We start from the raw sequence: 72089 nt of genomic DNA on the forward strand, positions 1-72089 counted from the left end.
TCCTAAGCATCTTGGAACTCAGACCTTCCATATGAGATGGTTTTAGTAGTTGAACCTTCAGAAGATTGTGACTGGTTTGAACTGTCTTCTGAATTTTCTAAACTGGTTGACTGGGCTTCACCTTGATCCATAATTTTGCGAACTAGCTGGAGCACTTCATCTTTGGATAATTTGGACTTGCTTTTGGATTTGACTTTGGGTTGAGCAAGAGGTGAAATGGGCTTTGACCGATCCTTGGATTTGGATTTTGATTTGGGCTTTGATTGAATCTTGGGCTGAGCTGGTACTGCAGGAGCTTTGGACTTAGCCTTGGACTTTGGTTTATCAGTTGAGGGCTGAATCTTTAACTTGGATGAATTGGGCTTGGAACCACTAGATGAGGGGCTTCCAAGGTTGATTGGAGGAAGACTGGGTTGACTTCCTTGGCTGATTGCACAAGTTGGGTTCTGCTCGGTTTTAGCAATTGCAAGAGTAGGAGCACATTGATCAATGGGGAGTTCTTCTTGAACAATTTCAATTATGCGGGGCAAATTGAACTTAGCCCACCATTTGACTGGGTGTTGACGGATGATTATATTATCATCAATTCCATAATGCCATTTAAATATCCAAGGGATTTTATATTTGGATATAAAAAATTACAAAAATGGAAGTGTTCTCTGATGAGCAGTGAATGGGTAAACAGAGGCAAAATAATTAATTAGTTCAATGAGATCACCATGGAGGATATCTGAAATGGCGCCATAATGAGTCCACCATCTCAGAAACCAAGAAGGTAATTCAGACTTGAATTTTTGATCAAAAGAAATGAACCAAGAGTGACTGAAAGTTTCATTTTGGTACAAGAAGATCTTGAACCAAGCATCAATGTAATCATGGTAATTGTATTGAATAGAGTGACCAGGCAAATCACGAAGCTGATAAGGAGGACCCCATTCAGCTAAGGAAACAATGTTATGAATGTAAATAGAATGATACAGAACCTTGCTAGCATAGGTTCGATCATAAATGGGTTTGATCAAAACTGATTGGTGATGGATCAAAATATCCTTGTAATAGGTGAGTGTTTTCTCTGGATGTGAGAGGATGAAATGGTATCCAGAGCCAAAATAGGATTTAGCAATTTCATGAATAACTTGGCCTTTGGGGTGACTAGGTTCTTTGTAGAACAGATTAGTAGTGTGTGATTTGGTATAATCAGATCGAGATGACCTAACTGGGTTAGCAGGGAATGGAGTAACTGAAACTGCTTGGCAGGAAGAAGCAAAAGGGTCTGAGGCCAAAGTAGATGAGTAATTGGGTCGATAAATGTTACCAAGAACTTGGTAACGGTTAACCATTTCAAGAGGGTGAGACTGGGTTATGGACTCAGAAGGAGGAGGAACAAGAAGTTGATTAGGTTTACTAGAAGATGGGACCAAAGCCTTGGAGGGAGGTCTTGGACGAGACATCTGTTAAGCAAGAAACAATGATTAGCAACCAGCAAGAAGATCTAAATAATTCTGACGATGATTTAAACAATTATAATTGTGAGCAAGTAAATTTCGACGGGCTTGGATCTGGTGGTAATTAATGTATTGGGCTCGTTTAGTGGTTGGTCGGGCTAATTTGAGGCGGTGAATACGATGGGAAAGTTGGTTGATTTGGGTTCTGAAATGGGTAATTCGGGATTTATGGTAAGAAATAAATGGTGTAGCAGGTGCAATCATCCCTTACCCCCTATAGAAATTCGCGGGTAAGAAAGTCAGGAAAGGAATTGTGACAACCAGGTATATAGGTAATATCAAAATCAAAAATACTCAAAATAGATTACCAACGGGCAAAAATTTGCTTACTAGCAAGATTTTGAACATCTTTTTCCAAAACATATTTAGCAGATTTGCAATCAACACGAAATAAAAACTTTTGATTTAAAATATCATCTTGAAATTTTTGAATACATAAAACAGTAGACAAAATTTCTTTTTTAATAGTACTATAATATAATTGTGCTTTATTCCAGACACCAGAATGATAATGAACAATTTGTTCAGAGGATTGAGGAGTAATTTTTGGGAGAAGAATGCCACCATAACCAATATCAGAAGCATCAGTTTGAATAATTTTGAAGGAATTTTCAGTAGGAATACCAAGACAAGGAAGAGACTTAACATATTGTTTGACTTGTTTAACAATAGCAGTATGAACAGGAGACCAAGGAGGAGGATTATCCTTTAACCGATCAAACAGAGGTTGACAAACTTTTCTAAGGTCTTTGTAGAACTCAACAATGTAATAGAGGGAACCTAAGAATCTTTGTAATTGGGTTTTATCAAGAATTTCATCAGGAAACTTGGAAGCAAATTCAATGGATCGACTAATGGGGAGAATAGTATTTTGGTAAATATCATATCCTAAAAACCTAAATTTAGTTTGAAACAATTTAATCTTATGAGCAGATATGACTAAATCATGACTTTTAATTATGTGAAAGAATGCAGTTAAATGTTTCCAATGGTCATGAATTGATTTTGAAAAAATCAGAATGTCATCAATATAAACAATAGAAAAATGACTAAATGGGTTGAATATGTCATTCATGATATTTTGAAATTCACTAGGAGCATTTTTTAATCCAAAGGGCATGACATTCCATTCATATTGACCAAAAGGTGTATTAAAAGCAATTTTGTATCTATCTTTAGGATGAATTTGAATTTGCCAGAAACTACTTTTTAAATCAAATTTACTAAAGATAATGGCTTGACTAAGTCGTTTAATCAAATCTTTTTTATTAGGAATAGGATATCGAATCCATTCTAAAACAACATTTAATGGTTTGCAATTAATGACTAAGCGAGGGACGCCTCGTTCTAATTTGGCATTTTTATTGACATAAAAAGCAGGACAAGACCATGGTGATTTACTGGAACTAATTATTCGATTTTTTAATAATCTATTTATTTCTTTTTTACACATTTCAAATAAATCATGATTCATTTGAATAGGTCCAAATTTAGTAGGAATTTGTCTTTCATTAAAATTTTTAATATACGGCAAAGTAACTACATGCTTTTTCCTATGCCAAAATGCAGTAGGTAAAGTTGAACAGACAGTGGATTCTAGTTTTAATTTAAATTCATTAATTTGATAAATAAGAACGGGATCAGTCAATTGTTGGTCAATACGTTTATAATGAATTTCTTATTTAAGAAAGTTTAAATATCGAGTTAATCTGTTAATAGTATGAGAAATAGAACAGTCTTTTAATTGATTTAATTCTAGCATTTCAAGTGGAGATAAAAATTTAAATGTAACAGGTTGTCCTAAAATGTGAGTTGTTATGCCTTCACTAGATGTAGTAAATGGATATGGTAAATAGATAAATGGTGTACCTAAAATAATTTTATCAGTCATATTTTTAACCAAAACAAATGAAGTTTTAAAACATACATTATCTTGACAAACATGAATTTTAGGTAATTTAGATTTAATATACATTTGACTACCATTAGCAGAAGTTAATTTCTCATGACATTTTTCATAATATTTAGTAGGAAGTAATCCTTCTTCTATACAATTTAAATCAGCACCAGTATCTATTAAAGCAATTAAGTCTAATTCAAAATCTTCAACAATGATTTTAATTTTTGAATACCATTTTTGAATATAAATTTTATTGATTAGAGTTAATCATTTTTCTTCAAGATTATTAGATTGATGAGAGCGATTGTCAAATAAGAGTTTATCGGGATTAGTATGATCGGAATCTTGTTCAGAATTATGTTCAGATGCATTAGGTGATGCATTTGGATTAGGTTGGAAATTATCTAAACTCTGGTTAAGTTTTAAAGTAATAATTTCATCTTCTAATTTTTTGTCTTTTTGGTGTAAATCTCTGATAGTTTGTTTAATTTGGTTGATTTCAAATTGTAAATCCTGAAGTGTAATTTCTTTATTTTTGTTCTTAAATCTTTCTAAAGTCTTAGATAGACTAATAATAGGTTTATCAAACTTAGGTTTCTTATCTGAATGAAGTAATAAAGATTTTAATTTATCAATATATTTTTGTTTTAAATTAGGATTATCTAATTTACTAATTAAGTCAATTAGAGCAGATTCTTCTTGAGTTTGTTTGGTAAGGACAGTAATTTGTTTGACTGATTTGCAGCAGACATCATTACATCCTATTGTTATATTATTATTATCAGAATTAGAATCAGTATTGGTTGAATGATCATCAGAGGAAGTTGCTGGGTTATCGGAAGAAGAATTACTAACAGAGTGGTTTAATTGAAAGATTTCAAATATTTGAATTTTAGATTCATCATTTATTTGTAATTGATTAACTTTATCTTTTAATTTTTGTTTTTCTTTACATTTATTAGAATAATGACCTTTCTGACCACAATTATAACATGTAATATCTTTATTAGATTTAGATTTTGGATGTGATTTTTTGTAATATTTCTTTTTAGGTTTAGTATAAAATTTATCAGTGGATTTGGAAGGAGAATAATTCTTTTTATATTTATTCGAATATTTGAATTTATATTTATGTTTAGAATATTTATGTGATTTTTTACGAGAGGGTGCGACAGGAGGTAAACCATATTGTTCACAGAAATTTCCTAATTCATATTTAGCTTTATGTTTATCTTTAGTGGCTTTTTGACTGAGTTTAAGATCAATACACATTTTTAATCCTTCTTTTTGAATAGTGCTAATAATATCGCCATAAGTTAAATTATCATAATCGATAACACCAGTAGGTTGACTAAGAACATCTCTAATTTTGTGTGCAAATAAGCTAGCTAATCCATTAATAAATTTTTCTTTCCAAAATGATTTAGTATAGTCTTCTCGTAACATAACTCTTAAGGTAAATACATCTTTATACAATCTAAAATCACTTAAGGTTGGACAAGTAAGATTACTAAGTCGATCATGTATACAAGAATAAATATTAGTAGGGGTACCAATAAAATGTCTAACAATCGTATAGGTTAACGCATTAATACCATCAGGGTGGCAACATCCAATATTTTCATCAAAGATAGGCAGACCATTATCATCAGTTTGATTAGTATAAATTATGGATTCTCTTTGATCTTCAATAAAGTATTTTTCCCACCAAGATTTGAGTATACCAGTGAAACCAGAGGTAATTAAAGTAACAATTTCAGGTTGAGAATATTGGGAATAATTGGAGAGATAACTATTGGAAACCATAGATAGATGGTTTAATTTTTGGAGAATTTGATCTTCACTAAGACCATCAATATTCCATTCGTATAATCTTTTAGCAGAAACAGAAAATTGATTATTAAGATTAGTTTCTTCGAATTGGAGATCAGGAGGAGTAGGTCGAGAATACCAATTTTTGGTAGTTTGTAGATTAACTTTGGGATAATGAATTTTATTAAGATTAGAAGATTGGAATTGTTGAGCTAATTGATTTATGTCATTATCAGTGGTTTCAGTGTCAGATTGGGTAAAAACAGTTTCAGTATGAGGTTGTTGATTTAAAACAGTAAGACCTTTATCTTTAGAGGGTGAAGCATTATCAGAGGTAGATAGTTTAGTAAATAATTTTTCAATAGCTTTGACAGTGGATTGATCATTAGTAACTAAGCTGGTTCATTTGGAACGATTACTGGGTAGATTAAGTAAAGGTGGATCTAAAGGTTGTTTAGTGGATGTGTTTTGAACAGATTCTAAATTGGTTTCTATCTTGTCTAATTGTTTACCAATGGTGTTTAAACATTGATTAGTACAGTTATTTTGTTCAATAACTTTTTTAATTTATTTAATTATCAACCAATCATCTTTTTAAGGGTAAATTACAAATACACCCCTTAAGGTTTACTTAAGGTACAGATTGCTCTTTGTGATTTAAAAAATTATAAATACCCCCTTATTAGAATTTTTATTTAACAGAATCAACTAAAAAAATGAAATTCATAATTGCACTCCTATACAATAATAAAATTACCTAAATTATTAATTGAAACATATTTCTAACATCATTAAAAATGGTTAATTGATTTAATGATTTATTAATAAAAGAGACGATTTATTATGAAATTAGAAACCTCAGGGGGTAGAATGTAATTTCCAAAATTATAAGGACGATTCGTATTTTAATCAAATATTAAGAAATGTATTTATAATTTACCCCCTTTTTAATATATGTAAAAAAATATATATCTAATTTTTAAGTCAGAATAACAATACTCATATATATATATATATATAGAGTCTAACTTGTCTCAAGTTGAGATCAAGACTGGACCCGTCCAGTTCGACCCATGTGGTCCATTTTTTTGGGTCCATTTTGATAATCTGAACCGTTAGTGTGTAGAACTCGTCGAGTACTACATGCCTGTAAAAAATTACGTTGATCGGATATTAATAACTATGTGATCAAATCAGTTTTGTATAAAAAAAAAAATGGACTGTGAAACAATTAACGGTTGATAAAAAATTATTTTGTTCACATAGCTATCGATATCCGATCAACGTGATTTTTTACAAGCATATAGTACTCGACGAGTTCTACATATTGACGGTTCGAATTATCAAAACGGGACCCGTGGTGGGCCCCCACGGGCCCAACAACACGGTCCAGCCCGATCTTGGACTGAACCAAAGCCACTGCCATATATATATATATATATATTATATAAATCCATCTCCTCTTATCATAATTATAACACACTGTGCAAGTCCAACACCACCTATCTCGAGCCATGTGAAGTAAGAACATATCTACTCTATGTACAATCTTTTTCTCAAATTTGAAATTGAGAATAGCTTCTCTTACCACAAATAAAAAAAAGAATTACTTCTCAGAATAACTTCTCTTTCTCTCATTCTCATCTCTCTCTCATATCTCTCTTAGTCCCCTTTTTCATCTCTGTCAGTTCTCTGGCGAGGCTTGTGACCTCTGGCAAAAGGCTTGCGATGACAGAGCAGAGGCTTCGACCTCTAATCCAACTACAAAGGTTTGCGACCTCCGGCGAAAAGACTTGTGACCTCCGGCTACCATTGGTCCGCTGTAAGTTTCTCTCAACAACCCTTTTTCTTTCTCCTCTCATGTCAGTCGTGTTCAATCAAACCATGCCAAATTCGACACATATCTCACACTCGCACCCATGTCGTGTCGTGTCGTGTTGACACGGGTACTCTGCCCTAAATCGGCGAGTCCATGTAACACAGCATGTACGTATACAAAATAATACATCTATCAATTATAATCTAAATCCGTTATCAATAATACCCATTTTATTATCAACTAGTCAAAAACTTTAACTTCTAACATCATATTCTAAATATCATATAAATCCATACAAACCAAGTATGATCCATCTAAATTAAATATTACATACAAAAACACTAGATTTTCAAAACAGAGAATTGTTCCAAAATAAATGTCTTCCATATACAAAACAAATGCTCTTCGTACACATCCACAATAGCCCACGCAAAAGCAATCTGTAAAAAAAGAAAAAAAATTAATCATTAACACTTATTCAATAAAATTGACGTTTCAAATTATAACAATTATATAATTAATAATTTAAATATATTAATGTACTAGAAAATTCTATAAAAAAATGTAGGTGAAGGAAATTCAGAAGTGTACAAATAAACTAACAGGAGGCAACCATTAGTTCAAATAATTATTATTATTTCTTTTTAATGGTTGAAACTAGGCTTATGGACCACAATAATTATTATTATTTCTTTTTAATGGTTATTCCACTTTCAAATATAAACAAAATGAATTAAGGTTCTCTAAAGAAACCAACATGAGGCAACCATTAGTTCACATCATGCCCATTGTTAAATGGATCTGGTACTTGTATCAAAATTCTGAAGAAGTACTCTTCATAAGGTTGTTCCAAGAAAAAAGCAAAATGAAGATAACAATACTACCCACAAAAGCTTCAATCACTTACAGCTAGCTGCTTCAGCACCATCAATCTGTCTAGCTAGAATATTAATTCACCCATACTGCATATATACTAAGAGTGTCCACAAAAATGTCGAAGCAGCTGCTCTTTCTCTCATCATTATTACTTCTACTGATCTTCCTTTGCTGCCCACAGTTTTTGCTCCGTCTCCAGCACAAGCTCCAGTTTCTCAGTCTCCACTGCCAGCAGCACAAGCTCTAGTTACTCAGTCTCCACTGCCAGCAGCAAAAGCTCCAGTTGCTTCGTCTATTGTGCCACCTCTAGCACCATCAGGTCCACCCAACTTCACTGTAATCCTTGAGCAGGCCCATCACTTCACTACATTGATTAGGCTGCTAAAGAGCACCAGGTTGGATAACGAAATTTACGTAAAGCTCAATGACTCAAGTCAAAAGCCTAACCATGTTTGCCCCAACTAATAATGCCTTCGGTAACCTTAAAAAAGGTATTCTCAACTCATATAGTGATCAGCAAAAGTTTTAGCTGATAAAATTCCATCTCATCCCTTTTTTCCTTTCACTCCCTGCATTTCAAACTGAGTAATCCAATGAACACAGAGGCCGGTAGTAATGACTAGTACCCGATAAATATAACCACCGTGGGAAATCAGGTGAACATATTAACTGGGATCGTTGACACAACAATATCCGAAACAATTTATTCTGATAACCAGCTAGCGGTATATCAGGTGGACCTGGTGCTCCTTCCATTACAAATCTCTATCTTTGCATTGTTCGCACACCAAACAAATAAATAAATGTTGAAGTATTACTCAAGAAAGCTGCATACACCAGAGATTCTCTATTACACTATTCCCTACAACACCATTGGGGCAATGTGAATTAAATACCAAATCATATTGTATATGTCCTTGTAGTTGCTAATTCTTTTTTCAATATAAAACATGTTGGAAAAATGGTTTAATATAGGCATATTTTTGGCCAATTTTGAGCCCAAAATTGAATGGGCCCCAAACGTCTTTTGGGGTGGGTCCAAAGAGGTGAAGTGTTCATTGCCGCATGGCAAGTCACACGGTGAATATGAAACGTCAAAATCATTTATGAGTGAATGGGAAGTTGACGTCATTTTCGTGTCTAACATTAATTTTTTAGATAAAATTCATTTAAATTTTTTCAATAAAAAATTATTTTGAGAATTTAATTTAAATCTAAATTCAAATTTTGGGTTCCTAAGTAGTTTCCTAAAAATTGTACCTCTTCCTTTATTGATTAAACTATTCAAATAGTTTAATAAAAATAATTCCAAACAGTTTAAAAACTGTTCCACCAATGGATTTATTGATTAAACTATTCAAATAGTTTAATAAAAATATTCTAAACAGTTTAAAAACTGTTCCACCAACGGATACTTTTTCAAACAGTTTGAAAATTGGATCTAAGCAACGGACAGATCACTATTCAACAGTTATCTGTTTGAATAATGCTTGCACCTGTTCAATTTAGATGTGCACCTATTCACTTCAATTTGGTACCTATTCGGGTCAGTTTTTTGCCTATAAATTCAGACCATTTCCAGCAGTCTTGTATCATCAAAAATCAGTCTACAAAATACCTTTTACTGTCCAATTTTCATCTTTGGTGCATTATTCTCTATATTAATTTTCGAATAAATATTCAGAGAGTTAGAACACAGGTTTGGTTCGTCGAACAATTTCTTTTGGAGTGCTACTACAAATTGGTTAAGATCATTGTATGCTAGGAGATAGACGCCACATAACCGTAAGCACCGTAGTGGGGCGAATCTGTTTTAAAGACAGAGTGTCACACACTCGACTTGGTCTTTTATTTTCCATTTGGATTGACAAAATAAATACTGTAAGTTTTATTTTATTTTGTTTGAATTAGTTTCGATTTATTTTATTTACACAGAAGATTGTTCCAACAATCTTAAGACAGATTCGAATTATTTTGTTTACAGAATTTTTCGTTTGTTTCCTTTTCTCTTTCTTTTTTTAAGAAAATTATTTTCTGTGGATTTACAAAATAATATTCTGGTTGGAAAAACAAATAGTGATTATATGCTATTTTATAGATAGTAGTAATATACTGTCTATTTTCTTTGACAACTAGTAGTAATATACTAGTGTCATTAACAATTCAAAATATATTTTTGTGAATTTTTTTCAGAAATTAATTTTGGTTTTTAGAAATTATTTTCTGAGTTTTCATTAATTAAAATTTTGTTTTAATATTTTAATTATTGAAGTGTTACATAAATTAATTTTTTGTGTGGAATTAATTTGGTTAAATAAAATTTTATTTTATTTTATTTGCAAATTAATTGAAAAATAAAAGTTACATTCTTGTTTCTTTTATTTTTACAGAATTTAATTCTGTAAATTTGGATTAATTTTCTGTGTAGTATAAATTCTAATTATAATTTTGTTTTATAATTTAGACTTGATGGCTACTGAAACTAATGCCCAAACAAGTACTACTATGGTGGCTGTAATTGCACCAACCCCCTCTCCTGTGGTGACAGTACCGGTAAATCACGGTGAGAAGCCAGAGAAGTTCTCAGGAACTGATTTTAAAATATGGTAACAGAAAATGTTGTTCTATCTTACAACTCTGAACCTGACTCGTTTCCTCCGTGAGGACGCTCCTATTTTGAAAGAGGATGAAACCGACTGGCAAGTGGTTGTTGCGGTCGATGCTTGGAAACATGTTGATTTCTTTTGCCGGAACTACATCTTGAACGGACTTGACAACACATTATACAACATCTACAATCCTATCAAGACAACAAAGGAACTTTAGGAGTCTTTGGAGAAAAAGTACAAAACAGAAGATGCCGGCTCAAAGAAATTTGTGGTTAGCAAATTCCTAGACTTTGTAATGGTTGATTCTAAAACTGTGATTAGCCAAGTTCAAGATCTCCAACTCATTCTGTATAACATTCACACAGAAGGCATGTCTCTCAGTGAATCCTTCCAAGTTACAGCCTTAATTGAGAAATTACCACAAGGCTGGAAGGAATTCAAGAACTACCTCAAACACAAGCGCAAAGAAATGTCTTTGGAAGAATTAATTGTGCATTTGATGATTGAGGAAGACAACCACAATTTTGAAAAGCGGGCTGGTAAGCATCCTATGGAGTCGAAGGCAAATGTGGTGGAACATGCTTTAAAAACCAAGAAACGAAAGTCTTTTGGAGAAAGTTCATCACAAAGCTCTAAAGAGAGGGGAAAATAAAAAGTACAAGTTTAATGACAAATGTTACATCTGTGACAAAGAGGGACGTCAGGCCAAAGATTGTCGTAGTAAAGGCAAAAACAAAAGAAGAACAAGCAAGAAGCCTGTTCAAGCCCATATGACTGAAATGGACAATATTTCCAACGGTGTAGATGACATCAATCTTTCTGCAGTTGTTTCCGAGGCAAATCTTGTCGGAAATCCTAAAGAATAGTGGGTGGACACTGGTGCTACTCGTCACATTTGTGCCGACAAAAAGATGTTCACATCTTATTCTACCGTGGACAATGGTGAACAACTTTTTTATGGGCAACTCCTCAACTTCCAAAGTTGAAGGACAAGGAAAGATTGTACTTAAGATGACATCTGGAAAGGAACTCACTCTCAACAATGTGCTGCATGTACCGGATATTCGCCAGAATCTTGTTTCCGGATCTCTGTTGAGTAAGAATGGGTTTAGGCTAGTATTTGAGAGTGATAAATTTGTACTTACTAAGAATGGGATATATGTAGGAAAATGTTACATGTCTGATGGCCTTTTCAAGATGAATGTAATGACCGTTGTACCCTCAGTTATTAATAAAAATACATCTTCTTCTTATTTGCTTGAGTCTTCAAATTTATGGCATGGTAGACTAGGACATGTTAATTATGGATCTTTGCATAGATTAATTAATATGGAATGTTTACCTAAATTTGACATTGATTCAAATCATAAATGTGAAATTTGCGTTGAGGCAAAATTATCCAAAACTCCTTTTCATTCAATTGAAAGAAGTACGGAACCGCTTGAATTAATTCATAGTGACATTTGTGATTTTAAATCAATTCAAACCAGAGGTGGGAAAAAATATTTTATCACTTTTATAGATGACTATACTAGATATAGTTATGTTTATTTAATTCGAACCAAGGATGAAGCTTTGGAAAGTTTCATTCAATATAAGAATGAAGTTGAGAATCAACTTGGTAAGAAAATCAAAAAACTAAGAAGTGATAGAGGTGGTGAATATGAATCACCTTTTGGTGAATTTTGTAAAGAACATGGAATAATTCATCAAACCACCGCTCCTTACTCACCTCAGCAAAATGGAATTGCTGAAAAGAAAAATAGGACTTTAAAAGAAATGATGAATGCTTTGTTAATAAGTTCTGGATTACCTCAGAACTTGTGGGGGAAAACAATACTTTCTGCTAATTATATTTTAAATAAAGTACCCCGAAAGAAAGTGAATCAAACACCTTATGAAATGTGGCATGGTAGAGTACCATTCTACAAATACTTAAAAGTGTGGGGGTGTTTGGCTAATGTGGCTATTCCTAGTCCTAAAAAGACTAAGATAGGTCCTAAGACCATTGATTGCATTTTCATTGGTTATGCTAAGAATAGTAGTGCATATCGGTTTTTGATTCATAAATCAGAACATACCGAAATGCATGTAAATACTATTATTGAGTCTCAGAATGCATCATTCTTTGAACATGTATTTCCAAATAAGACTGGACAAGAGACTAGTAACTATAAAAGATCTCATGATGCCATTACTAGTCAGGATCAAGAACATGATCAAGAACAAGAGCAAGAGTTAGACCAAAATGAGGAAGAGGAACCTAGGCGTAGTAAACGTGCTAGAACCTCAAAATCTTTTGGTCCAGATTTCCTAACATTTTTGTTAGAAAATGAGCCTTTAACTTTTCAAGAGGCTATGTCCAGTCCTGAAGCTCCTTTATCGGAGGAAGCTATCAATAGTGAAGTTGAATCCATATTGCAAAATCACACTTAGGAATTGGTGGATTTGCCACCAGGTTGTAAACCTCTTGGGTACATGTGGATTTTCAAAAGAAAATTGAAAGCAGATGGATCAATAGAAAAATACAAGGCAAGACTTGTGTTCAAAGGTTTTAGATAAAAAGAAGGTCTTGATTACTTTGACACATATTCACCGGTTACTAGAATAACATCCATTAGAATGCTAATTGCCATTGCATCTCTATACAATCTAGAAATTCATCAAATGGAAGTGAAAACCACTTTCTTAAATGGTAAGTTAGATGAAGAAATTTACATAGAACAACCAGAAGGTTTTTCAGTTCCAGGAAAAGAAAAGAAAGTGTGTAAATTGAGTAAATCATTATATGGTTTAAACAAATGCCAAAGCAATGGCATGAGAAATTTGACAAGGCAATAATGTCAAATGGATTCAAAATTAATGAGTGTGACAAATGTTTTTATATTAAAAATACAGACAAAGGTTATGTCATTGTATATCTTTATGTAGATGATATGCTCATCATAGGTAGTAATAATGATATGATTAAAACTACCAAGAAAATGTTAAATAAACATTTTGACATGAAGGACATAGGCATTGCTGATGTAATTCTTGGTATGAAAATTACCAAAACATCAGAAAGATATGCTTTGTCACAATCCCATTATATTGAGAAAATACTTGACAAATTCAGGAAAGATGATGATCATCTTGCTAGAACACCTGTAGATGTTAATTTGTTTCTATCTAAGAATGTACAGGAAAGTATTTCTCAATTAAAGTACGCCCAAATTATTGGAAGCGTAATGTACTTGATGAACTGCACTCGCCCGAATATGGCTTATGCAGTAAGTAAATTAAGTAGATACACGAGTAACCCAGCAGTAGAACACTGGAAAGCAATTATAAGGGTTTTTAGATATCTCTGATTTACTCGTAACATTGGGCTTAATTATACTAGATATCTAGCAGTACTTGAAGGATACTGTGATGCAAATTGGATATCGAATACTAGAGACTTGAAATCCACCAGTGGGTATGTCTTTACTCTTAGTGGGGCGGTTGTATCTTGGAAATCTTCCAAACAGACTTGTATTGCTAGGTCTACTATGGAATCAGAATTCATAGCTTTAGACAAAGCTGGGAAAAAAGCAGAATGGTTTCTCCACTTCCTTGAAGATATTCCAATGTGGCCAAAACCGGTGCCTGCTATATGCATACATTGCGATAGTCAATCAGCAATAGGTAGAGCACAGAGTCATATGTATAACGGTAAGTCTAGACACATTCGTCGTCGACATAATACCGTAAGACAACTACTCTCTAATGGGATTATTTCCATTGAATATGTGAAGTCTAAAGACAACATAGCGGATCCACTAACCAAAGGGTTAGCAAGAGAGTTAGTTGAGAATTCATCGAGGGGAATGGGACTTAAGCCTATTAAATAAGAGTTACGACAACGGCAACCCAACCTAGTTGACTGGAGATCCCAAGATCTAGGTTCAAAGGGATAACCGAGTTGTGTATGACTCAGAAGGATTATTGGGGAGTTAAACTCCTACCCATTTCTATGATAAAATAGTGATGACTGCAGCGTTTTAGGTGAAGTAAAATTTTAATGATTCTTATATCTAGGTAAACCTAGTGGAGTATGGCAGGATACTCTTCATAAGAATCACCTATGTGAATGTGAACTGGGCCGGTTCTATGAGATTTGTGAAGGGCTATAATTCTCTAGAGCACTCATGAAAGACCAGGTTGTTCAGGGCCAAAATGAACACAATAGTGAGAACTAAACTGTGTCTGAGAAAATACTGTGTGAGTTCTATTGTCTTGGTTTACACAAACGGCTGAACAGTTCAAGACAACATGTTCACTGGTTAGCTAGTAAATTTGATAGCGTTTCACAAGGGAAAGTTCAAAGCCAAAAGCTACCTATCCTTTGTAAAATATTTCCAATTTATGTACTCTGTGTAATTAGATCATGTTGTTACATTTTCTCTCCATCAAATTCTATTCATGTGGGGGATTGTTGGAAAAATGGTTTAATATAGGCATATTTTTGGCCAACTTTGAGCCCAAAATTGAATGGGCCCCAAACGTCTTTTGGGGTGGGTCCGAAGAGGTGAAGTGTTCCTTGTCGCGTGGCAAGTCACACGGTGAAGACGAAACGTCAAAACCATTTATGAGTGAATGGGAAGTTGATGTCGTTTTCGGGTCTAACATTAATTTTTTAGACAAAATTCATTTGAATTTTTTCAATAAAAAATTATTTTGGGAATTTAATTTAAATCAAAATTTAAATTTTGGATTCCTAAGTGGTTTCTTAAAGATTGTACATTTTCCTTTATTGATTAAACTATTCAAATAGTTTAATAAAAATATTCCAAACAGTTTAAAAACTGTTCCACCAACAAATACTTTTTCAAACAGTTTGAAAATTTGATTTAAGCAACGGACAGATCACTATTCAACAGTTATCTGTTTGAATATCTGTTTGAATAGTGCTTGCACCTGTTCAATTTAGATATGCACCTATTCACTTCAATTTGGTACCTGTTTGGGTCAGTTTTTTGCCTATAAATTCAGACCATTTCCAACAGTCTTGCATCATCAAAAATCAGTCTGCAAAATACCTTTTGCTGTCCAATTTTCATCTTTGGTGCATTATTCTCCATATTAATTTTAGAATAAATATTCAGAGAGTTAGAACACAGGTTTGGTTTGCCGAACAATTTGTTTTGGAGTGCTACTACAAATTGGTTAAGATCATTGTATGCTGGGAGATAGACGCCACATAACCCTAAGCACCGTAGCGAAGCGAATCTGTCTTAAGGACAGAGTGTCACACACTCGACTTGGTCTTTTATTTTCCATTTGGATTGACAAAATAAATACTGTAAGTTTTATTTTATTTTGTTTGAATTAGTTTCGATTTATTTTATTTACACAGAAGATTATTCCAACAAAACACACTACCATCAATATAAAAGTAAGCTGTGATCTAAAGCATTCTTATATATTCATTCATACTCTTCATCATCCAATTGCAAACACAATCTATGTTTCTGTACAAAAATAAGTCCCCTTTCATACTCTTCATTGAGACATTTTATCAAACTGATAGTATGCAAAAAAATAAATCCCTTTCATTGTCTCTGTTTTTGTACAAAAATGATTTCTATGCTTTCATTGAAAATTTCAAAATAAATAAATAAATAACAAAAATTGTAGTTTCTGATGATAATAATAAACCCACCCAAAAAAAAGTGGAACAAAACCTATGATTCGATTATGGTTCATTATTGGGCAAAAAAACAGTTGTTGGGCATGTATTGCAATCATTGAAAATTTGAAGCAGCAGATAATTGGAAGACGTTGTGCACAACACAGGGTTGATAAACCAAACATCAAACTATTGTTCTAATTTGACAAATCACATCATATTACAATAACAAAACAATCGAATTTGAACAAAACCTACATATAATCATACACATAAAGAGAAATTATGTAGACATACATACAATTATGAGCCTAGTGAAAAGCCTCACCATGAATTAATCAAGGTCCTTATCATCCAGAGGCTGATTACCACTTCCAAGAACCAAATACTTGGCCACCACCTGCTGTGATTGAAATCAGATTAGACCGATCTTCCAACATATCTCGGTTATTCAACCTGAGGAAAACCACCAACTACAAACCAAATCGATCCAAACCCTTTTTAATCCTCACCACACCCAAATCTGACTCTAAAATGGGCAAAATCAACCCCAAAATCCCCAAAAAAGTTTGTCAAACGTAGAAATGACCTAAAAATTTTGATATTTTAATATAATCAGAGAACGAAATCAAAAACCCAAATTGTTCTCATCAAATCTTCAACAAATAAAGCAAACCCAGTTAAGGAATTGAAGAAAATTATGATAAAACATAAAGGTTAATATGGATATGTTTCCGGTAGTTATGTAACCGATGAAAAGAAATGAGAAAATCACCACTATTTATTTTCTCGACTGTGAAACGGAAAAAGAAAGTGAAAGAAAAACAAAGAAATAGAAGAAAGATAGTAATGATACAGGGGACTTACTACGGATTGCATAAGAAGAAAAAAGAGAGGACCTGATTGGAATTATGTAAATAACCCAAATCTCTTTTCACCCACTCCCTCTCTCTGGCACATCGCCGGTCTCGCTGTTGATGGATAGACAGATATACGAATATAGAGAGACTTTAGAGAGAAAAAATATGGCAAGTCTAGGCAAATTAGTGCTCCGATTGCCCGCGACCGCGAGGGGAAGCGATGGAGGCGCTACTGGTGGAGCGGTGGTGAGAGAGGGAGGGAAGAGGAGCAGCGGAGAGGGAGAGGCAGTGAAAAAAAGAGAGAAACGCCGAACAGAGAGAGACAGAGGCGCTGGTTTGTGGTTTGAAAACCAAATATATATATATATATATATATATTATACCATTAGTGACTAAATATTTTTAATTGCCAATTAATTTTATAAATTCCTCCAAAATTTGAAATGTTTCCCTCTAAATATTTTAATTTTTTGGTGACTAAAATTTCTTTTTATTGCTGAAAATAAGTTTTTGGCAACCAAACTTTTGGTCGTCAAAGATAAAAAATAATTTTTTATTTTCCATTCAGCAACTAAATGGTTTTAGTAGCCAAAACTCAATATACGGCGACTAAAATATTTTTTTGTCGCTGAAAATATGTTTTTGGCAACTAAACTTTTGGTCGCCAAATATAAAAAATAATTTTTTATTTTACATTCAGCGACTAAATGGTTTTAGTAGCCAAAACTTAATATACGGCGACTAAACTATTTTTTTGTCGCTGAAAATATGTTTTTGGAGACCAAATTTTTGGTCACTAAAAAAAAAATAATTTTTTATTTTACATTCAGCGACTAAATGGTTTTAGTAGTCAAAACTCAATATACGATGACTAAAATTTTTTTTGTCGCTAATTCTAGTATTTTTAGTGACTACTTTTTTTTTAGTCGCCAATAATCAATATAATCCGACTCAAAAAAATCAGTAGGTAAATATTATACTTTTGCCAACTAAAAAAATTTTTAGTCACCAAAGATGTATTTTATTGTAGTGTACAGGTACCGTTAGTATAATTCACTCCAAAAATTATGTATAACTTTTATGCTTGCAAAGCATTACTCAAAAAAAAAAAAAACATAACAAATAAAATTGTCTTTAGACACTCCATACTCAGATCTTGAGGCAAGATTTTCAGTCTTAAAAATGCTGAAGTGTAATTCAAATGAAAATAGTTAAAATTTATTTGATTTTAATCTATTTTTGTTTAAATTTATATATTTTAATTTTTTTAGATAGCATATATTTTTATTGTTTAATTTCAATAGATATTTGTTTAAAATCATGCATAACACGAGTTTTATATTAATAAATTAAATGAATCAAAAAATAAATTTTTGTTCAAGAATAAAACCTCATAAAAACTATTCATATACATATCTATGAAACTAAAATTACATCTCAGTCACCGTCAGTTAAAATTGTTCACCATAAGAAAATGATATTATTTAACGGGCTTACACGAAAAATGTATTACCATTAGAAAATAACACTATACTATTGGAAACATGCAAAAGCATTATTTAGGCACCCATAAAAGGCCAAATTGTTGAACAAAAATTAGAGAAATGATAGCACAAAGAGAGAGAAAGAGTGTGTGAAGGGTTGGCAATGGTTGCCTAATGGTCAGAAGACCACTTAAAATATGAATAAAATGATTATATGTTGACCAATATTTTTGAGCAATTGCAATAGTGATATATTCTTTAGGTTAAGATTAAAATTGATAATAATTAAGTTAAATTTATCTTCAATTATGGGCTATTTTTCATGTCAATTTGACAAATTATAGCAACGTAAAATTTGTCAAAATATCAAAATTTCACAAAAACTATTCTCTATTTATTTAGTGATGAGATTCACAAATGACATGTACCTATAATTTTTCTTAAAAATTACAAGAAATGACATTTACACTATTTTGACGTGTCAGAATTTAAATTTATTTGGACACTAACAATGACAAATAGCAATTATCTAGAGAGTCTATTATTAGTACAGAAATGATAGAGACTCTATTTTTTTTTTGACCCCCACAATCTCTACAGACACATGTCAATGAGTAATAGAAGAGAAAATAAAAAATAAAAAATAAAAAACAAAAAGTTGACTAATTCCAATATACATTGGGAGAGGTGAGGATGAAGAAGAAAAAAAAAAAAAAAGGGGTCTCAACAATTTTTCCTTATTTATTATTTGTTGTTATTATTATGGATTGTTTGGCCCTGTTTTCATGGACATTGCTGACCACACCCTTCTTTTTGGTTTTTCTATCTGTCTTTTAAAAAAAAAAAAAACATAAAGATATGGATTCTATTATTCTACCAAATAACTTTTTTTTATTATAAAAAATATGGATAAATAAATGAAAATAATATTCTCACTCATCTGTTAATCTCTTAGGCTTATATTGTGAGGAAAAAAAAAGAAGAAGAAGAATGAAAAAAAAAAAAAAAAAAAGTGTAACAGACACAAATGAAATGAAGTGTGAATATCATAAACTTTTTGAGGATAAATTACACTGGTTTGGAAAAAATTACAATAAATCTCATAATTCTGAAATAATTATACTGAACTCTCTTGAGATTTTTATTAATATAACAATCTCTTTTCATTAATAATTTGTTAGTTATATAAATGAAAATTTAATTTTGTTATCTCTTTTACACAAAAATATATATTTTACGTTATTTGTTTTTATATTTTCATGCCATTTGAATTAGTTTCAATCTATTTAATTTTACTAATGTAATTATATTAAAATTATAAGATTATTGTATTTTTAAAAAAATCTTAAGAGATATTAATATAATTTTTTTTTTTAAAAGTAAATGACATAATGGAAAAAGGAAAATAGAGGAGGGGACATTAAAGAGAATTAGTTAGGGCAGCTATATGAATAATCAGAAAACATTAATGAAGTTCCCTTGTTGGAGAATTTCATCATACACTCTCATATCATAGGTATTTTTAATTACATTATTTTTTTTAGTTATAATTTTTATTTTTTAATTATGATATTAATTTGAGATATTTAGTTATGATATTTTATGTTAGGTTATAACTTCTTTTTCTTTAGATTATGAGCCAAAAAATATAAAAATATACCATTTTCTTCCGTGCTTATAAGGGGCATATCGTTAAGGTTCTCTTTCGTATGTAAGCTTTCTTTCTTTCTCTATTGGAAGAGAGAGACACGTCCAATTTATTAAAATATTTTATTGAGCCTCCGTTTGGGAAGTGGGTTGACTTTTTGACTTTTTGACTTTTTTGGCTATTTTAACCTGGGGCTAAAAAGCATGGTTTGGGAAGGGTTTTTTGGCTTTTTTGACTTTTTGACTTTTTCGTGAGGTGTCTTCATGTTCATTTACCAAAGTGCCCCTGCTGTTGTTGTTGTTTTTTTTTTTTTTTTTTTTCTTATTTTCGGTTTGGATTTGGCTTTTTTTGCTAACTTCTTTTTTTTTATTATTTTAGATTTGGATTTGGCGTATTTTGCTTAAATTTTTTTATTTTTTTATTTTGGGTTTTATTTTGGCATATTTTGGTAAAATATTTCTTTTTTTATTTTGGGTTTGGATTTGCCGTATTTTGCTTTATTTTTTATTTTTTTTAAATTTATGTTTTTGTCTTTTTTATTTTTTTATACATTAATTAGTTCTTGTTTTTTAATTTACGTTTTTTGTCTTATTTATTTTTATTGGTATACAATAACATTTTTTTAATTTTTGTGTTTCATTTATTTGTAAATTACGTGACGAATGGTAATTTATGTTTTTATGTTTTTTTTTATATATTTTTGAATGAGGCGTATTTTTCTCGTTATTTTTTTTTAATTTACGTTTTTGTCATTTTTTAATTCGTACACATTAATTTGTTTTTATATTTCAAAAATGGGTTTTCATGTGTTTTATTTATTTGTAAATTAAATGGCAATTGGTAATTTCTGTTTTTTTTTTTTATCTTTTTGGATGATGCGTATTTTTGTCGTTCGGTTTTTTTTCAATTTACGTTTTTGTAATTTTTTAATTCGCACTAAATATTTTTGAATGAGGCGTATTTTATTTAAAATAATTTATGTATTTTAAGTTTTTTTTGCAAATGGTTTTTTCATGTGTTTTTTATTTTTATTTTATTTTCATTTTCTGTGAAATGATAAAAAGTGAGGTTTTATTTTAGTATATTGTGTAATTTAAATAATTTAATTTTAATTTAATTTTAAATATTTAATTTTAATTTAATTTTAATTTTTATTTTGATTGTAATTTTATTTTAAATATTTAAATAATGTAAATAATCTAAAAAATTTAATAAGCAAAAATTTAAAATAAATATTCAAAAAATTTAAAGCGTAAAAATTTAAATAATTTAAATATTCAAAAAATTATTTTAACAAAAAAATTTAAATAATTTAAATATTCAAAAAATTTAAATAATTTTAAATGTTAATATTTTAAATTTAAAAACAACTCTACACTCAAATCGTAACCAAACACATAAAATAAAACTCAATTAATAAATTATTTTTAAAACTCATAACCAAACATATAATTTGAAACTCCATACTACTTTCAGAAGTCTACACTGAAATCATAACCAAATACATAACAAAAAAATTAAAATATTTAAAACTTTTTTTTTTTTTTGGATGAGCTGCATTTTTGTCATTCTTTTTTTAAAATTTTTCCCTAGACACTAATTTATACAATTTGTTAATACATATTTTTTCATAAAAAATCAAAAAGTTAACCCAAATATTCATATATTTTTTTTTAATTTTGTAGTCAAAAAAGATAAAAAAGTATATTTATTTATGACACCCTAAACAATCTCTTAATATAATATTTTATTTTATTGAACTAAAAAATTTATTTTTATTCTTTTATGATTATTTTAGGGGGGAAAAAAAATCCAAAATCCTTCCATGTCAAAAAATAGTGACAGTGGGTCAGTACCCCAAAAGTCACGCTGAGGGAACAATGCCAAGAATAGCTTCTTCTCTTTTCAGGGTATTTTGGTAAATTTACCCCACAAGAGATTGAACCCAACACATTGATTTCTGTTTTGTCTGGACGTGGCTAAATAAGCCTAATTTGTCCGGACGTGGCTAAAATAACCTCAGTTTTGCTTCCCAAACGGTACCTGATTCTCTGCATTTAAACAAATTTAGAAAGAGAGAGAGAGAGCGAGAGAGAGAGAGAGAGAGAGATGAAGCATTGGAGTCAGGTGGTGTTCTTGGTTCTGTTATTGATCTAAGTAGAAGCACAAGATGAGTTCATCAAAATCAATGGAATACATTTCATGTTGAATGGTAGTTCTTACTACGCAAATGGGTTCAACGCCTACTGGTTAATGTATGTAGCCTGGGGTCCCAAGGGATTGTGGCATCCTGACAAGATCTTCAAGCATAAGTCCTACGGTCTTGGGTTTCATTCTTTTCAGATTTAGTCATTCGGGGACAGCATATATGGTTGGTAGGACGAACATTCTAGCCCTGGGCAAATTGTATCTAGTGTCAGAAGTGTGGATTTGAATCCTTGCCTGCGTGCGAGTACGTGACTTACCGCTATATAGTTGAGTGTTGTATAGCAACCACCTAGAGGTAATCTCTGAAGTCTGAATTCCTTAGGGTCTTGCTATAGAGGTTATCCCTCTGTGGTTAGGCCTTTTTATATGTAGCAACTGACCCAACTCAGCCTTCGTTTAGCCTAAGTTAAAATGAGATTTTTTTATTAAAATAGTCAAAAATAAAATAAAATAAGTTTTAATTTAATAAGGCAAAATGTCATATCTAAATTACAATCATTTCATTTTTTCTTCAAAATAATTAAAAAAAAACCAAAAAAATTTATTTCAAGTATGACTTTTTAATCCAAAAAAAAAAAAAATCAACCACATCGCAAACTATTCTCAGAGAGACCCGCCTTTCAACAGGCTTCAAATCATGGTCTCACTGTGGCAAGAACTTGGGGATTCAGTGATGGTGGATACAGAGCCCTACAGTACTCCCCTGGCTCCTACAACGAGCAAACACTTCAGGTTTATATCAAATTTTTTATCTGATTAATTTGTTTTTCAAATGGATTTTTGATTCTGTTTTTGTTTTTGTTTTTGCTTGTGGATACAAACGAAGGGGTTGGATTTTGTTGTATCTGAAGCAAAAAGATATGGGAGTAAGCTGATCTTGAGTTTGGTAAATAATTACGAGAATTTCGGAGGGAAGAAGCAGTATGTGGATTGGGCAAGAAGTCAGGGGCAGAACTTGGCATCTGATGATGATTTCTTTGCCAATTCTGTGGTTAAGGGATATTACAAAAACCGTATCAAGGTCATTCCTCTCTCTCTCTCTCTCTCTCTCTCTCTCTCTCTCATACACACACACAAAATTTGAATCTGTTCTTGCTTTTTTTCTATATTTTCTTTTCCACATTTTACCCAGAAAAGTGGCAGTTTTCCCCGGAAGCAAACAGACAAAGAAGACAAAACCAGGAAACAAGTGAAATAGTTAATATTCAGTCCTGTAGTGAGAACTTTCTCCCTGATTTCTGTACCTCTAGTATTTTGGGGATTTTCTTATAGTTGGGTGGGTTTGCTGTTTTGCATTCAAGGAGTTTTTCTTTTCTTTTCTTTTCCATGAAATTTGCATGGAGGATTCACTAGCTCAATAGACAAGGTTTCGAATTGGTCACAATTATAATAATCGCTTGTTATGAAAAAAAAAAAAAAAACTAGCAATGATGAAATGAGAAATTTTATGAATTGTGATTTATTATTTTCCATTTCCGGTGTTTCTGCTTCTTCTGCACAGACTGTTCTTACAAGGCGTAACAGCATCACCGGGGTTGAGTACAAGGATGACCCAACGATAATGGCTTGGGAGCATAGCCTAGGTGCACTACTGATACCTCAGGAAGTACCATCCAGGTTAGTCATTATTACCTCTTCTCAAAACTTCATTATCTACATCTGTATACATATACATATATGTTCATATTTACAATCAATCACTCATTCTGCTACATGGAAAGTTGGAAACAACTATTTTTTCATTTGATTAGCCATATAAAAATTTGAATTTTATTGTACAAAAAGAAATGGGAGGCCTCATGTGGGGAGCTACACTGTTGGAAAATCCGGGAAGTCTCATATTTGACTCTCATGGAACCCAAAACACTCAGATACCTGTGATTTACATGTGTTTGCGCCTGTTCGAAGTTCATCCATATATATGAGGGTAGGGGGGTTGGAGTTCTCCAAACTAAGTCTTAAGTCCCATCAAATAGGGTCAGTTACATGAATCCTTTTTCTCTACGCGACCCTATCAAAGGTCATTTCATTAGTCAAATTAAGTAGATTTATATCTCTATTTACAACGCTAACTAACGTTAATTTAGGTCTATTCCGTCCCCTAACACTTCCATCTGTCGTTACAGTATCACATCTCTTCACTACTGTCTCTGTTGGTCTCCGTTGAATATAATTTTGTCTTGTCTACTCTTGCCACACATCCACCTTAGCATTCTCTTCTCAGTCACACTTATCTTATTTACATGTTGTTTCTTGGTTGCCTAACACTCCGTCCCATACAACTTCGTTAGTCTAATAGTCGTTCTATAAAACTTACCTTTAAGTCTAGTGGGTATTCGTTTATCGCACAATATCCCAGACACACTTTTCTACTTACACCATTCCGCCTTAAATCCTATGGGCCACACCCGCATCAATCTCTCCCGTTGTTGTGATAATCGACCCAAAATAACAAAAATGTTCACTCTTAGGCAGTTCTTGGTTCTCAATCTTTACTTCTCCTCTACTTTCATTGTTACTGTTACTAAATTTACACTCCATGTATTCTGTCTTAGTTCGGCTTATCCGGAATCTTTTAAATTCAAGAGTTTTTCTCCAAATCTCCAACTTTGTATTAACTCATTCTCTAGTCTTATCCACTAGCATTATATCGTCTGCAAAAAGCATATACCATGGCACATCATCCTGGATATTTCTCACCAACTCATCCATAACTAAAGCAAAAAGATAAGTACTTAAGGTAGATCCTTGGAGGAACCCTACAGTGATAGGAAATTTATTTGTCTTTCCAGTAGGCGATCTAATAGTGGTCACCACCCCTTCATACATGTCCCTAATTACATCAATGTAACCTTTTGTCACTCATTTCTTCGCTAACACTCATCATATTATATCTCGAGACACTCTATCATATGATAATCAGAAAATTGATAATTGATAATCAGAAAGCATCCATTCTCTAGTTTTAATAATCTGTCTTTTCTGTTTATTTAAGCTATTTTCATCTCATAAACTATAAATGAAAATTACATCAAACACTCTTGACACAGATTCTCTAAATAAAAATAAATTTTGCGGCACCGTAGGAGAGGTTTAGCTTAAGAGTTAGGGTTAGATTGCCTTTTTCTTTCTTGCAGACTATAAAGAAGAATAAAAATACAGCTTTTCAATACTTTACTGAATTTCTGTGACAGGGTTGGATTACAGAGATGGCTTTATACTTGAAATCCATAGACAGTAATCACTTACTTGAAGCTGGTCTGGAAGGATTTTATGGACAAACAGCTTCTCAGAAACAACAATTCAATCTGAATTTCCAAGTTGGAACCGATTTTATTGCAAATAATCAGATCCTCGGCATTGATTTTGCTACAATTCATTCATACCCTGATGTATGGCAAGTATCAGAGCAAAATATATTCTGGGGCAGAAAGAAACATCCTTTATGGTTATTCCTGACACGAATTTGTTTATATTTTTGATGATCAGGTTACTAGGAACAAGCGATGACAGCCAAATTTCATTTTTGAACAATTGGGTCAACACTCATATTCAAAATGCGCAAAACATACTAGGAATGCCACTTCTTGTCAGTGAGTTTGGAAAATCATGGAAAGATCCGGGTTTTGACACACAACAAAGGGACATTTTGTTCAAAACAGTCTACTCAGCAATCTATTCGTCTGCTAGTGGTGGAGGTGGAGGAGCAGCTGCCGGAGGAATGTTCTGGCAACTTCTAACTGAAGGAACAGCAAGTCTGATTGCTCAACAGTCGCAAAAACTCAAGAAGATTCAAAAGATGTATGTTAGGTTGAGGAATGTTGAGATATGGAGGAAAGCAAGGGATATGAACAAAAGGGGCAATACTGGAAACTGAAAAACCACGTAGTAGTAATCTAAAAGTATACAAAGCTAATGTTACATTTCTGTTGAGGATTTTCAATTTTAATGCTATCTTATGGATTCATATGTTTATACAAGAGAGTAGATTGATAAGTTTGTGTAGTTTTTATATACTTTCAACAATGTCTTTACAATACTTAAATGGAATCTAAAATACATAAAATAAAAAGTAAAGTACTCCATGATTTATTGTAAAACTACACTGTTAAACTACATCTCAAAATCCCTTCTTACATACGTGAAAAAAAAGGTCGTAATTTACATATAGGAGCAACCCTTTTAATGGCATTTTATTGCGAAAAAGACTAAAGCTGTAAACCAGAACCAGAGGTTTTCACTGGACAAGATTTCATATGATGGTTCGATCTTTAATAGTTGCATTCTTCAGTACCACTGTGATCCCGGATCTAATGTAGAATCCTTCATCTGGTCTTTCTGCTTCCTCAACACCCTGTGATATCAAATCATTTAATTTCATAGCTTCTATCAGTAGTAAGTAAAATGCAATAATATGCAACATGGATATACTTACATCTGTATTTGCAATGATCACATCTCTTCCTATCTTGGCATTCTTGTCAATTATGCAATTCCTTCAACAAAATTGACAAAGGATTTTCAGCAACCACACAAATTAGCTAGTTTTTTCAGAGTGTAATGGTATCGTTCACGTATTTCACCTGATCTTGGTATTCCGTCCAACACCAATGGGAACCTTTCCCTCCGCTAACAGAGATGCAATTTCAGATTCAGTTTGATAGTAGTCTGCACCCATCATCATCGTATCCTGGAAGAGAAAATATTTTATGCACCATCAAATATAATCAGCATTTACTCCAAAAGTTGGAAGAAAAGCTGGCTCCAAATCGACCAAGCAAGCTTTTGAACAAAAAATATAACTCACCTCAAGCTCAACACCAGTCTCTAAACGTGAACGAATACCCACTATGGAGTGGTGGACATTAGATTCGTGCAAGAAGCACCCGTGTGAAATTATGGCATCCACAATCTGCAAGAACAAGTTTATAATTACAACATGAACGAATCACAGATAAACCACAAATGAGCTTGATATTACCAAAATACCTTGCATTTTTCCATTTTAGTCGGTGGCAAGAACCTAGGAGATGTAAAGAAAGGTGTCTTCGGGTCATTAAAGTCAAACATTGGAGGCTGCATGAATATATAGTCATTTCAAATAAGTAAAATTGGAAAGAAAAAAAAAATGGCAGTGGAAATTATTTTGTTTATCAAATTCACATGTAGGTTTCAAATTCTTCATGAGCATTGAAGTCAACTCGTGTTCTAAATTTGGATCACATGTGTCGAGTGATGAAAGGTCCTTGTGATAAGAGAGAACTAACCTGTTCTGTAAGGGCCAAGTTGGCATCAAAGAAAGACTTTATTGTCCCGATGTCCTCCCAGTAGTCCTTGAATAAATATGCCTGAACAATTCAAATGCATTAAAAAAGAGATATTTAATCAAAAGAGAAAATTGATATTATTAACATTAAACGCTCTGTAGATCACCTGGACATTATGATCAGACACAGCAGAAGGAATGATTTCAGAGCCGAAGTCATTGCTTGTAGGGTACCTCCACCTCAAAAGCTTTAGTAAGACATCAGTTCTAAACACATAAACACCCATTGATGCAATGTAGGGGTAGTTTGCAGCAGCTTTCTCAGAGAGTCCGAGGACAGAGGTGTCAACTTGCTGGAGTGTAATTTCAAATAACAATATTAGATAATCAAGACCCATACATATGAGAATAATTACTTGGTGGTTGCTAGCAATTGGGATAAAAACAGAGGTAAAAACATGGTGATTATCAAACTAATTTGGATGTACCAAGAAACCAATCCATTAGAAAATGTGAACAACCAATAGATCAACCTACCATTTGTTTCAGTGCAGGGCCTTTTGGTTTCTCAGCAAAGTTGATGATACGTCCTGTTTTGTCAATTTTCATCAGTCCATAATCTGATGCTCGGCTGCAAAACAAAATCAATATCGATATGAACTTCATGACCCATAAGAAAAAAAACTAAATTTCCCTACATTGAATTCAACAAGTTTGCTTTCAAATTGAAGCAAGAGGCCTTCATTGATAAAGTATTGTGATTTGAATGGCCTGAGATTGAAAAATGAAATCAAATTGAACCTAAAGTTGAATAACATACCTATCATTCATGGGGACACATGAAACCGTGATATCAGCATGTGTATCAATATGTTTCTGCAATCACATTGCTTGTTAAACCAAACCAAACCAAGCCAAGCAGTGTGTCCCAATCCACATCTCTCATTGATAAATGTAATAAATACATAAGAAAAGTACCTGCACAAAGTCCATATAATCCATCCTGTAGAGATGATCACCAGACAAAATCAATATGTTCTCCACATTCTTGTTCTTGGCATCCTATAAGAATCATGAAAATCAGAGTCAGTACTTTTCAAAGAGAAACCATCACAAATGATAATGAATGATTAGAAGCACCCACCTCAAATACCCATATGAATTGCCGCACAGCATCTGCTGTTCCTTGGAACCACTTTTTTCCAGCTTCTCCCGGTGTTTGGGTGGCAGCCAAAACCTGTTCCCAATCAAAAAACTCTTTGAGACGCCATTTAATTCACACAAAAATCATCATCCGAAAGAATACATCAGAAAAATTATCTTCAAAAGGCAATTCAGCTAATAATATGTATTTCCTAAGAACAGCAAAAACTTGACACAGTTTCAAGATAAAGATGAAGTTTGACTTTCATAACCATTTTTTTGTTCCACCCAATGACTTCTACTTCGCCTAATTCATCTCACCTCCACGAAACCATCCCCAAAGGTGATGCCATTTCCCAAGTTATATGTGCGAGCAATATGACGATTGAGGGAAAAAGAATTGAACTGAGTGAGGATGAAAATCTTTCTTATGCCACTGTTGATGCAATTACTCATGGGCACATCAATCAGCCTGTAACAACCTCCAATCGGAACCTGCAGGAGAAAAAACACGATCACTATACAAATTGAATCCAACTTTTTATGCATGAGATTCTTAATTGACAATATTACAATCAAGAAAAAGTGTAAAGAGTATATGGGTTTCTCTTACAGCTGGCTTAGCTCTTCTACTAGTGAGTGGAAAGAGGCGAGTCCCCGCGCCTCCACCCAATATGATCGAGGCTACATTCCTCGGTTCTACTTTTGGATACTCAAATGATGGTGCCTCAAATGTCTGAAATCAGTACACATTTCACCAATAGTGAGATTGCATATAGACCCACAAGAAAATAATAAATAACATCCCAATGCAATGGATTTAACACTATATCATGACAACACAGACTAGATGTCAAATACTAATAGGAAATTTAGGACAAAATAGCCAATTAATGAAGGAAACAGAAGAGTTGCTGCTTTGTGTTGACTCACCAGAAGTTCTTTGTTAATATCTGATGTAAGAACAGAGAAAACCGTCCCAGGTTTAACCTTGGAGTCTCTACTTTCAGCCCTAAAGGTTTTCCGTAACTGAGTACCCAAAATCTTGCTATTCAGACTCCCCCTTATTCTCTCACCCCAACACCTATAATCTCCTCTCCCACCTTGCACTGTGTGGACATTAGCTTTCATGGCGACACAGCAAGAATCCATTGCCATTCACTGAGAAGGTACTGTTTGCGGAGACAAAGTGATAATGAAAAGACCAGAGAGTTTGGAATCTTGTAAAACCCAGCCACATAAACTTACTAAAACAGAAAAGCAAAACTACTTTTCCTAGAGATCCCAAGCTTTCCAAGAAAATGCCAATAAAATATGAACAAGTGGCTATACAGTAAAATGGTTTGAGACTCAAATCCTAAGAAATCAAAACCAGAAATACCCGGATCAGAAAAACTCCCAATTAACAAGAAAAGATTAACTCGATAGAAAAACCAATTACATTCTTTTTTTTTAAAAAAAAAAAAGGGTATGTAAGCTAGGCCAATGTCGATTTACCCAATGAGATTTCTTGTTTTAGAGTTCAAATAAAAGTTTAGATCCAAACCCAAAACGGGATTGATTGATGCGAGAAGAGGGAAGGGAAGTGGGAGGAGTGGTGATTAGTGATTGGGTTGTAACTTTCTTGTGAAGAACTTCACGAGAGATTCAGAAAAATTGGTTGGTATTTCAATCCAGAGTCCACATTTAAAAGCGTGTGAACCTCCTCACTCTGCTCTGCAGTTGTTTCTGTCTCTGAGATCAGAATGCGGTTCTGGTTCAGACTTCTATGCCATTATTGCGAGGTGTCCATTTTAACGTGGGAGACTTTTCTATTTCAATTATGGCAGTCGCTTTCCTCCAGTCCAAGATCGGACTGGACTTAGGACTTAGGGTTGTGAGGATTCATTATGGGTTTCGTTTTGATAATTCGAACTATTAATATGTAGAACTTATTAAGTATTATATGTCTGTAAAAAATCATATTGATCGGATATCGATAACTATGTATACAAAACAGTTTTTTATCAACCGTTAATTGTTTCACGGTCCATTTTTTTTATATAAAACTGATTTGATCACATAGCTATTAATATCCGATCAACTTGATTTTTTACAAACATATAGTACTCGACAATTTCTACACATTGAACGATTCGGATTATCAAAACGGGCCCAAAAAATGAACCCCATAGACCGAACTGGACGGATCCAGTCTTAATCTCGACTTAAAACAAGCTCGACCCTTCAATTATAATCCGGTCGTATTATATATATTAATTAGTTTACATATTAGTGTATTAATTAATGTTATGATACTCTATTTATTATATAAATTATAAATGTTTAAAATTTTTAAAATTATGACATATCACTAGTTGATATTAATCTAATTAATCCATATAATATTATTCATTCTAATCAGTTGCATAATATTTATTTAGATCTCAATTTAATGATTATCTAATTAACAAAATCTTAGTTAAACACCATTATTTTATAGGTTGGGATTCTCTCTCTTTGCTAATTTCAACTTGAGGGTCATGTTATTGTTATGAGTCCATCATAGACCAAGATAATGATTTGTATTACTCATTTTATTAGGATTCTTCAAATATATTATTTAAATAGAAAATTAAATTATTTGAACAATTATTTTATCAAAATAAATATGATTCTATCATATTAATATAGTTATCTTATCAATTAAAAGTAATAGCACTTGTGTTTGAGTGTGAATTATTTTTTAAAATTTTTTAACTTATTACGAAAAAAAAAAGTGTAAAAAAATATAAAAAAATAATATGACAGAAACCAGTTAATAAAATAATAAACAACTTATTTGACTTATTGTCAAACTCACACTTAGGCCTAGTTTGGGAAGATTGAAAAAAGACAAAAAGTCAAAAAGTCACTATCCTATTTAAGTCACATCATCTTATTTAAGTCACATCACCTCTCTAATACATCACTTCAAACCCAACCCAAACCCAACCCATATTTCATAAAAAGTCAAAAAGTACACTTATTTAGTCTTCCCAAACTAGGCCTTAAATTGGAACCACCAACAAGAGAGAATCCCTCTCCTATTTTTTAATTTTGACTTGCTAGATGTTAGAAATTTAGTTTAACCATTCTACTACTAATATTATACTAGATTTGAGTAATGAATATGAAAACATATTTTCATGTTAACATTAAATTTTAAATTAAATTTAGTACAAAAGTTGTTCAACATTCAATAATAAGGCACACACACTTTAGCAAAAAAACTCACTTTAATAGTGTCTTATATTATTCTTAAATAACATAGTGATATTTTTATGTTATACGGGGACAATTTGGGAAGCTAGTTAAAAGTTAACTTGTACCTTTTAACTGATTTTGGATCACATCACCTCTCATATTTTTTACATACAAAATGACAAAAAAATAAAAAAGTCAAAAAATCAACTTTTAACTAAGTTTTCAGGTCTCCCTGACTACATTTTTTTAAAATAAAAATAACTTCCATGATATTATAATTAAAATTTAATTTATGAATAATTTACAGCTATATTATTTGAAAATAAATTGAGTGAAAGTTAATATGACACAAATAAATTAAATATAAAGATAAAAATACTTTTCTTCCTTTCTAAGGGCATATTTCGGTGTTTTACACGCAAAAATAAATAAATAGAGTTACTAATTGGCCTATCATCACTAATTTAATAGATGCTTTACTTTTGTTAAGAGATCAAAAGAGTTCTTTCATGTACATCGAATGAAATTCATAGAGTGAAATATGAGAATATTGTGTTTGATTTTATTATTGAATTCTCTCTTCCTAGTGTTTTTTATATTAAAAACTCTAACATTAGCAAAACTTTACAGTCTATTTTGGAAAGACGGTAAAAAGTAATTTTTTGATTTTTAACTAAGTTTTTGGCTTTTTCAGACAAATGATTTGGAAAGTTAATAAAATGTTGCTTTTGACTTTTTTTATTAATATTTGTTTATGATGTCAAATCATAATAAAATGACCAAATTACCCCAATTTAGTTTAAAATATTTACAAGTTCACCCATATAACATATTTTGACCCATGAGGGGTAGAATTATAATTTCATCATTGGCTAAAAACCAACTTCCCAAATGAAAAAAAAATATTCAAAAAAGTCAACTTTTAACTTTTACTACAAACCAAAAAAAGTGACTAAAAGCCAACTTCCCAAAACAAGCCACAATTGTGTTCAATTATATATAGAAAAATGTTTGAGGGCCACAATTGTGGCCACAAAAATTGTGGCCATCTAGTATTGTTGTTATATATATGGCCGCCCCCCCTCACACACTCTCAATCAGTGTACTACATGAGCCTTTTCTCATTGGACTCATCTCATTTGATCACATCATGCCTGCCATGAAATTAGGGCGAACACTGTAAAGCCACAAAAGATATTCTTTTTTTTTTAGATCCAAATGAAGAGTTTAGACAAACAACACAAAATAACAGATAAGACTAGGGAAACTTAATCCCTTCTATAGCCAACATGAAGCAAGTCAGCAGTTAACAAAGAGATGATGGAAACAGGAGGGTCTTCCTTCAAAATGAGGTGTTCGTGTTGATTTACTCCTAAGTTAGCCAAAGCATCTGCATATTGGTTTGCTTCCCTGTGAATTGTTTCAATAGTGCATTGGCATCTTCTAAGAAGGAAGTTAGCATCTCCAATGAGAGCCCTGTAAGGAGAGTTTTTCCTAGCTCCACCTCTGATAAGTTCCATGGCCAGTTGGGAGTCAGTTTCAATTTGGATGCTGGCCAAGCCCTTTTGCAGAATGATGGTTAGACCCCAGTAAATGCCCTATAATTCAGCTTCCAAGCTAGAATAGTTGCCTAAGTAGCCATAAAATCCCCAGATCCAGGTACCAACTTCATCTCGGAGCAATCCTCCATAACCTGATTGTCCAGGATCCCCTTTAGAGCTTCCATCAGCATTCATCTTGAGCTTACCTACAAGAGGACAAGACCATGACATTAGTGAAGGTTCCTTAGGGTGTGTTTGGTAACGTTTACGTTTTCAGTTTATATTTACAAAAATTTTATAAACTAATTTTTGTTTATTTTTTGTTTATTTTTAAAAAAACATAAACTACAAACGCGTTTGGTAATTGACAAAATGTTTAAAAAAATTAAAAATATAAAAAAGAGTGAGAAATGGCAAGTGGTGGCAAGTGGGGGCAAGTGGCGGCGAAAGATGATGGTGAAAAGTCGTGACGGTGGGTGGTGGGTAACTGATGGTGGTGGGTGGTGGCGGGTGAGTGGTGGTGGTGGTGGGTGGGTGGGTGGGTGACAGTGGCAGGTGGTAGCGAGTGGGTGGTGGATGGTGGCAGGTGGTGGGTGGTGGTGGCAGGTGGGTGGCGTATGGCGAGTGGTGGAGGGTGGATGGTGGTGGTGGTGGCGGGTAACGGTGGTGGGTGGTGGGTGGTAGCGAGTGGGTGGTGGTAGCAGGTGGGTGGCGAATGGCGGATGGCGGGTGGTGGCGGTTGGGTGGGTGGGTGACGGTGGTGGGTGGTAGCGAGTAGATGGTGGTGTTGGGGGTGGTGGTGGCGAGTGGTGGCAAGTAGGTGGCAGATGGCGGGTGGTGGCGGATAGGTGGCGGGTGGTGGTGGTGGTGGGTGGGTGGGTGACGGTGGTGGGTGGTAGGTGGTAGCAAGTGGGTGGTGGTGGTGGTGGCAGGTGGGTGGCGGGTGTGTGGTGGGTGATGATGGTGGTGGTGGTGGTAGTGGTGGTGGTAGTGGTGGTGGTGTTGGGTAGGTGGCAGGTGGCTGGTGATAGTGGGTGGCTAGTGGTGGCAGGTGGTGGATGGTGGTGGCAGGTGGGTGGCTAGTAGGTGGCGGGTGGTGGTGGCGGGCGGTGGATGGTAGTGGCGGGTGGTGGTGGTGGCGGGCGATGGATGGTAGTGGCGGGTGATGGGTGGTGGCGGGTGGATGGCAGGTGGGTGGTAGGTGGTGGTAGTGGTGGTGGTGGTGGCGGCGAGGGATGGGTGGTGGTAGCAAGTGGGTGGCAAGTGGGTGGTGGTGGTAGGTGGGTGGTGAGTGGTGGTAGCAGGTGGTGGTGGCGGGTGGGTGGTGGTGGCGGAAGACAGTGGTGAAAAATAGTGGTGGAAAATGGCTAGTGTTAGGTGATAAAATAAAAAATAAAATAAAAAACTGAAAACTCAAAACGGAAACACATTTTTTGTGTTTTCATTTTTTGGCTAAATTTATAAACTGAGACCACTGATTTATAAATCAAAAATTTTACCAAACAAGTTTTTATTTGAGTTTTTTAAATTTTTGTAAATATAAACAGGAAACTGAAAACGTAAGTGTTACCAAACAGCACCTTAAAGTTTAGGTGAAGGAAGATCTGGAAGGCTGCCTGTGTTTCCAAAGCCTTGTTCAAAATAAAGTTCACACTGGTGTGAGGAGGTTGAGTAATGTTCTCAAACACTTCTTTGTTTCTCTCTTTCCATATGGTCTATAGAGTTATCAGAAAAACTGTCGGCTATTGAATATCATTAATGAGGTCCTTGCTTTTGAGATTAACCCTGATCCAATCTTGCAGTGTAGTATGTTAGCTTTGTTGCCACCAAGGAAGGTTTCTCAGGTTCACCTATAATACCTTAGCTTTGGGGCAGTTTATGAGAAGGTGAAGCATGTCTTCTCTAGTGGAGTGGCATCTGGGGCAAGTATCTGATTCAGAGAGATGTCTAATTAACCTCATATTATTGGTGAGCAGTCTTTCATGTATGACAAGCCAAAAGAAGCTTCTAAGTTTGTGAGGTGCCTGGATTTTCCATATCCCAAACCAGTTGGTTCTATCAAATTCAGAGTTGGCTAGAGCTTGGTAGGCTGCTGCTATGGAATAATTGCCACTGGAGGAGCCCCTCCACTGAGGTGTGTCATTATAGATAACGTACCTGGGCCTATATATTCTAAGGATGGCCTCTTTTTCTTGAGTGGATATGAGGTGCTGGATAGAGGTTAAATCCCAATTGCCCTCTTCATCAATAATGAAGCTGACTTTGGTAGCTGCTTTAATATGTGCTCCTTGGTTTAATAGGCTCAGGGGTTGGTCTCCACACCATCAATCTGTCCATAGAGAAATCAGCTCCCATGTTCCAACATTCCATTTAATGTTCTTCTCCGAAACAATTTTGTTTGTTATAATACTACGCCAGATGTGGGTAGCTTTCCTAGCATTGGGCCAAGTAGACAGAGAATGGTGTTTAAGATATTTGGTTTTGAGAATGGTACACCAGAGCTCTTCAAAGTTAATGGCAAGTTTCCACCCTAATTTAGCAATAATAGCAGAATTCTAAGCTCTGATATTTCTAATTCCTAAGCCTCCATGCTTCTTGCTTTTGTACACTTGTTTCCAGTTAACAAGGTGGACTCTCTTACGAGTGTCAGTGCTGCCCCAAAGAAAGTTTCTGTTAAGTTTCTCAATTTGGTCACAGGTGTGCTGAGGGATTTCCATAGTTTGCATAAGGTGATTAGGCATAGCCGAAGTAACAACCTTTATCAAGGTTGTTCTACCAGCAAGGGAGAGGTTTTTGGCTTTCCATCCAGAAAGTCTTTGAGCCATTTTGTCAAGGATATCTTGAAACTGGTTTTTAGAAACTCTATTGTGGAGAATAGGGGTGCCCAAGTACTTACCCAAGTTGTTGGTGAGAGAGATACCACAGGTGTAACTTAAGGAAAGAGTTTCTCTTCTAGGCACATTAGAGGAAATGAACATTTTAGATTTTTGTAAATTAATTTTTTGCCCAAACATTTCACAAAATTTAGATAATACATCCATAATGCAGGCACAGTTTTTTCTAGTAACTCTAGCAAAAAGAATAAGATCACCAGCAAAAAACAAATGGGAAATGGGAGGGCTATCCTTAGAAGCCTTAAGTCCCTCACATTCTCCATTATCAGACTTGGATTTGATCATATTAGAGAGGTTCTCCATGCAAAGAACAAACAAATAAGGAGATAGAGGATCGCCTTGATGGAGACCTCTACCCATAGTTATGTTGGAGAGAGTCTCACCATTCCAAATAATAGCAGAATTGACATTAGACACACAATTCATAATAACAGTGATCCAATCAGGATTAAGATTAAGCTCTTTGAGGGAATGAAGGATAAAGTCCCAGGATAAGCGGTCATAGGCTTTCTCAAGATCAATTTTAAGAACCATGCCCCCAGTCTTACCTTTTTTTTACCTCTAAGTGTGCACAGGATCTCTTGAGTGATGATGATGTTATCATGTGTTCACCTCATTTGGGTCCCCAATCCATTGAAAAATGTTCTAAATGCTAAATATTTTATGCAAAAATAGTTGTGTATTTTAGCTTTGACACTTAAAGCTCTTTTTATTTTTTATTTTTAGACCAGTATGAAAAGCAGTATGGGCCAATGATGATGATTGCGACTTGAATTAATATTAGTACGACAATGATTCATGCCACTAAAAAAAAAGACCACTAATAGCACTAATGCATTGGGAATGTCAAAAAAAAAAAAAAAAAACAAGGCATAGGCAGTAGGCGGGGCCCATTGCCACATCATTAGTGGTGCTATTAGAGTATCACTTTTAGTACTCTAAACCATTTTTCATAGGGTAAATTACATTAACACCCCCTTAGGTTTAGGTTTATGTTTATTACAGCTCTCTCCTCACATTTTGAAAATTACATCCCCTCCCTGAGGTTTAAAATTTCATTACAGATTGTTTTATGAGGTTTGAAGTTTCATAACAGTTCCCCCCACACTGTAATGATCATCATACATAAAATTAAATTAACAAAGGGGGTCAGTATAATTTCCCAAATGTGAGGGGGGAAACTGTAATAAACATAAACCTCAGGAGGTGTCAGTGTAATTTACCCTTTTTCATATTAGTAATAGAATTATGTTAAGAACTGTTACCGAACAAGTTAAAATAATTATAAAGGGTAATTAGGTTGAATTTTATCATGTTTAACTCTCAATTTTAAAATCATATAATTAGACACATCAATTATAATTATACACATATAGTCTTTCCGGAGGGTGAAAGTGAAATAATTTTTATAATTTAGGGATAAATATATAGTTTTATGGGTCCGGACTGTCTCCAGCCTAGATCTGGGATAGTTCGGTCCAGTTCGGCCCATTGGGCCCACTATTGGGTTCCTTTTCGATAATCAAAACTGTTCACATTTTTGGATTTGTTGATTACATTATTCTTGTAAAAAATCATGTCAATTGGATAACGGATACTATGTATTCGAATCATTTTTGTTTGGAAAGAAAATAGATGGTCAGAAAATTAACAGTTCATAAAAAAGTAATCCGAATACATAGTATCCGTTGTCCGATCGACATGATTTTTTACAAGGATAATGTACTTAACAAATCCTAAAATGTGAACGGTTCAAATTATCAAAAATGGGCTCAAAAGTGGGCCTAATGGGCCGGACTGGACCCTACAGCCTGGAGGCAAGCCCTAGCCTAGTTTTAAAGATGAGACGATAAAATACTATTAAATAATAGTTGATGGAAATAAAGTGATTTTAGGGACACCATTCTTATGTATGCTTATGCCAATTGAAAAAATTAACTTCGTAGGTATTCAGACTATAATCAGTAATCAAAAAATTAATTTTGAATTTATTACTGAACCTTACACCAAGAAATTGGATCAAATTAAAGACATGGTAGTCTTTAAAGAGAAACAATTAAATTTTTTACAAAAAAAAATTCCTGTGCTCGGCATTGAGCAAAAACTTTAGCAATCTTCTTTATGGAATAAAATGAAAATGATTACAGCAGAATTTGAAGCTGAAATTTGTAGTGACATTCCTAATGCCTTTTAGCATAGAAAGAAACATATTGTCACTCTACCTTATGAACCCAAATTTAATGAAAAATATATTCCAACCAAAGCTAGGCTAGCTCAGATGAAGAAGGAAAATATGGAATTATGTAAGATTGAAGTTTCCACTCTCCTTCATAAAAAATTAATTCGGAAAAGCTATTCTCCATGGAGTTGTACTACTTTTTATGTTAATAAGAATGCTGAAAAAGAGAGAGGTGCTCTCTGACTTGTTATTACTTATAAGCCTCTTAATGATGCTCTTAAATGGATTAGATATCCAATTCCGAATAAAAAAGATCTTTTAGACAGATTACAGGATGTTGTTATTTTTCTTTCTAAATTTGATCTTAAATTTGGATATTGGCAAATTCAAATTGCTGAGCAAGAGAGATATAAAACTGCTTTTATTGTACCATTTGGACATTTCAAATGGAATGTCATGCCATTCGGTTTAAAGAATGCTCCATCCGAATTTCATAATATTATGAATGATATATTTATTACTTTTTTCGAATTCACTATTTGTTATATAGATGATGTACTTATATATTCTTCGTCCATTGATCAGCATATCAAACATCTTAATATTTTTAAGAATGTTATTATCAAAAATAGACTTGTTGTTTCAGCCCAGAAGATGAAACTTTTTCAAACAAAGATTAGACTTCTTGGCCATAACATTTATAATGGCACAATCATTCCTATGGACCGCCGTATTGAGTTTGATAAATCCCTGATGAAATTAAGGATAAGACTCAATTACAAAGATTTCTTAGTTATTTAAATTATATTGTTGATTATTATCAAAATCTAGCAATCGATGCTGCTATTCTCTACTCTATATTGAAAAAGAATCTTGAACCTTGGTCTATTGAACATATCAAAGATTTACTAAAAAATTAAGCTTAAAGTTAAGCAATTGCCCTTCTTAGCCATCGCTAACCCTAGTTGAAAAAAAGTTATTGAAACTTATGCTTCTAATCAAGGTTATGGCGGAATCCTTAAACAGTATAATCTGAACACTTCTAAGGAAGAACTTATACATTTTACTTCAGGAGCTTGGAAAAAGGCATCAGTAAAGTATTCCACGATAAAAATAAAAATAAAAATGATTTTCTATTGTTAAATATATTCTTAAATTTCAAGATGATTTACTCAACCAGCATTTTAATATTCGTGTTGATTGTAGTGCAGCCAAACAGATTTTCAAAAAAGATGTTGAAAATCTTTCTCATAAACAAATTTTTGCAACTTAGCAAAGGCAACTTTTAGCATTTGACTTTGATATTGAATATATTAAAGGTGAAAATAATTGTCTCCTTGATTTTCTAACTCATGAGCACTTGCAGGGAATACCGAATAAGCCGAACGCCTAGAGGCCGCAGTCGCAGTCGTGGCAGAGGACCTACACCTTATGCTTCTTAGAATGTTTTCCTAGATCTTGCAGAATTTCCATGGATTACAGTTCCCAATAAATAATCCGCAACCCCATCAGTAAGGGGTGAATCTTCTACTAAATCAGAAAAAGATGCTCTTTTAACCGAAGACATTGAGATTTCTACTAATTCTGCATAAACAATTCTGTTTACTAAACAAAATGATGTCAAGTAGATGGCAAACCCATGGGAAATCAAGGATCATTATTTGCATAACCAGAATTTTACACTACAGTTTGATCAATATCGTTACATTTATGAGCAAATACTCAAAGATACTGCCTTTATAGATTTTACATATCATTATTCCGAAGAGAATAATTCGAAGAGTTTTATTGCTTATAGAAAAGCTATAATCAAACATATTATGAAACCCAAAAAAAATGGGGTTTAAACCCTAATAAAAAACCGCACTCTTTCTGTCCATGGCCAAAAATATAATTACTGAGATTATACCGAAGCCTTCGCTAAAACTTTTTACTACATGAATCCCGAACGAACTCATTCTTGGTTTATTAACTTGTTCGGTAACAGTTCTTTGTCCTAACTATTGTCAAGGCAATTAAAAATGGTATTTCAAAAGATATACCAAGAATTAGCAGGAATTTTATAAAAATCAGTATTATTTTCATTTTGAAGTTCATCAAAAAATCATTTTTTTTACTGAATGGTTTTATGAATTTGTTACTGGTATGGAAATTCTTCCCCGAATATGAAATCTGTGACGATCCCGCCACGTATAATATTTTACATTTAATTATAGAATTTTCAATAAGGTGAAATTGACGATTGAATTATTTTAAATGTGACACCATAAATGTTTAATTAACATCACAGGAATAACAAATTTAAATAATAAATAATAATAAAATAAATATATAAATCTAATTTGGTATTGGGTTATCAAATATGTGATTAATTATTTGGAACCAAATTAACACAATTGTGGAATTATAATACTAGTTGGGCCAAATTAAAATTAAAAATTATATAAAAACAAATATGATGTATAGATTTACTTAGGGACCAAGTTAAGGAAGTTAACAGTAATTAAATTGTGAAGATTTGCAAATTTACTAAGACCATCTCTAACGGTGAACCAAACCTGGCATCAAATTTAAAATTTGGTGAAAAAGTCACTTTTTTAAGCTCCAACGGTTTCACCAAATCGATATCAAATCCAGAATTCAGCAAAAATGATACCAAACTGAGTGCAGGCGAAGCATTTCACCAAATCACTGTTCCTAACCGTTGGGATGAGACGAACGGGTCGACCATCCGGTTGACCAACCGGTTAACCAACCGGTCGCCCCGGAGAAAGTTCACACCGTTCACAAAAAGGTTCAAACCAGTCAAAAAAAAAAAAAAAAATTTTGCCTAGGTGGTCAACCAGTTGACCACCCGGTCGACTACCAAAAGTTCAAAAAGTTCAAAAAAAAAAAGGTTCAAACCGGTAAAAAAAAAAAAAAAAAAATTTTGTCGTTACCGGTCGACCGGCCGGTCAACCAACCGGTTGCCCAGCGCAAATTTGATGAAACGGATTTGATGTTGAACCGTTGGAGCGCGAAGTATCAGATTAAGGAAATGACCCCTTTTTGACTCAGATTTGGTGAAACATTTGGTACACCGTTGGAGATGCTCTAAGGGGAAGGAAAGTGAGCATCTGTGCCGTCTAGGACTAGGGGGAGGTGATTCATCAATTTAGGTAAATTAGTATTGGGTGAGTCATCACCCAGGCCAAGGCCATGTGTATATAAAAAGAGAATGAGGATCCTCTCCTTGCCGCTCTTGTACTTGTACCCATCCTTGCAGGCCTTTGGGTTTACTTTTAGGCCCAATTTTGATAATCCGAACCGTTCATATTTTATGATTTATTCAGTATATCATACCTGTAAAAAATCAAGTTGATCGGATATCAGAAAGTATGTGTTCGAAAAATTGAACTAAAAACTATTTTTTTAAGAATTTAATAAACAGTTTTCCGAACATATGTTTTCTGATATCCGATCAACTTGATTTTTTACAGGTATGATATACTGAATAAATCATAAAATATGAACGGTTTGGATTATTAAAATTGGGCCTAAAAGTATACCCGAAGGCCTGCAAGGACGAGCGCAAGTACGAGGCTGCAAGGAGAGAACCTTGGCTCATAAAAAGAGGGGGCTTGTGAGGTCTGTACCAACGAAAAACAAAGAAAGAAAAGAAAAGGGAATCAGCATAAAAGAGAGCAAGGGAAGGGCTGAAAAATCAACGGAAATAGAAAGGAAATTGTAAAACTCAATATTAAGGTGAGTTATATTATACCTTGAGTCACTATAATATATTTTACGTATGTTTTGATTTATCATAATTTATTTTACGCAAATTATGTTTCATAAATTATATGAACATTTTTAATTATGTTATTTATTTTATGAACCTTATTTTATATACTAAGGAAAACCCATGGATATAACTATTTATTAAAATGTGTTTTGAGTAATTATTTTATAAGTACCACCACGGAGGTCCCACACCTTGAGGGACTTAAATAACTATTGGCCCTCTGATTAATCACTTTGTGACCCTCTATCTGTCATGGATCTACTGACTCTCTGATTTCTGGTGTGGAACAAAGTGTTGTGCGGAGCTAAGTGCTATACTATTGTGGAAGCCACCTCTAAAGTTCGTATGACCTACCTCTTGACTCCATACACCTATTCTGTTCCATTCTGTACCGTGGTTATGATTATTTTGTTTATATGATTTCTGTATTATACGTCGAATGATTTCCGTATTATATATTATGTATTTTAATACCAAACTATTCTCTGTTTAACCCAATAATTATCTATGGTAATTTTTATACCGTTATGCTCTCGGTATAATATTCTCACTTTGCCATATGCTTATAGTTGTTTACCACTTTTAGGTGATATGTCAGGATCAGCGCGTGCGGTAGGCATAAGGCACTTTATAATCATAATCTAGGCTCGGGCAATGAAACTAAATAGAAGCCCCAATGTATATGTTCTATTATTATTAAATAAAGTTTTGGGTATCCTTTTATTTTACTCCACTGCACTATTAATTTGTTATGATTTCAATTATTATCTTATCACAACGCCAAACCTCCGGGTATCGGGTTTGGGTTGTGACAAAATCAATACTTTAGATAATTTTTATTAAACCTGTGAAAAATCTAAAAATCCCTGAGATATTTATTTGTGATTATGTATCAATTTTAACCAGTAACTAATAATCACAATCAAACAATCAAAGACAAATTGACACAACGATATAACGTGAAAAAATCATAATTGGAGTTCCTCCAATTGTGATAAAAAAAAACCACGGGCCAAAGTCACAAAACAATCTACTAAGAAAATAAAAATGAATTACACAAGTGTACTATCAATTAGCTATCGAATCCATGCCCAAATTGAACCGACCCCAATGTACCTCTTCCACCACCGTCTTTACATCGGAATTGTCTTGTCCAACGTTGAATCCATAACGTTGATGTCGAATCCACGACGATGAGCCACTCCAGAATCTACCATAACTTTAGGCCCAAATTTCACGGAATCCACCGAAGAATAACTCTCTCTTTTGTGAATAAAATAAAATAAACAAACCCTTTGATATAATCCACTCAATTCATGATATAAACTCTCACAGATATCAAATGAAACAAGGAAGAAGCTCTAAATGAAAACCCTAATACCCAAAAAGAAGATCTGGAAGCCATACCCTAGAAATTGAATTAATCATAGATTTATAGCAAACAGAATCGCGATCGTTGCTCGAGCACAAGAATGGATGCTCAAACGGTTTGACTAAAACGCATGTTTCAAAACAAGGATCTACGCTTGAGCGCAGAAAAGGCCGCTCGAGCGTAAAAATACAACTCCCAGTACTTTTACAACTTGATCCTTGACATAGTCAGTGAAGTGGCAAACATGATAGGATTAAGATCACAAACTCCTTTGCATAGGCATAATTCAGATTGGATTCACATCTAAATACTCATAACCTCATTGAAATAAAAGATCGAATAAAATTGCAACTGAAAAGAGTTTTGTCAAACGGGATTGCCAATTACAAAAACCTAACAACCTGGACTACTATTAAGGGAAGAACTTTTTCATTTCTCCATCCTCCTATTGAATCCGTAGAATTAGTATCTAATAATAATACTGTGGGTACTTATATCAAACTCAATACATGGAAAGCCCTACAGGTGCCACATCACCAAAACCACACTTGCGTGACAGACCAATAAGGCACCACGTCTGCCACGTTGTATGTTTGATACATGGCGAGCCCTATGGGCGCCATGTGCCAAGACAACCAAAACTATATGCTTAGCCTAAACGGGAGCATATATACAAGCCTAAATATATCTAGATATGAAGAGCCCTACAACAGGCAATACCATGGCCCCGCAGGGCCCATGGTCCTTCATACCTTGCTCCAAGGCCAAACAACAATACAATCAACCCCCGGCTCACTTGGACTTAGATTGATAAACAATGGCTCTCTTAAACATTGAGATAAGCCCGCGGCCCATTCTCCTACTTGGTCACTTGGAAGCGAGCCCTTGGCTCTCTTAAACACTAAGGTGGGCCCTGGCCCATTTATCTACTTGGATGCCTGGGTTGGGAGCATGACCCAGGCACTACTGCTCGAGATCATTAGAGGATACTGGACTGGCGGCTGAGGTCATGGGATTGTCGAGATGATTGTCTTCTTGCTAAGACAACTCCATCTCGACCAGACTTGGAGAAGAGGCAACAATGACCTTACGTTCATGTCATTCGATATATATACGAAACGTTACTTTCTGGCTGCCATGAAACGTTGCTCTCCGCCTGCTGGCAAACCACAGACGGCAAAAGGGCTTATATCACTTCTGGCAGAGTTGAGGAGAACGAACCATCTGTCCAACAGTTCGCTTGGACTCCAATACTCCTGTGGCCTATATAACGTATCGTATATGCAGCGAGACACAACAACAACAATACAACCGAACCTCATGCTTAAACACCCTCTCATACTTTACATTAATGTTCAAAGGTCTATCACTGCCAACCTCTCCCTCTCCAAGCTTGCCTTGACCTTCTCCTCTCCACCTCCGGTGATCTCAGGCCATTGAAGTGCCCGCCATCTTCCCGGACTACCTCTAACCACACCTCTCACCCACAAATACCAATTTAGTACATTTTAGCCTATGTCTGACCTATTGTTAGTGACGACAAGCTAGAATAGTACTGTAAGGTTAAAGACCTTAATTCTGTAATCAGACAAAACATTTATGCCAATCTTCATTTCCAAACGATTGATTCTCAATTAACTCGTATCGAAGAATTTGTAAAGAATATTCTTAGTAACAAAAGTATACAGCCACATGTTACTCAATCTTCCCCCATTCAGCATGTTAATCTCAAACCTCCAATAGCTCTTTCTAATTTTAAATTATCATCTCCATCAAAAAATGACGAATTTGCTAATACTTTGCTTAGCAAAATGCAAAATATGAATCTTGGTAGATCTTCTTCTCTTAATGTTTTACGTTCTGAAGAGATCCCTAATTTCGAAGATGATCTTTCTTATATTCTCCAACTTCAGAAAACCATCTAGAGCCAGCAAGATTCTATCAATAAAACCTGGTGCTTTCATTGAGAGGATATTGCTATATCTGCTGATTATGTTAAGCACTGTTACCGAACAAGTTAAAATAATTATAATAGTTAATTAGGTTGAATTTTATCATTTTTAACTCTCAATTTTAAAATCATATAATTAGACGCATCAATCTATACTATATATTAAGTAAAAGGGGGTTTTTAACCCCAAGTCTTGTGGGAGCTCCAATCTCCCATTCTAAATTTCTTGATTTTTTAATTTAAAAAAAAAAAAAACCTTAGCATTTATTAACTTCTCCTAACCCCCAAGTCTTAACTTCATAATAACACTTTAATGCATTAAGAATAAGCATAAAAAAAATTTCTTGAAAAATCCAACACATATGATTATTATCAAAATATTAAATTTTAATATAATATAATAAAAAAAGAAGACATTTAATTCCTTGAAAAGTCCAACACATATGATTATTATGAAAATATTAAACTTTAATATAATATAAAAAAGAAAAAAAGAATACATTTAAAAAACATATATAGATAATTGTAAATATATTAACGAAAATGGGGTTTCTAAACCCCAAGCCTTATGAGAGCTCCAATAATTTTCTAAATTTTTGATTAAAAAAAAAAAAAAAACCTCAGCATTTATTGATTTGGTCAAAATATCCTGATCAGCATTTATTAACTTTTTCCAATCTACATGCCTGCATTTATTGATTTGGTCAAAATTTCTCATTAGCATTTAAAATCCTCTCATACAAATAATTATAGGTACAACTTGTGCATAGTTACTGCAGTAGCCTTTTTAATTTTTTTCTGTACACTATAGTTAGTGATAAGATTATTAAATTATTTTTATAAAAAAATCTTAAAAAACATAATTTATATATTAAAAAAATTAAAATAAATATAAATATCTATAATTATCCCGTGCATAGCACGGGTGATAGGCTAGTTATAATTATACAAATACACAGTCTTTCTGGAGGGTGAAAGTGAAATAATTTTTATAATTTAGGGATAAATATATAATTTTAAAGTTGAGAAGATAAAATACTATTAAATAATAGTAGATGGAAATAAAAGTGTAATTAATATTAATTGTAATTTAATATATATTTTATGCATTTAATACACTTTACATTTATATTATTTTTTAATACTTAAATTAAAATCTGACGCGTGTGATTAGTATTTACCATCTCTAAACAATATTAGGCAAATTGTCCCTTTATCTCCTCAAATTATAGCGTCTACTATCAAATTAAACAGTTATCTTAAACTATCAACATTAATTCACTTTAATCTCAAACTTTGAATGAAGTTAATATATGATAATTTTCACTTGTTAACATTTGGCATCAGAGTGAGTATAATAAAAAATATATAAATTTTTTTTAACATCTATTAACATGTATCTTGAAAATATACATTAATAAAATTCATATCCACATTTTTGATTTAATTAATCCCGAATGTGTAAGTGAGATGTTTTGTAAAAGAAATCAACAAATATGTGCAAAAAATTAATTACTAGTGGTAAATCTTAAAAATATGAAAATTAAAATCATAAAAGGGGAACAATATATCAGTGGGTATTTAAAAAAATTTCAAAATTATGATAAATTTTATAGATTTTAATTATTAAGAATATTAACTTTTTCAAATGTTAGTGATTAATTTTTAAAAGTACAGCAGATTTGTATTTTTTTCTTTAATAAATTAGTAATTATTTTTTCAAACTATCCGGATTTGTAATTTTCTCATAATTTTAATGGAGTGGGGGGATATAAGACAAGCGTGGGAGTGTGATGGGTTAACGTGTCAAAATTGTTAATTATTTTAGTTTAGAATTAAAAATTTATTTGAAATGATTATTTTTATTTTTATAAAAAATATAATTATAAATTAAATGTAATAGTTTATCTTATTAATTTTTTAATTTATTTTATTTTTTATTTTTTATTTTGAACTAATTTAACCAAAAATTCATTGCCAAACGAAGCCAGATGTATTAAGACGTGGGACGGCGCCACGTAGGTGATGAGATGGGGATGCGTGAAGGAAGGTCGTTATCAACATTCAAAGATCGGAGATACCAACCCATGCCACATTGACGGCTAATATTTGTCCACCTCCCAGCTCTCTCTCCATCTTGGGGTTCCCCCACCGACCTCTTTCTTTTTTTAAAAAAATTAATTTTAAATTACAATACAATTTTTAGGAGTGTTAAAAAAATTCGATGAAATCAATAAACTGATTTAATTTGATTTAAATTGTTAGTTTGATCAGATTTTTTTAATTACGATTATAGTTTTAAAGTTGGTGAAATCATTCAAATTAATATGATTTTCCATTCTCATGCTCTGATTACGGTTTTGAATCAAACTGCATCGAAACATACTTATTTATTATTTTTATATAAAAAAATTGAAATATAAAATATTTCTTAAAAAATTTGGACACTAACTATCATTATAAAATTAATAAATTCTAACTAACTTAACCAAACTAATTATTATTAATTTGTTTACTAATATAAAATATATATCATATTTATTATTATATAAAATTCATAAAATCGTAAATTGAACGGAATTAAATTGGTTTTTATGGTTTGATTCTAGTTCGATTTCATATGTTGACAATTCAATTACAATTCCAATTTTTCTAGAACCATAAAAAAGGATTCAATTCCTAATTTACTCTAATATCAAACCAATCTGATCTGTGTACATCCCTAATACATTTAATGAGATTAAACTTAAAATATAAATTATTTTGTGATTCTAAAACTTACACTTTGCCGCTTTAAATTTATAATCGCATAACAAAGAAATTATTTTATTAATAAATTATCAAGTCAATTAATAATTTTTAATGATGTCAAAAAGACATTTCAATTCACAGTTCATTTAATTTTTTCGTTATATAAGAGAAGTAGTTAAGAATTTTAGTTTTTTTATTTACTTCTGTTAAAAGAAATTTTTGATAAAAAAATATTTGTAATTTTCAAACCATTAAAAAATAATTTATATTTTAAATAAATCTTTATGTGTATTTATAATTTACCCCTTTTGTTTTCGAGTCCCTCTATCCGATTTAAAATGGGACACAGTTCACTTACATATTTACATTTGAGAACTGATTTTTTAAAGTAATTTTTTAGCTATTTATAAAAGAGTATTCACCTGGTTTGTTTTTTATTTTCCAAAAATATTTTTTAGAAAATTTTACTTTCTTATTTTTCGTTTTTTTTTTGTTTTTACTGAATTTTTTTAATATTTTAAACAATTGTTTTAATTTTTAGAGACACCTAACATAAATATACATAAAAAGTATAATTTTTATGAAAAAAATCTTTTAAAAATTTACTAAATACCAAAAATATTTTAAAAAAATACGAGAATTTAATATATTTTTATATATTTATTAATTTTTTAAAATATTTTTTCACAAATTTTTTACTTTTTAGATATATCTAAGTAAAGTACATCTAAAAAACTAAAAAAAAAAATGCTTACAATTTTAAAAATATTCACTAAAAAAAACACGAAAAACAAAAAATTCAATTTTCAAAAAATTTAATCCAAAAAATTCAAACCAAACACATACACATTACAATTCAAGACTAAAAATTAGGTCCAATTTTCAAGTCCATTAATGTGGTAATCAACTAGGATATAAAGGTAACATTCGATCTCGAATACTATTATATGTACCAATTAATGTACTAACTAGTGTACTAATTAATGATATGTCACAATTTAAGAGGTTTTTGGTATTTATAATATGATTAATGAGTGGGGTCAATAATAATATCATAACTTGTGTTAGCACACTAGTGTGTATACTAATTGGTGCATATAGCACCACCGTTCTCTAATCATCAACCAATCGTATCACTTATATATTATTGAAATGATGATTGAGACCCTATTTTTTGGAATCCCCACAACCTCCTTTTGATCTCCACCATTGATGGTGTGGGCCCCATACATACATGCGCGGGTCCTACATATACATCAATGATTGAGATCCAAAGGGAGTTGTGAGGGTTTCCAAAAAGTGTGGGTCTCAAACATTTTTTATATTATTGAGTATATTAAAAAATAAACTTATATATATTTTTCATATATATAAAAATATATGTTAAAAAGTAGAAAGAAAAATTGATAGATAAGTGTTGACTTTGTATAGTAATTTTTTGATTAAAATTATGAGCTCCAAAATAAGCTCCTTATTTTGGCAATAGGTTTTTTGGTTTTTTTTTGGTGGCGACTAGATATTTTAGTTAAAAAGTTATTATAAATAGTTAAAAAATTATTAAAATAGTCTATTTTTAAAAGTGGCTAAAAGATAAAATAAATTAAAATAGTTAATAAGACAAAATATCACATCAAATTCATAATCATTTTACTTTTTCTCTCACAAATATCACATCAAACTGTAAAAAAATCTAACAATCTTTCTAAACACAACTATTTTAGCCTATTAAAAAAATCCAACCCTCTTCCAAAATCCATCCATCTTCTCAAACACAACTATTCAGGGTTTTGTTTGGGAAGTTCAGTTAATTTTTTGATTATTTTAACCTTAATTAAAAAGTTTGTTTTAGTTGACTTTTTCTACTTTTGTAAAAAGAAATAGAGAAATAATTATTATTTAAATGTAATATTTTATTTTTTTATAATTAATTTAACCAAAAAGTCAACCCAACTCACATCTCAAACCACACGTAAAATAACCTATTAAAATAGCCAAGCATCCAAAACACTCGCTTTATGTGAGAAGGTTGGTTGTTTGTTTGGGTATATGGGGATGCTGCAATGCAGTGCACTGCAGCTTCTTATTAGTGTTTTGTGGTCTATTTTATAATTTTTTTTTGTACAAATAGATATATTTTTTTCCAAAACAAAATATGATATAGAAATGTGAGCACATTTAATTTTTATTTTTAATTATTTATCACTAGTTTTATTTCACACAAATTCTTAGTGAGTCTCACTATTAATAAAATATGATGGATCCTACACATTTGGATAATTTTTATGTAGTAAGGCCATGTTTTACAAGTAACTATTTCAATCAAAAAGTTAAAAAATCAAAAAGTTATTAAAAAAATCAAAACCTATAACCTATAACAAAACGTCAAAAATTATCTTTTTTTTTTTTTTCTACTTTTTGCACATCTTTTCGTAAAAAATCAAAAAGTCATTCATAACATATTAGCTCCTTTTTTTAATATCATATTTTAGTTAAAAAGTCAAGAAATTACTAAAAAGGCATATTCTCAAACAAGACTTAAGTCTCACTATTTATAAAATACAATTGATTCTACAGATATGCATGGCTTTTACGAAATAAAAATTGACGATAAATATTTCTAAAAAATGATGTTCACAATTGAAAAAAAAAATATTTGTATAAAAATAAATTACATAATATATCATAGAACACTAACAAGGAGTAGATCCCACTTAGTTAGTCTACTTTTTCTTTTTGAAAAAATTATCAGTCAGTACTGTTGAATGGATTTAAATACTTATAAGTCATATATAAATATATATCTGTTTAATACACTAACAAGTTCTAAAATGCCTATTTTGTTTCATTATATTGATAGGTAAAAAATTAAACAAAACTTATAAATTAAAAAAAAAAAATGGTTATATGACCGGCCCGAAAATACCAAATCCAAACCCTTTAAAAAAGTAGACTAACTACGTGGGCCACCACGGGGTCCATTTAAAATATGAGGTGTTTCGTGGAGAGCAACTAAGTACTATTGGGCCTCAATCGCAATGGTCGAACGCAATCAGGATAAAGCATCATTGGCAGTCATTTTGCAAGGCCCAAATGAATATTTTTCTAAAAGGAATGAAACAATTGTTTTAACATTTAAAAAAGCAATCATGGAGAGTGATTGATGAGCAGTCGAGATTTTCTAGAGTGATTTTTTAAATGTAATTTTAGAGTATTTTTTGTATGATTAAGATTTTATTTTACTAATGTTAAAGGTATAATAGTACTTTTATCTTCTAACTTTCAGTCATACAAAAAAATCACTTTAATTGTCTAAATAAATAAATAAATTAATGGTTCAGAAATGCCGCAACCAATTTTTGTTGTGCCATTAATATTAATTCTTTAAGTTTGACTAAAGCTCAAGTTCGAATACCTCAAAATTCAGTTCAACTTGATTCATTTACAATCAGTAAGAGCATCTCCAGCAATCCTCACCAAATTAACTACCCAAAATTTCACTTTATTAATTTAGCTAATCCTTTTTTCAATACACATTCCAGCAATACTCTTTACTTTAACTATCCCCTTTAAAATATTATTTCTTTCAACTTTACTCATATATATATATATATATATATATTAATATATAAATTTGTAAATAGTTTGATCATCATTAATACATAGGAAAAAAGTAATAAAAAAATACATAGCACATGAACAGTTGCTAGCTTCAGGTAGCTAGCAACTGTTGCTTGGATCAAATTGTAGAAGGATTTGATGAGGCTGCTGGAGGTCTCTTTTTGGGCTTTGGCTTGCTACTTTGGTTGAAAATAAGATATAGCAAGCCTCTTGGAGATGCTCTAAGACCAATAGGTTGGTTGTTTGTTTGGGTATATGGGGAAGCTGCAGTGCAGTACACTGCAGCTTCTTATTAGTGTTTTGTGGTCTATTTTATAATTTATTTTTGTACAAATAGATATACTTTTTTCCAAAACAAAATATGATATAGAAATGTGAGCACATTTAATTTTTATTTTTAATTATTTATCACTAGTTTTATTTCATACAAATTCTTAGTGAGTCTCACTATTAATAAAATATGATGGATCCTACACATTTGGATAATTTTTATGTAGTAAGGCCATGTTTTACAAGTAACTATTTCAATCAAAAAGTTAAAAAATCAAAAAGTTATTAAAAAAATCAAAACCTATAACCTATAACAAAACGTCAAAAATTATCTTTTTTTTCTACTTTTTGCACATCTTTTCGTAAAAAATTAAAAAGTCATTCATAACATATTAGCTCCTTTTTTTAATATCATATTTTAGTTAAAAAGTCAAGAAATTACTAAAAAGACATATTCTCAAACAAGACTTAAGTCTCACTATTTATAAAATACAATTGATTCTACAGATATGCATGGCTTTTACGAAATAAAAATTGACGATAAATATTTCTAAAAAATGATGTTCACAATTGAAAAAAAAAATATTTGTATGAAAATAAATTACATAATATATCATAGAACACTAACAAGGAGTAGATCCCACTTAGTTAGTCTACTTTTTCTTTTTGAAAAAATTATCAGTCAGTACTGTTGAATGGATTTAAATACTTATAAGTCATATATAAATATATATCTGTTTAATACACTAACAAGTTCTAAAATGCCTATTTTGTTTCATTATATTGATAGGTAAAAAATTAAACAAAACTTATAAATTAAAAAAAAAAAATGGTTATATGACCGGCCCGAAAATACCAAATCCAAACCCTTTAAAAAAGTAGACTAACTACGTGGGCCACCACGGGGTCCATTTAAAATATGAGGTGTTTCGTGGAGAGCAACTAAGTACTATTGGGCCTCAATCGCAATGGTCGAACGCAATCAGGATAAAGCATCATTGGCAGTCATTTTGCAAGGCCCAAATGAATATTTTTCTAAAAGGAATGAAACAATTGTTTTAACATTTAAAAAAGCAATCATGGAGAGTGATTGATGAGCAGTCGAGATTTTCTAGAGTGATTTTTTAAATGTAATTTTAGAGTATTTTTTGTATGATTAAGATTTTATTTTACTAATGTTAAAGGTATAATAGTACTTTTATCTTCTAACTTTCAGTCATACAAAAAAATCACTTTAATTGTCTAAATAAATAAATAAATTAATGGTTCAGAAATGCCACAACCAATTTTTGTTGTGCCATTAATATTAATTCTTTAAGTTTGACTAAAGCTCAAGTTCGAATACCTCAAAATTCAGTTCAACTTGATTCATTTACAATCAGTAAGACCAATAGATTGGTTTGCTAGATAAGACGCTCCTTACCTGGCGTGATGCCTAAATTTGAGTCTTATTATTATGAGTATAACTTTTTTTCCCTTTATTCCCCTCCTTTCTTTCGATTGTAAAATAAATAAATAAATACATGCATATATGCATCCTCAAACATTGGGCCACTAGATCCTATAAATCCAAAGTAGTTGGACTAAGATGATTTTTTCAATGGAAATTAGGGGGAGTATGGTCCGGATTGGATCGGATTAGAGTAAAATCAGGACCAATCCGTTATCTACAGATCTTGAAAAATTGGAACCAATCCAATCCGTTTAAATCGTGGAACCAATCCGAACAAATCCATTTAAACACGGATTAGATCGGTTTAAGACCACGGATTTACATAATTAAATAACAAAAATATATATATAACACTTTAATTTCATAAAAATATAAATATAGCACCACATTAGTTTCATAATAGCGACAAACTGTTCTAGAATTTAAACAATCATAAGAAAACTAGTTCCACCATAAGTATTTAGACCATTACAAATTACACTAAAAACTAGTAAACAAAAGTAATAAAAGAAATACTATGCAAGTTTAGGTTTGGATTTAAGTTTTATATGAAATAAGAGAAGATACTATGCAGGAGAATGTATAATAAAAATATAGACTATTTGTATACGTTCCGGATCGGTTCCAATCCGGAACCATGGGGTTCAATCCGGAACCAATCCGTGAATTACAGATTTTTAATTTTTTAATCCAGAACCGAACCACGGATTCAAAAAATCAATCTAAACCTACTGAATTAGACTGAACTGGATTGGATTGAATTACGAATTTCTCGGATTCCTTACTCAGCCCAAATGAAAATAATCCTAGCTGTAAGGGTTGGGTTTTGTTCCGCAAAAGCAAAAATCAAGCCTTACCGAAAACCCAAATAGTTAACCTTATACTGACCCCACCTAAAAAAAATTAAAAATAAAATAGTGTGGGTAAAATAATACCCTCATTCTTAGGAACATGTACATGAATGCTAATTCAAAAAAATAACATTAAATAGATTTTGAACTAATAGTTAGGTCAAGTTTGGCAAGTTGTCAAGAAGTTAAAAAGTTACTCAAAAGTTAAAAAGTTATCACTATTCACCAAAAGTCAAAAATTACGGCTGCACAACTATCAATCCTAATTTTTCCCTACACACTAATTTATACAATTTTTTAATACACATTTTTTCATAAAAAATAAAAAAGTTAACCCAAACATTTATATTTTTGTTCCTCAATTTTTTAGTCCAAAAAGATAAAAATTGCACTTATTTATGATACCCCAAACAACCCCTTATTTTCTTCACAATGATATTTTGGACAATTTATACATAAAATATGGAATAAAAAAAAGAGTAATGATTCATCCCCCCTTTTCCCCCCACCCCCTTTGACCCCCTCTCTCTCTCATTGGTTACCTTTTCTTTTTCTTTTTCTTTTTTTTCCTGCTCCACCAATCACCCCCTGCCACGTGGCAAAGGGGGGTGAGGGGGTGACCCCCAAAAGGGGTCCCAAACATTATTCTAAAAAAAAATCTAAACAAAACCAAGGTAACTTCCAGGTTAAGGGGATGATTATATAAAGCAAACTACAAATACTGGCAATTTTACCAGGAAATTAATATATGCAAAGATGTAACAGTTGTTAGATTTGTGATATAAGAATAAAATATAAACACCACCATGTATAAAAATATAATATAAATACCATTATTTTGATTTGGGAGTAGGTGGGGCAGGAGGAGGATAAAGGCTAGATTTAGTTTGGGGGCCCAACTATAGAAAAAAATATATATAAGGAGCATATAATCTATTATATATAAAAAGAGGGATTTACATAAAATAGGTTAGTTTAAGAACCTTCATTGCACAAGTCATAATACTAAATCCATACTCTATCAACTTCATAAGTGATAAAACAAGGCCAATGACTTCTTTTGTACTAAATCTTTTTGTTCCTTTGCTCTAAAATATACATAATTATTGAATCACTAAAATTTTTAAAAATACAATAATTTTAAGATATGATCTAATGAATATAGATGTTTTTCAAGAGAAGAAAATGAAGATTTGAGAATTTAGAAAATTTCATACGATAAACTTAATACCCTTCTTAAATTGGTTATACTAAAGCGTTTTCAAGTTACATGGGTTTGTATGACATATTTTTTTTTTATAAATAATTTTTTTGATTAAAATATATTGTATTAGAATGAATTTCAATGAATTGCAATCACAATAAAAAATCAAATTAACAAGTTAAATTTTTTTTTTTCATAAGCGGTTAATATGTTAGTAGTTAGATTACAGCGTAACTAATGTCTTTTTATAGATTCAAATCTGAAACCTCAATCACCTTAACAGTTAAGTGCCCTCTTCTCCATAATCACTTAGACAGTTGCCCAGGGTCTAAATATGTTTAATATTAAAAAGATCAAATCTTGTTAAACATCGGGTTTAGGCCTATAACCTAATATGACCCATCTAACATGTGGATAAAAACATATCTACCCGTTTAAGACTTGAATCCTTAAAACCACAACCCCCAAACTTTCATTTTTTTTTTGCTTTTCAAATAACTTAGTAGATGACCCGTGTAATGCCCGTGTTATTTTTTAAAAAAAAAATATTTGATGGTACAACGTGTGTTATAAACGAATAATTTTAATTTTAATTTTAAATTAAACTTAATATTAAAGTATGATTTTAATTATTTATTTTGATAATATTGGTGCTGTCATTCTATAAAATTGTTACTTGAATACTAATATATATTAATTTTAGTTAAATTATTTTTCTATTTTGATAATTCTAGTTTTATCGTATTATAAAAGTGTAATTATTATATAATAATTTTGTATGATATATATTAAATTATAATATAGTAAAATAAGTACTCATTTTGATATTAAAAATAATAGTTAAATTAGAAGAAAAATTAGTAACAAAAAAATTAAAAGTAATTCTAATTATTTAATTTTCTTTTATATTCATTTGAAAAATAAAAATATGTCAAAATAGAAATTATATAAAATTTATTAAACAAATTAAATATAAATATGTTGTAGTTGGATTATCATATATGATTTTATATGATATATATTAAATTATAAGATTGTAAAATAAACAATCTTACTTAAATTAAAATATCAACTATATAAAAGAAATTCAATAATGATTAACCAAGAAAGAATCACATAACAATATTTAATTTAAACCCCAAAAGAAAAGGCAATGAAAACATTCAAATAATAAATACATATTAGGGTGTAAAGTAATTAATCATCTGTAATATGACGTCAAAACATAAAAGAACTTACTGTTCAACAATTGAAAAAGTAACTCAAGTAGTAAATTCAAATTTTAGAGGTTCTTCGAGAGCATCATTGTTGTGCAAATTTTTTTTCTTGTAAGTTGTGATTATATAAAATAATGTAGGAAATGAAGTATAATTTCATATATATAATCACTATAAAATTTAAATGATACATCCATAATATAGAATAATATGGAATTGGTATTGAGTATAGAATAATATACAGAAAAATAAGAAGAAGAAAAAAAGAAGAAGAAAGCAACTTTAAAAAAATCCTAATACTCATGAAAGAATTAAGAAAAAAAAACATGAAACACAAAATTGGTACTAGATTTGTGGATTATTTTAATTTACGATGAAAAATATATAAAAAATAAATATTTGTCAAATAGAATCCATATAAAATAGACAAAGTTATTATAATCTAAATTTGATAGATTCGTATAGAATTCTATATAATTAAAAAAAATATGTATTGACGTAACTTTCTTAAAAAAAAAAAAAACTTATAATGTGTCGAAAAACTATTCAGTGTGTTTGGTTTGAATTTTCTGAATTAAGTTTTTTGAAAATTGACTTTTTTTGTTTTCGTATTTTTTTATTTTTAGTGAATATTTTTTAAATTTTAAACATTTTTTTTACTTTTTTAGATGCACCTTACTTAGATGTATCTAAAATGTAAAAAATTTGTGAAAAAATATTTTAAAAAATTAATTAATACATAAAAATAAAAAAATTATATTGAATTCTTATATTTTTTTTTTGTATTTTTGGTATTTAGTGGATTTTTAAAAGATTTTTTTATAATTTTTTTCCTTTTTAGGTGTATTTATGTTAGGTGTGTCTAAAAAGAAAAAAAAAATTGTTTAAAATATTAAAAAAAATCAGTAAAAATAAAAAAATATGAAAAATAAGAAAATAAAATTTTCTGAAAAATATTTTTTAAAAAGTGAAAACAAGCACTCTAATTACTTTTAATAATATATTCTAAATTTGTCGGTGACTTGACTTAGGATGATGATCCATGTTACAGGTTAACTAACTACCATTTAGTTTACTGCCTTATCCAACACGCAAAATTAAAGTATTTTCATGTTTGATTGATCATGTCTACATATATAATTGGTCGATTATCAGCTATAACATTAGTATGCAAAAAATATACAATTAAGATTTTCTATAATATTTTGTTGTGCAATAATTTAATAATGATGATTTAAGTGTAAAATTTTGTTTTTCTTTTAAAAATAATTTGCACAAGATAAAGATATTAATAAGTTAATAAAATTTGATTATTACAACAATTCAAGTCACTTGAGATCTCAACTGACTCATAAGTGTTCTCTTATGACTGGGGGTGATAACGAACCAAATTGCTCGAGCTTAACTCATGTTCGTTAAAACTCGTTAAAATTTGATTCGTTAAATAAAAAAGCCAAAACTTGAACAATTCATAAAGGTTTTAGATTTTAGAATTTAGAATTTCGATTCGTTAATAATTTTAAGATTTTAGAATTTATAAAGGTTTTCAAACTCAGTTTGAACAATTAATTGCTTGTTCGGCTCGATTCAATAAATTTAAAATTATATAAAATATATAAAAAAAAAATAGTTTGAGATCAATTCAAAAGTTTAATGAACCAAGATTGAACAAATTTTAAAACTTGTTAAAATTATCAAACCAAACTTGAAAAATTAACTGTTCACCCCTACTCACCATTTGGGCTACGCCTTGACCCAATTAATTTAATTTAATTTTTTTTTTTTTTTGTGAAGATATTAATGAATTAATAGTTAGATTACTATGTAAGTGGAAACCTTTCTGTAGACTCATTGAGATTTCACATTGGCACCTAAATGCCATTTCAAGACTAATTGCGCAGTTTGTGAATAATTGTAAGATAATTGCAACAAAATTATTATAGAAAATTCTAATCCAAAAATATCTAGCATAATTTACTTGGAAGCACAGTAAGTCAAAATGGTGATGTATATAAGGGGAAAAAAATTGTATAGTTAGATATGCTGAATCCAATCTTATGGTTTACATTTTAAACATTATCCTAAACCTACTTTTTCATTGCTTTGTAACCTTCACTTGCATGAGTTGTCAATAAAGGGAGGCTCCTTGGGGTTTTATTATTTTGGCTTAACATGTTCCACGTTTTCCTACTTCAATGGGTCAGAACGTTTTGGTTAAGCAAAGCTTTCTAATCCTTTCACTTTGACCTTGTGCTCACAAAAACGTCATTGGTATTAGTCTATGTGAATGATAATCACATCAAGTTTTTATCAGTACTAGAGATTACCCAATTCGTCAACATTTGGTCAGCGACGGATAAGATAAGGATAATTTTGAAATGAACGGTAAAATAACAGGTCCTACATAATAAAAGGAGGATGATGAAAGATAATGTATATTTAAATTTTTATCTTATGGCATTCTATATCAATTTTCATGAAATTGAATTATCTACTACAACATATAAGAGTTTTAGAGATCAATTTTTATAGTCTCTAAAAGTAAAAATTTTGTTGTAAAAGACATTTAAGGATAAATTTCTAACATCATGAAGTCCAAAAAAGTTAAAAATAAGACTTCTAGCGACAAAATTTTAAAAATGTCACTAATAAATAAACTTTTAGTAGGGGTGCGTAACGGGTATTCCAATCCGTCCAAACCGAACCGATTTGCCACGTTTTGGACGGATGCGTGATGATGAACAGACGGTTGCGGATTGATTTTTTTCAATCTGCCTAGTTTTGGATGGATGGCGGGTTTGAGATTCTTTTGGTCGCAACCGAACTGCCAATTCGCGACCACCTCTGATAATTTGTAAGAGTTTGTATTTTCAATTTATTTAGATATTCCGTTTGTGTTTCATTTGAAAAAAAGTTTAGATATGCTGTTGTGTTTTTAATTTGTTTTCAATTTGAAAATCCTTTTATCAGATGACAGGTGTTGATATTTTATATTTTTGTATAGAAAATATAAGGCTTAATTTTGTCATTTTTTTAAAAATCAAATTAAATAATTTTTTAATAAAAAAAATTAATGAAATAATTTTGACAATGATGATTTTCTTATATGTATTTATTAGTGGTATTTGACAATTTACTTGATAATCTTTTGATTATGTTGAGTTGAATTGTTATCTCAAAAAAAAATGATGACAAATTTTATTATTTTCAAAAATTGTAAAAGTTTAAACTGCCAAACCGATTTGCATCCATTCGCTGATCTGCCAATTCGTTCAGTCCGCATCTATCAATCCGGTGGACGGATGCAGATTTATATTTTTCAATCCGCCAATCTGGCGGACGAATGGCGGATTGGAGGTTCTCCGTCCGCAACCGGACCGCGAACACTTCTAACTTTTAGGGATAAAATAATTAGATCTCAAAATGATTTATTTTTTTAGACAAAAAATGTGGTTCCAAAATGATAATAATTCATCAATAATGTCTAATTTTCATTGCTAAAAATATAATAATGACATATTTCGCAACAAAAATATTTGATCTTTAAAAAATAATTTTGTCCTTAAATTTTAATTTCTAAAGCCTTAATTATTATTATTATTATTATTATTATTATTATTATTTTGTAGTGATCTCATTTCAATTTTAATATAATATCTTATTTAACACAATATTCTAGCGTTAAACTGTACAAGCAAATGAGGCATAAATATGACCAATGGATAACTAGTCCAATGACTTTTTTTTTTTTTTTTCTTTGTAAACAGCTTGCAACGAAGTTGTTTAAGAAATTCAGTTAGTCATATACTTCTTTGTTACGGTTTTAATTTTAAATTTTTTTTTGCTTTTATTTTTGTGCTTAAAAAAAAAACAAAAATTGCGAGCTATCATTTTTATAATTTTTTATTTTTATGTTTTGTACGAAAACAATTTAAGAAAGTGTAAAAACTAAAAAAAAAAATGGAATAAGGATATCTTTAGAGTTTTGCTGCAAACCCCCCCCCATTTCATCACCCCCAATTACACCTCTAATGATGAAATAGGAGGATGATACATTTTTCATATCTTTATGAACATCTTCAATAATGTAGAAAATTCAAAAACTTTTTTTCTTTTTAAAATGTGTGTTGTTTTTTTTTTTTTTAAAGTTACAATTTCTTTTAAAAAATTTTAGTTAATAAAAATAGAAAACGAAAACCATTCGTACCAAACCTAAATATGTAGTGGTTCACTAATTGAATGGACTATTCTTATATATATATATATATATCTCAAACAGATTGAAGTTAACCATCTCCAAACAAAGGAGATAAAATGTACAGATAATGAATGATCTTTCATCTTATGATTAATACTAATCGAGCCCTATTCGACAGGTTTACAAACTCAAATAAATGTTTAGTCATTCATCGACTAGTAGATCATGCTAATATGGTCCACCAAAGTGCAAAATAGAAATTAAATTAAAGTGGGAAGCAACATGATTTTCAAGAGACAAGATTATGAAACATAAAAAAGATCTCTAGAAATGTTGGCTTGGAAAAAGGTTAATCAATGTGATAGGTTGGCTGATTTTGCCAATATAAACCCATTGGGAGAGGCATCATTACCTTCTAATTTTGTGGGACCAATGAATTTTTGAGTTAATTCTTCCAATGCAAACTTTTTAGCTTCAACATTCCAATGTCCCCTTGACCTAATCTCAACTCAATCACTCCCTTAATCATGGATGCCGAAAGGTTTGACATGGTGATCTCTCTCTCTCTCTCTCTCTCTCTCTCTCTCTCTCTCTCTCTCATTTTTTTTTATTATTTAATAATGGAGCTGAGCATTTTGATTTGAATAATACCATACAAACTAATAAGAGGGAATTACACTGATATGGTAATTAGAAAAAATATTTATAAAAAAAGTGATAAATATTATAAATATTAATAACTAAAAATCATGAACTTTATCACCAATATGTAATTGTTTTTTAAAACACCCCCTGAATGATAATTTTTCCAATTTATAAAGGTTCTGTTAATGATATTTTATTAGACGTTTTTTAAGAATTAAATAATAATAATAAATTATAATGTCAATGTGCATTTTATATATTTTCAATTTTTTTTTTAAAATTTATATACATTTTTCACATATATTAATAATTTTTTTAACACAAATATTAACATTAACCAATGCCCATATAGTAGTGGTTCGTGTTTCCTAATTTTACAAAAAAAAAAAATTATGAATATTATTCACAGATAATGTTTATATCATACTATTTTAGTAAGATTGATTTCAAATTCTAAAGTGTATATCACATATCTGAGTGAAATATCACTTGCACATCATTAGGTTTAAAAAATAAGTTTAGAAAGTAAGTTTGTGTATCATTTTTCTTCTAAATTTTGTCACTTGATCTTATTATTGTCAAGTCAAATTTAAATAATTCAAAATTCGATTTGATTATAGAATTGATTTTTTGACAATAGAGAATGGGTTGATGGTGATGGTGATGGTGACGGTGACGGTGATTGTGGTGTTGTCACGATTAGTAATGGTGGTTTGAATTGGAGGAGATTGGGAGGTGTTGGATGTGGAAGAGAAAAAGTGGGCTATTAGGGTGGTGGATGTAGGAAGAAAGAGAAATATGGTTGTTGTCTGTGGGGCTAGGAAGGAGAACTGAGAGGGTTGATGTGTAGTGGTGAAGGTGGGAAGAGAGTTGGTGGGGTTGAGAAGGGAAAAATATATGGTTGTATTGGATTATAGGGGTGTTTTTTGTCTTTTAACACATATATTGATAATATTTATGTCTACACAAATAATTTAAAGTGAACTAACAAAAGGATTTATCTGAAATTCAAAAAGTGAATTAGAAAGAGGTCATTGTCAGTTGAAATTTTTTCAACGAGGATTATAATTTAATTTAAAGTAAAGCAGGGTCAATTTAATTTATTCTTAAATCTAAGATACAGACTCAGACAAAGAGTAAAAAAAGAAAAAACAGAAAGAAAAGAAAAGCAAAGAAGTAGAAGTTGCTTGCTTCTGTCAAGGGCTTGTCAAAAAAGTAAAAGGAAATGTGATCGGGAAAGCGCAGGTAAAATTCCGTTAAATTTGAGAATAACTTTCTTGGTTGTTCTTGAGAAATGGGTTAATGCTAAGGATTAGAAAGATTATCAAGAAAATTATAAAAAATAATTACAAAAATTGATGATTGAGATTCAATTAGGTATTGATGTGGAATGACACAAACTAAATCTGAACCAGAAATTAATATTTAGATAAAAGTCTGAAATATATTATTATTTATAAAGAAATTTCTAACCAACTCTATATCATCTCGTGTTTTTTTTTTGGACTCGGTCGTAGTGTCTTTTCAATTGTAAATACACGTGTAATTATTTGATCTCATTTTTTCTTTCTCTCTATATTTTAGATGAATAATTATATATTTTTTTATTATTGGTTAAACATATAAAACACACTCAATATTTTTCAATAATTCAAAATACTTTTGTTCAATCAAAAATTTATTTTAACTTTTTTTTTTATAGTTTTAAAATTATTCGGTGTGTTTGGTTTTAGTTTTTTAGAAATTGAGTTTTTTTATTTTTCATATTTTTTTTTAGTCAATATTTTCAAAATTTTAAGCAATTTTTTTACTTTTTTAGATGCACCTTACTTAGATGTATTTAAATAGTAAAATATTTGTGAAAAAATATTTTAAAAAATTGATAAATACACAAAAATATGAAAAATGTGCTAAATTTTCTTTCTTTTTTTTTTGTATTTTTGATATTCAGTGAATTTTTTTAAAGATTTTTCATAAATATTATACTTTTTAAGTGTAGGTGTGTTTAAAAATTGGTTAAAAATATTTAAAAAAATCAGTGAAAATAAAAAAAATATATGAAAAACGAAAAAGTAAAATTTTTTGAAAAGTGAATTTTAAAAATTGAAACCAAACGGGATAATTAATATTTTTTTTCAGAATTCACTAGAATAATATGCCATTTTTCTAAATGGGCTTAGTTTTAAAGTGATATGCTCAAAATTTAAGCGAATTATTATGTATAAATTTTTTATATGATTTTTTTTTTTCATATATCATTACTTACAAAAAAAAAAGACACGAAGCTCGTGAATTGCACATGATGCGGTCAAGTCAAGTCTTTGAACGGGTCATGTTCAATCTCCAACAGCAACCACCAATGAAGAAGGATGAAGAAGACAAGGCCACACGAGATGACTGGTGTCTCATTCTTTTTCCTTTTAGCCTTTTCTTTTTTCTAAAAAGACAATAAAAATTCATGATTTTCCCACGTATTTACACACCAAAGATGATCAAAAGTTCCTTTGCTTTCACGTTCATGCGGTTGGAAAAAAAATAAAGAAGAAAGAAGCAAGAAGTACATTTTCATGGTTATTTCTATTTCTATTTCTACTTTTATTTTATTTTATTTAAATTCTTTGGCTCCCTTTCCAGTAGGAAGGTTCTAAAGTGGGGGTGGTTCTTTCTCGCGGATCCCCCGATGATCAAGTTAGATGAGGATCGAAGTGGGGGTCGTTCCTTCCTACGGACCCTTCAAAGATCAAGTTAGACGAGCATGTGGTCGATATAAAAGTTTAGAGAGAATATTGAGAATAGAGAAAGAGTGAGAGTGAATTACTTGTTACCAAAACGTTTATCAAAAATTTCTTTATATCTCTTACTAATCATTTTTTTTGTCTATTCATGCTATTCCATTGGCCGAAAGCCTGCAACCTATTTGTCGTCGGCTATGGTGTTTTCATCACGTCCCAGAGAGAGAGGTCTTGTTGCATTTAATGATTTGACAGTCTCATTTAATGCTTGGCGCGATGGCTCAATAACTCTGCAAAATATTTATCCATCATGTGACTAATTTCATACTCGACACGTGTCTAGCTGTAACTAGGTTTGGACCATTATGGCTTTTCTATTCTCTGATGGGCTTCTTGTTGAGCCTTATTTGTTAGGCTTTACAGTGATAACTAACTAAGGCTAAGTTTGGGAAGTCCCAAATAAGCCAAAAAGCCAAAAAGTTACTCAAAAAGTTAAAAAGTTAACACTATTCACCAAAAGTCAACAATTACGGCTGCACAACTCCCAATTCAAATTTTCCTCTACAAACCAATTTTTACAATTTTTTATTACACATTTTTCCATAAAAAGTTAAAAAGTTAACCCAAACATCCATATTTTCAACCTCAATTTTTTAGTCCAAAAAGACAAAAAGTGCACTTTTTTAGTCTTCCCAAACTTGACCTAAGTAATTATTTGGATAGCCCAGGATAACCATAGGTTGGGTCCTCCTAGGCTATGCCCATCATAAATTACGTTTCAATTGCGAATTTGTTATTGGAATTTTAGTTCACAACATATAAGTTTTGAATTATTAAGCCTAACATAATGGTTGTTTGCTAAATTTTAACTTATTTTTAGTTCCATCTAAACTTTTCACAATTACCAATAAACAACCCCCCCCCCCTTGTTGAAAAAAACGAGGTTTTTATTTTTATTTTTTATAATTGATTAATTTATTATCTTTTTGTACCCAACAGAACATGATAAATTTGAAATCACTAGAGAAACCTGCAACTTTATGTGATTTATGATCCTCCAATTAATTTGATTTAAAAGTTTCCCCCTCAATGCTTGTGAAAAAAGACTTGGATTTCTTGGACTCGAAACAAAATTCTTCCTGTTGTTTGGTATAGTATGGGCCTGCTTATAATATTTTTATTTTTTTTGAAAAACTATGTAAGAGTGTTTGTGCAAATTCTACTTGGTAAGACATAAGCAACTTAAATAAGTTTAAAATAGTTAATTATTGATAAATAGGGAGAAGGATGCTTTTAGTTTTTATTTTTATTTTTATTTATTATCAACTTTTAGTTTGCAACACTACAAGAAATTAAGGTTTTAAATACAAAAATTTTGGGACAAAATCATATTTTATGGACAAAATAATTTTATTGCCAAAAGTGTCATTATTTTATTTTTAGCAATAAAATTGGACATTTAATAATGAACTAGTAACTTTTTGGGACCAAAAGTTTTGTCTAAAAAAATTAAAAACTTTTTGGGACAAAGGTATTTTGTCCCAAAAAGATTATTTTTAACTTTTTAGGACGACTTTTTTAACAATTATTCTCGTGACAATTGAACTTAGTTCCTATATATTTTTTGTAACAAAATTTATACTTTTAGAAATAGAAAAAACCTAATCTGTAAAACTTATATATATATATATATATATATTGTAGTGCAGGAAGTTGCACCAAATAAGTTTGAAGTTGAACATCACTACATACATGTAGAAAAAGACTAATAAAATTACCCAATATTTTAAATTTAAAGTTAAGATTCAATCATGGTAAAGCACACAACAAAAAGTTTAAATATACATGTTAGATTTGAATTTCTAAGTAGCTTTCTGATAATTTTTCGAAGTGCATAAACTCTTCTTTTTTTTTTTTTTGATTTTGTTTTGTTTTGTTTTATATAATCAATTACTAGTTGAATCTAAGGAGGAACTAAAAACACATATATAACGCAAATTTTATACTAGATCCACATGTCTTTGTCAATAGTTTTTTCAGAAGATTATTAAATTAATATTATAGAATATAGTTGTATTTCATAACATTTCACTACAACAGGTACAAAGTCTGGTTCTAACATTAAAGTTAACTTTAGATGCCTTATTATTGTTGCCCCAATTTCAATCCACGGAAAATTTCAATTTTGGGGAGGAAGGTCCACTGTTACACCACTTTATTTTATTTTATTTTGACTCTGCATGGGCCTATTTTGGAAAGTAGGGAAAAAAAAAGTTCATTTTTTAAGATTTTTTTTTTTTTGAAAATATATGTAAAAAAATAAAGAATTAATGTGACAAACTTTTTTCGTAATTGTCAAAATAGGTCCAAAAGTGATAGAATACAAGGAGTGAGTGAAACACTCATTTATGATAATTTGTTGGCAAGCTTTAAAAGATTGATATCGGCTCTGTTTGGAAAGAAAGGGTTGAGGCTATTATAATCTCAAATTACAAATAAGTCAAAAAGTCTCACTGTTCAAAATTTTTCAAAAAAAAATAAAAAATAAAAAATAGGTTGCAGCTGCCGGCAGTGTAGGCACAGCCTACACTGTCAATTGACAAATTGGTACATCAACGGATAAATTACGATTTTGCCTTTTTATGTCAATTTAAAAAATTGTAATTTTAAGGACAAATTTGTCATTTTAATTTCAAACATCATTTCAACACATTTTTCAATACAACAACTCAAATAAAAATTCATCTCATCTTCTCAAACACAAAAATTAAAATAGCCTACTAAAATAACTAAAAAACTAAAAAACCTTTAAAATAGTCACTTCCGAAACGAGGCCATCATATCATGCCACCAACAATCCAATAGTTATTGAATTTGTAAGTATGCTACTATGAATATACATAAGAATTCTATGAGTTTCATTCTCTTTGTTCGTTTTTTTTTATTGTTAATTAAATAGGTAATTTAAATTGGAGGAGGGAATTGGTTTGAGAGTCCAATTAATGAGATTATGGACACAGTCTAAATATGTCTGGAGAATTTAAACTTTTCATATTATAGAACCTGCTAAATATATTATTTATATAAAAAATTAAATTGATTAAATATTAATAATTATTTAATTGAATCTAGGAATGAAGCTTAGGCTCAATTTGGGAAGAAGGTTATAAGTGGCGTTTTGGTTTTTTGTCAAAACGTAAAAAGTGACTTTTTTTTGGCCATAAATTGATTTGGGATGTTGGTTATAAGCTAAAAGAAAAATTATGAAATTACCCTCCATAGATGGAAAATGAAAAGGTAAAAATGTGTAATTTTTCAATTGACTAGGAATACTTTGGTCATTTCATTATGATTTGACATTATAAACAAATATTAATGAAAAAAGTCAAAAGTCACTTTTTACTACCTTCCCAAATCATTTGTCTAAAAAAATCAAAAACTTAGTTAAAAGTCAAAAAGTCACTTTTTACCATCTTCTCAAAATAAGCCTTAGTGTAAATTCAATAAATTGAGCAAACGCTAGAAAGAACTCAAACAAATACATAGAAATAAGATTCACACGTAAATTAGAATAACGGAATCATAAGTGACCCAATATATTTAATCAGATTTTCTCAATTAAATTAAAATTTTATTTCTCTATCTCCTTTGAGGTCAGTACTTTTGAGTTTGAGTTTAAAAAAAATAAAATAAAATAAAAAAGGGCAAATTACATATACACCCCTTCAGGTTTGGTTAAATTACAGATACCCCCTGAGGTTTCGAAAATTACATCCCGCCCCCTGAGGTTTGTATTTTCATAACAATTTACCCCCTGAGGTTTATATTTCATAACAAATTACCCCCTAATTTCTTATGCAAATATAGCATTCAGGGGGGAATTCGTAATTTCTCAAACCTCAGGGGGGTATTTGTAATTTTGTCAAACCTGGAGGGGTGTATATGTAATTTGCCCAATAAAAAAGGGGTAAACGATTACTTTTCGCAGTAAAGTAAGCCAGTAGAATTGCGCCATTATTTGGACAATAACTAAACTACATTTATCAAGTTTTTGTCTCACTTAGGGTTGATTTGAGAAGTTGATTAAAAGTGACTTTTTGGCTTTTAACCAAGCTTTTGACTTTTTTAGACAAATGATTTGGGAAGTTGGTAAAAAGTGACTTTTGACTTTTTTTATTAATATTTGTTTATGATGTCAAATCATAATAAAATGACTAAACTACCCCCATTTATTTAAAATATTTACAACTGAACCTATGTAACACATTGTGACCCATGAGGGGTAAAATTGTAATTGTACCGTTGGCTAAAAACCAACTTGCCAAATGAAAAAAAAGCCAAAAAAGCCAACTTTTGGCTTTTGCTACTAACCAAAAAAAGTGACTTTTAGCCAAGTTCTCAAAATAGCCCTTAAAATATATATATAAAAAAATGAAATATAAGTTTAATAAAAAATACAAATTAAATGAATTTATCCATAATTTATTCATGAAATATATACAGTAAAAAACTCATGGATAAGTTTATGAGGAAATTAGGGGCTAGTCTTATGTAATTCAAAAAAAGAATTAATAAGGTCAGTCTATGAATAGTGTTAGATTTATCCATAATTATTCTTTTTGGTATAACATGACCTCTAAATAATGAAACTCACGTGATCATATTGCTGGTTAATCATATATCTTAATGTCTATTTATATTTTTCAATCACAAAACATGAAATCGTAAATCGCATCACCTCTATTAATTAAAGTGCACTAAACTAAGAGTAAGGATCCTCTAGAGTTTGTTTTTTAAAATTTCTTAGAGTAGTTGAAATTTAATGACAAATCACATCAATTTTTTAATATTAAATCTCAACCACACAATACACCACTTTAAAAAACTTAAAAAAAAAAACACTCTAAAGATCCTTAGTTCTAAACTAAAGCCAACGAATAACTTCTCCATCAGCTGCCATCAAATTTCAAGTCTTAAAGCATAGTAAGAAACGTGGCAAAAGAAGCCATCCATGGATCATGATGGGGCGAACCGTATCCAATCCCGCTGCCGTAAAAATCACACTGGGTGTCAGCCATCTGCGTACCAACCTAGGCGTGGTCGTAGGGGCTCGGTCGCGGTTCGGTTCATGTACAGTTAGGTTCACTTACTCGCTTCTCACTTCACCGTACTCTCACTGACGGGAGTAATTATTTTTTTGTTTCGGACACAAAGATTTATTTTAAAAAATAGATTAAAAGTTAATCTTTAAATTTTAAAAAAAAATTATATACAAAAGTAAAAAAATAGTGTGACTTAAAAAAATTAAAAAGTAAAAAAACTGAATTTTAGTTAAGTTTCCAAAACAAGCCAAATTCATGTGATATCTCAACTTAATATTTATTAATTAAAATAATAAAATTTAATATTTTTTATTGTGTTTTTAAAAAATAATTTGATAAATATTAAGTAATAAATGATGTGAAGAAATGTTACAAGGGAGATGGGGAAGGCACAACAAAATCCCGTGATCTCTTATAGAGATAATTATCAGATTTATTTTGATAATTTAAATTGTTTATATTATAAGATTTATTGAATAGACCATTTATAAAAAAATTAAATTAATTGAATATTTACAAATACAAAAAAATATTTACCTTTGTTTTTTAAAAAGTAAACTGTAAATATAATTTTAATAATAAATTATTTATTATTTAGGCCCTGATCATAAGATTACAAGTACTTAATTAATTTAATTTTTTATATAATTTTTTCTATAATAAAAATAGGAAAATGTTTGAGGGCCCGAAATACCTGGCTCGAATGCCCCGAATGCCCAAAACGACGTCGTTTTGGGCATTCCGTTTTTTTTTTTTTTTTTTTTCTTTTTTTTCCGCCATTTTCGACCTCTGCATTTGCAGAGGAAGAAAGAGAAAGAGAGGGAGAGGGAGAGGGAGAGAAAGAGAGAGAGAGGTCGCGTCGCCTGCGTCGCCTCCGGCCGCCGATCGCGTTGCCTTCTCCGATCGCGTCGCCTCCAGCCGCCGATCGCGTTGCCTTCTCCGATCGCGTCGGCCACCGCCGATCGCGTCCTCGCCTCAGTCCCTCCTCCTCCATTTTTTAGGCCCCCTCCAGTCCTTCCCCCCCCTCCCCCTCCCCCTCCCCCTCCTTCCCTTCTTCTTCTTCCTCCTTCTTCTCAAATTCGAGCCAAATTGGCTCGAAAGGATTTCGGGCTCTGTAGCAGAGCCGATAAAAATAATTATAATTATCGAAATGGACTCGGGATCACCCAAAGGGGCAAAATCCAAAACCACTAAATAATAATTCACGATTACATGCATTATTTATTGTTATTTATAGATATATATATTTTTGATTAAGATTAGACAACAAACATTTACGTCGTGGACACATTCTTTAAACCAAAATTCTATTTTACATTTTCTCCTACTACCAATATTCTGAAATTTAAGGATGCAATATTTTCTGACAAAGCCCTATAAATAAATTCGTACGCATATCATTTTCTCCATTCTCGCAACAACCCAAAGTTATATTCACCCAAAAAAAAACAACCCAAAGCAAACTTCACAAACCAAACCTAGAGAGAGAAACGGAAAGAGAAAGAGAAAGGCGAAGAGACAAAGAGTTGTTTTCTCTGTCTCTGTATATCCAAGTATACAGAGTCTTCTCCTTCCATTTCTATGTAGATTTTCTTTTTCATTTCCTTTTCAATCTCTCCTTTCCTAAATTTTCCTGAAAAATCTGCAATTTTCCCTAATCTTCTCTGTTTTCAGTTTCAGAACCCACCATTCCCCCTTGTATATTGTAATTATATATATATTTCTGTTTCTTACAAACATTTGAACGTAGAACCGAAAGGCTGATTTTCAGTTTCTCTTCACTGTTTTTTGCCCCCTCTGCTTTCTGACATTTTCCCGTCACTTTCTCGAGAAAATATGGATTCTCGCCGTATTCAATCGGAGAAAGCCAAGGCGATGATCAGGTACCGCCGGCTCCGAAACGTTGCAAAAATGTGGCGAATCCTCGAATTTCTCGTCGCTTTCGCGTTGTTGTCATGGTCGTCGACTCGGCTTCCGATCATTGTCTCACTCGCCGGCCAGTGCCTTGTTCAACTCTCCGATTATCTCTTCAATCCTCACATTAATTTCGTGATCGGAAACGCAATCATCATCGTCATAGTCTTCCTTTCCCGCCAAAACAAAGCCGGAAACAACTCCTTCACCGGTGACGAGTACGGGAACGGCGAGGCTCACCAGAGAATCGCTTCCATCTCCGACGGCGCAACACCGACCCCGCCTCCTCCTACGGCGGCAGAGATGGAGGAGACGGCGTATGAGGACAAGCAGATCGTCGTCTCTGAAAATGCGGTTACTCAGATGCAATGCGATGCGGCTAGTACCGCCATAGAGCAGGCGAAGAAG

At 31.5% G+C, this 72089-nt stretch overlaps 2 protein-coding genes and 1 pseudogene across 3 annotated transcripts in view; 2 read left to right on the top strand and 1 right to left on the bottom strand.

Moving 5' to 3' along the window:
* Positions 1-22268: 22268 nt before the first annotated feature.
* LOC114271643 (mannan endo-1,4-beta-mannosidase 7-like) lies at positions 22269-26370 on the top strand (annotated as a pseudogene). The gene is made up of 6 exons (XR_014365228.1): positions 22269-22474; positions 23000-23106; positions 23201-23395; positions 23876-23991; positions 25569-25771; positions 25864-26370. The product of XR_014365228.1 is annotated as a mannan endo-1,4-beta-mannosidase 7-like (transcript).
* Positions 26360-30620, bottom strand: LOC114271642 (glucose-1-phosphate adenylyltransferase large subunit, chloroplastic/amyloplastic). The gene is made up of 14 exons (XM_028213247.2): positions 29717-30620; positions 29397-29519; positions 29105-29278; positions 28785-28877; positions 28619-28702; positions 28461-28516; positions 28178-28271; positions 27808-27993; positions 27642-27722; positions 27364-27450; positions 27182-27286; positions 26958-27064; positions 26810-26870; positions 26360-26728 (listed from the first exon to the last, which is right to left on the bottom strand). The coding sequence occupies exons 1-14, from the start codon at positions 29939-29941 to the stop codon at positions 26627-26629; spliced, it is 1578 nt and encodes a 525-aa protein (XP_028069048.1). The 5' UTR covers positions 29942-30620; the 3' UTR covers positions 26360-26626.
* Positions 30621-71175: 40555 nt separating this feature from the next.
* Positions 71176-72089, top strand: part of LOC114271666 (uncharacterized) — a 1378-nt gene continuing 464 nt past the window's right edge. The window contains exon 1 of the mRNA XM_028213269.2: positions 71176-72089. This exon is cut by the window's right edge and continues 245 nt beyond it. Coding sequence (XP_028069070.2) covers positions 71604-72089 — 486 coding nt within the window. The 5' untranslated portion in view covers positions 71176-71603.

Source organism: Camellia sinensis, chromosome 3, assembly GCF_055761805.1.
Source record: "Camellia sinensis isolate YWXY chromosome 3, ASM5576180v1, whole genome shotgun sequence".
Classification (NCBI taxonomy): Eukaryota; Viridiplantae; Streptophyta; class Magnoliopsida; order Ericales; family Theaceae; genus Camellia; species Camellia sinensis.

What these genes read in the sequence shown, in the direction of transcription:
- LOC114271642 (XM_028213247.2), bottom strand. Translation starts at nt 29,941, where the DNA reads ATGGCAATGGATTCTTGCTGTGTCGCCATGAAAGCTAATGTCCACACA. An exon ending in GGACGGAATACCAAGATCAG is followed by an intron (nt 26,871 to 26,957) that starts GTGAAATACGTG and finishes ATTTTGTTGAAG; the next exon opens with GAATTGCATAATTGACAAGA. An exon ending in TGATCATTGCAAATACAGAT is followed by an intron (nt 26,729 to 26,809) that starts GTAAGTATATCC and finishes TTGATATCACAG; the next exon opens with GGTGTTGAGGAAGCAGAAAG.